The following is a 72,089-nucleotide window of genomic DNA, read 5'->3' on the forward strand; positions in this document are numbered from 1 at the left end:
CTGGAGTCACACATGCGACGTTGGTCTGTCCAGGGAGTCCCTGTGAGCCAGATGGCCCTGGCTGCGTGCTTGGTCCCGCTCCATCCTCCGCCCCGGAGCTGACTGTGTCCTCGTCACCAGAGAGTCCTGTAGATGTGAGAGGCGAGGCTGGTGGCCGGGTACTGGTTTCCGCAGTCAGTTGACGATCACCTGAGGGACAAGATCGAGCTGGTCAGTAATTTGGACATTACATGGGTATATGGATTTGTAGCCATTTCGGTTTCCTGTCGAACACACCCCACCCTCCACCACCACCACCACCACCACCCTCCCCGTGAACATGGGGGCCTGTTGGGAGTTGTAGTTTGGGCCTCTCACACACCCCACCCTCCACCACCACCACCACCACCACCACCCTCCCCGTGAACATGGGGGCCTGTTGGGAGTTGTAGTTTGGGCCTCTCACACACCCCACCCTCCACCACCACCACCACCACCACCACCCTCCCCGTGAACATGGGGGCCTGTTGGGAGTTGTAGTTTGGGCCTCTCACACACCCCACCCTCCACCACCACCACCACCACCCTCCCCGTGAACATGGGGGCCTGTTGGGAGTTGTACTTTGGGCCTCTCACACACCCCACCCTCCACCACCACCACCACCACCACCACCCTCCCCGTGAACATGGGGGCCTGTTGGGAGCCATGGACATGTTAGTGAGTTGGTGTCGAACGTGCATGGTTTGGGGCGTAGGGGATGTTTCTTCTCAGTTGTGTGAGCCTGACCATGTCGTGCTGATCGTGGTGTTGGTTTGTACTCACCAGTCTCTTCTCCTTCGTCAAGTCCGTCTAGGCTCTCTCGGTGCAGTATCCCCAGCACCTTCTCCTCCCAATCTGTGTAGGGTAATGGCTCCGGGGGTGTGCCACCGCCAGTATGATTGGCTCTAGTGACGTTTTTCGCTCGGATGCCCTTGACCCTGGTCTTCAGGTCATGCCACCGCCTCTGAATGTCATGCTTCGTCCTCGGCACAGTCCCCGACGCATTCACCCGAGTGACGATCCTGTCCCACATGTGGTTCTTTTGCGCCACGCTCGTCTGCTGGACTTGGGCCCCGAAGATGTGGGGCTCGACACGGATTATTTCGTCTACCATTACCCTCAACTCTGTCTCTGAGAATTTAGGATTTTTTTTGGGGGCCATGGTGTGTGGTGCTCAGTGTGTGAGTTGTGTGAGTTGGGAGGTGCAGGTGTGTGGTGTGTGATGTGTCGGATTTGTGTGGTGGGTGTTTGTGTGGTGGGTGTGGTAGGGTGGTGGGTGGGTGTCTTCTATGTGATTTTATGTGAGTTAGCAGTTTCTCGATTTGCCCTCTTGCTGGCAGCAATGCTGTGGTGCAAAGGATTGTGGTTGTGTGTGGGTGTCATTTTGTAGTCGTGTCTCAATGGTTGTTGCGAGTCAGGTGGTAGGTGGGCGTGTTGACGTGTGTGCATTATTGGATGATTGGGACTTGTCATGGTGGCTTGTGATTGGTGTTGGGGGGGGGGGCTTGTCAATGTTCGTATGTTTGCTTAGGACTTGCGGTGCAGTTTCTGACATTTGTTCGGCGCTAGGGATGTTGTGCGTGTTGGCCTTCCGCGGTGATGCTGTGGTTCTCGTGGCATTGTTTCCGCCGCGGACGTGGATGGCTGTGCGTTCCGTGGTACGGGCGGATTTATCCTAATTGCGGCCACGGAGTATTCTCAGGTATGGCGGTACATGTTTTATTTTCCGCGGTCATTTCCGTCCGCGGCAGTGGTTGTTCATTGAACTCCGTCCTCCGCGGACGGACTTGGTTGTGTTCCGACCGCCGCGGACGGTGTTGGTTGTGAACCGTCCGCCGCGGTCGGAGTTTCGTCACATGAATATCCTAATCCCAAACGCGGTATCTCCGCGGCGCAGCCGGGAGTAAAATTTCCCCCACCATGGCGGACAGTACCCATTTCCGTCCGCCATCCTAATCGGCCCCTTTATTCGGTGTAATCTCTGATGATGTATTCAGAGTGGGAATTTCAGGACTTTGACAGCGGAAATACATAATACATAATAATGGTCATCAACAACCTACTATAATTAAGTGAGATAGCTTAAGGGGCACCCATGTTAGGTGTGTTAAAAATGTGCTGGTTAAGATGTGTAACCTTTAATGCAGATGCTACTTTTTGTGCAATTATTTAAGCAACTGATAAGAATACAAGAAAATGACGCCTAACCATAGGTTTTAAAATACAGACAGAGCCTGTGTCTACCATAAAAGTCCAGGAATGAACCAGGGGAAAACTGCACAGATTAGGGGTGACCCTGTTTGAGAAACCTGTGGAAAAGAGCAAACAAGGGCACAGGCTGAGCATGGCCATTACATAGATAATCCTTAAAGAAATTACTCCCTATTTAGAGACAATCCCAGTTAGGGTGAATGTCATAGTAACTCAAGTTAAATTGATTGTGGTGCTTCTTCAAGTGTCTCCAGGCTCCATCCAGAGCACTTATGCTAAATTTTCTGGGGGACCACAAATAATATTCTCTGTAATATTGCCACTTGTGCAATCCTGTCCATCAGACCACAGCACTTCAGTGCCCCCATTCCTGAAGCCATGAATTAAGAATCTATGCAACAGCCAACTTTTCACATGGCCTGGGAGCACAAAAGTCACATTGATTCTATTTCCATTCATAGCATATCTTTATTAAGAATCTATGACAAAATATCTATCTACCAAAATATCGCAACAAAAATATTGATTACATTAATATCGAGATTCTATCTCTAACAAGGTAAGTACAAAAATATCGAGAAAAAAAAATATTGATGTCAAAAATATCGTTTTTTTTAAAATATCATTTTTTTTAAATTATAAAAAACATGGAATATTAACAAAATAATACTTATAAATTTAATAAACATAGTAAAAAATATATTATAATATTTAACATTAATACATATTGTAATAACTTCTAATAATAATAAAGATATAATACATAGTATATACTTTATTAATAATACCTCTAATACATTATTTGAATAACTTATAAATACATGAAAATATAATACATTACAAATAAATGTATATACATCAAATAATAATATAAATAACAATTAATAAAATTGTAAAACAAATAAAAAGTTAAATACATTTTGGATAGCGTACGGGTACAAATTACTATTCACACTCCAGAGAGTGCAACAGTAGGGAAAGTGTTGGATAGCGTAGGGGTAACAATTACTATTCCAACTCCAGAGAGTGCAACAGTAGGGAAAGTGTTGGATAGCGTAGGGGTAAAAATTACTATTTCCACTCCAGAGAGTGCAACAGTAGGGAAAGTGTTGGATAGCGTAGGGGTAGCAATTACTATTCCCACTCCAGAGAGTGTAAGAGTAGGGAAAGTGTTGGATAGTGTAGGGTTAAAAATTACTATTCCAACTCCAGAGTGCAACAGTAGGGAAAGTGTTGGATAGTGTAGGGGTAACAATTACTATTCCAACTCCAGAGAGTGCAACAGTAGGGAAAGTGTTGGATAGCGTAGGGGTAACAATTACTATCCCAACTCCAGAGAGTGCAACAGTAGGGAAATTGTTGGATAACGTAAGGGTAACAATTATTATTCCCACTCCAGAGAGTGCAACAGTAGGGAAAGTGTTGGATAGCGTAGGGGTAACAATTACTATTCCCACTCCAGAGAGTGCAACAGTAGGGAAAGTGTGGGATAGCGTGGGGGTAAAAATTACTATTCCAACTCCAGAGAGTGCAACAATAGTGAAAGTGTTGGATAGCATAGGGGTAACAATTACTATTCCCACTCCAGAGAGTGCAACAGTAGGGAAAGTGTTGGATAGAGTAGGGGTAACAATTACTATTCCAACTCCAGAGAGTGCAACAGTAGGGAAAGTGTTGGATAGCGTAGGGGTAACAATTACTATTCCAACTCCAAAGAGTGCAACAGTAGGGAAAATCTCCTGAAGGAACATATGCAAGCCAATTCCATACATACTAAAGGGTCAATTACGATGTTGGGCGGACTTGGGTCCAGTCAATATCGTCTCGGAAACTGAACTGACCACCTCCGGTCGACGGTCCTGATTGCTTAATTATGATGTGACCGCACATGATGTGGTTGCATCACAACATTTCCCTATGGGAGCATGTGTTACAGCCATAAACCAGCCGCAGTACATGCTCCCATAGGGAAATGTGAGGTGGTGTTAATTCCGAATCTATGACAAAAAATCGACTACAAAAATATCTACCTACCAAAATATCGCAACTAAAATATCAATTACATTAATATCTAGATCATATCTCTAACAAGGTAAGTACAAAAATATCAAAAAAATAATATCAATGTCAAAAATATCGTTGTTTTTTAAATATCATTTTTTTAAATTACAAAACATGGAATATTAACAAAATAATACTTATAAATTTAATAAACATAGTTAAAAATATATTATAATATTTAAAATGAATAAATACTGTAATAAAAACTAATAATAATAAAGATATAATACATAGTATATACTTCATTAATAATACCTTTAATACATTATTTGAATAACTTATAAAGAAATAAAAATATAATAAATTACAAATACATTTATATACATCAAATAATAATATAAATACCAATTATTAAAAATGTAAAACAAATAAAAAAATTAAATACATTTTGGATAGTGTACGGGTACAAATTACTATTCCCACTCCAGAGAGTGCAACAGTAGGAAAAGTGTTGGGTAGCGTAGAGGTAAAAATTACTATTTCCACTCAAGAGAGTGCAACAGTAGGGAAGGTGTTGGATAGCGTAGGGGTAACAATTACTATTCCCATTCCAGAGATTGCAACAGTAGGGAAAGTGTTGGATAGCGTAGGGGTATAAATTACTATTCCAACTCCAGAGAGTGCAACAGTAGGGAAAGTGTTGGATAGCGTATGGGTAACAATTACTATTCCCACTCCAGAGAGTGCAACAGTAGGGAAAGTGTTGGATAGCGAGAGGTAACACTTACTATTCCAACTCAAGAGAGTGCAACAGTAGGGAGGTTGTTGGATAGCGTAAGGGTAACAATTACTATTGCCACTCCAGAGAGTGCAACAGTAGGGAAAGTGTTAGATAGCGTAGGGGTAACAATTACTGTTCCCACTCCAGAGAGTGCAACAGTAGGGAAAGTGTTGGATAGCGTAGGGGTAAAGATTACTATTCCAACTCCAGAGAGTGCAACAGTAGGGAAAGTGTTGGATAGCGTAGGGGTAACAATTACTATTCCCACTCCAGAGAATGCAACAGTAGAAAAAGTGTTGGATAGCGTAGGGGTAACAATTACTATTCCAACTCCAGAGAGTGCAACAGTAGGGAAAGTGTTGGATAGCGTAGGGGTAACAATTCCTATTCCAACTCCAAAGATTGCAACAGTAGGGAAAGTGTTGGATAGCATTGGGGTAACAATTACTATTCCAACTCCAGAGAGTGCAACAGTAGGGAAAGTGTTGGTTAGCGTAGGGGTAACAAGTACTATTCCAACTCCAGGGACTGCAACAGTAGGGAAAGTGTTGGATTGCGTAGGGTTAAAAATAACATACCTATAAATAAATGTATTTTTTTAAATAATAAAAAACTTAACTATTAAATAAATATAAACCATTTACAAATACCAAATCATAATTATTAAAAACATGATTAGCAAAATATATTTAACTAAAAAAATTATTAAAAATACCATTTAATAATACTTAATTACCAATTAATAATTAATTAACAATTATATATTTAAAACAACGAAATAAAAAACATTTTTACCTAATTACATTTAAATTACGTCCCACCCTATTCCCCTATAAATCCACAACCCGCTACAGAACATAATTATCAATTAATCAATTAATTAAAATAAATTACCAATTTATTAAAAATTATTATCAAATAATTATAATTAATTTATAATTCCTACTAATTAATAATTCATTTAACACAATTAAATTACTTCCCACCCTATTCCGCTATAAACCCACAACCCGCTACAGAACATAATTATCATTTATTCAGTCAAAATACTTTATTTCGATAAATCAATATCATAAAAAGACAATAGCACTATACAAAATTCACTTGTTCTAAAATACATAGTTAATACAGAATAAAATCACAGTTAATTTGCACATTCAGAATATTTACAAAAAGTATAAAAAATATTGACCTTTATAAATGTGTTTAAAATACATTAAAAATACATTAAAAAAGAGGTCAGTTAAATAGAAATACAAAGTATCATTCAATATTGCATTACCACATATCAATTTCATTCAGTAAACATTCCCTGTAGTATAAACAGTATACTAGCTTTCATCCACTATAAAACAACGTTATAGGGGTTATTGGTCATCTTCCTCTTCTTAATCCTGACTGTTCCCACTAGGAAATTAGCAACTTGAAACATAATCCTAGGGGTCTGCATTAACTGTAAAAACAGGAGAGCTGGCTTTACTTGAATAAACCCTGCCTCCTTTAAAATAGGGATCAAATATTTCGTCCTTACTGCGGTGTAGTGTCCACAAAACATCAGAAAGTGCATTGTATTGTGGGTGGAAAAATTGTCGCAAGAACACAGCATTGCGTTTTCCGGAATACTCCAGGTTGGAAAATGACCAAGGTTCAGGTGAATCAAATTAAACCGAAATCGGGTTAAAAGAAACCGGTGATAAGCTTGATTCACAGTAGTTAGATACATTTCAGGGCCTACTTGGGTGCTCATAATGATGTTAGCCCTCACCGTTGTTTTTTTTAATTCCATTTGTTCCCTTTCCACGCTTAGCATTTCTCCCATTGTACCCTTAATCAAGGCAATGTCCTTTGTTGTTATGGACTCCGGGGAGAATAAAAGCTCTTGTCTCCCTAGCTTAGCAAGACTGTCTTTGATGTGTACTGACCACGAGATTTTATTAGCTCTGTCTAGCTGTAAGCAATCTTTTAGAATAATATGGTTAAGGGGGATTTCCTGGTTCAACCAGATCTTCAGCCATGCTAGAAGAGGGGCCATTTTTATCATATCTGAAATATATCCTACTCCAAGTTCAGTATGGATTGTATATGATGGAGTGGACTGTGGCAGAGAGAGGACAGCTCTTAAAAATGTATTCTCAGTAGTCTGTATACTGTCCGGACAACGGTAACCCCAGATTGCACTACCATATGTAGCCACCGCAAGGCAGTTTGCTTTATAGATTTTCATTAAAGTTGCTTTTGGCCTTGCCACCAATTTTTTTGAAAAGCCCTGTAGTGCAGAGGATGTTCTAGCGAGGGAAATGTTTCTGTTTTTTATCTGTGGACCCCAATTCCCTCTCTCATAAAAGGTGATCTCCAGATATGGGAAAGTGGCTACTCTACAAAGTTCTTCTTTGCCACATGTAAAGGTTTTGAGGTTCTTATTCTTGCTACTCCTGCCCATTATCATGATTTGAGACTTCTTTACATTTATCTTGAGGTCCAAGGAACCCATAAAGTCTTCAAATACATCCAAGAGGCGTTGTAAACCAACACCGGTCTGCGAAAGCAAGACGGCATCATTCGCGTATAGGAGAACTGGAATTCCAAGTTCTCCTATACGCGGGATGTCAAGGGATGCCTCTTGTAACGCTGGTTCCAGTGCATTTATATAGATGGTAAATAGGATGGGTGCCAGAATGCACCCCTGCCTAACACCCCTTTCGGAGTTAAAGTGACTAGTGCAACGACCATCCGAGGTAACCCTGACCGAGGCTAAAAGTCCGGAATGTAGATCCGCCAGGAGATTTAGTAGAGCCCTTTCCAGACCCATGTCGATCAGGAATTTCCACAATTTTGATCGATTTACCAGGTCAAAGGCTGACGAGAGGTCCATGAACCCCAGGTACATGGACCCCTCCTTGGACCTGGTATATTTATCGACTAATAGGTGCAAGTTAAGTCCTTGATCTAACGTGCTCCTTTTTGGTCTAAATCCATACTGGACATTTGATAAGACCCCTTTCTCATTCACACATTCATTCAATTTAAATAAAATTACCTGGTCCAATATTTTCACAGATGAGTCAATCAGTGAGATTGCTCTATAACAGGAGGGGTCTTGCCTGTTACCCTTTTTGTAGACCGGAATGATGATAGATTTTTTCCATGAGGCCGGGATATTGTCAAGTTCTAGAGCGTTGAAAACATTACATAAGATTTTAGACCAAAATTTCGGGGCGCATTTAAAGACATCCGCTGGGACCCCGTCAGGGCCCGGCGCTTGGTTTTTTAAAGTCAGATCAATTGCCCTTTCCACTTCTGCAGCCTCAAAAATTACAGCAGGGACCTCTACGTTGTGGGTAGTGCCATTAATTTGCAAATCGTTGCGAGTTTCTGCGTATATTTTACTGAAATGTTGGATCCAACCCTCGTCTGGGATGTTTGCCTCAAGAGGAGTATTCTCCTCACCCGAAAATAATGGCTGATTTATAATTTTCCGAAATAAACCACTATTTTTTAGGGTTTCTGGTTCGAGTAGTTGGGCCCAAGTTGCGTCTTTCAATTCCCTTTTTCTCTCTAGGATAACTTTTTTATTTATGCTCCTTAAGCTAGCTATGTGTACACGATTTTTAGGCATGGCTTTCAGGGCTTTAAGTAAATCTCCATGCGCTTTGGAGCATTTTTTATCAAACCACCTTTTACCTTGAAGCGGCTTCTGACTTATTCCTGCCTGTAGACTATGGTTGATTTCTATACAAATGTTATCAAACGCGAAAATAACATCTTTGTTTTGTGTCCGGTTTGCTAGGCATATTGCCACTTCATCCTCTACCTTAATCAAAACATCTTGGAGGAATGTTTCAGGGACTATTTTTGTCCATTTTAACCTTCGCCTCACATCTTTAACAGACACATTTAGTCCCCCTCTATGTGTCACTGTTTTTAATGAGAGTAGATCTGAATCCTTTGATTCCAATAAAACAGGATTATGAACACTAAAAACTGATACCTCTGTGTAATAGTCTAAAACATGGGACAACAAAAAAGAAGACATAAAAATATAATCTATAATAGTGCCATCATCTTTACCCTTAAATGTAGGGTACCTGCTTATACCGTGCCCGCAACCTGACTCATATAAATTTTATCTGGCAAGAAAGTTTTCTAAAAGCTCTCCCCGTCTAGTGTGTTCCAGATGGATAGATGAAGAAAGGGGTGGGCCTTCATCATCCTGACTGATACATGGTAGGGTGCAGGGGTGGATGTTAAAGTCCCCTAAAAATAATATTTCAAAAGTATTTACATTTACACTGTAGGCTGACAAGAATTTGTCCAGTACATCCAAGTTATGACCGGTACACTCATTTGAATTTGAGTTATAAAAGTTTACAATTAGGATCTTGGCCTTATCCTTGGTAGAGAGTTTAACAATCAAACAATTATCGCAACCTGAATTACACTGTGTTATTTTGCCTTTTACATCCAATTTAAATAAGGTTAGTAAGCCACACTTGGCTCTACCTGCAGCACTACTAGTTGGGGGAATGCAAAAGTGACTGTAGCCATCCAAAGAGAAGCTATTAGCTTGGGCCCATGTCTCTTTTAAAGCAATTATGTCAAAAGTTTTAAATATGTTAAGCCAATCTACATTTCCAGCTTTGTTCTTAATACCAGCAATGTTCCAAGTAGCAATTTTAAAAGAGGATATGGGTTGCTGAGCTGTACTCCCTTGTTCGATAGGCAGTCAATCATTTTCCTCCAGTGAAGATAGAGGGGTATAACGATTGAATAGTGGTAAGGCCTGATCGATTTGAGTATGCATGCTAGCGAGCTGGTAACAACAAGGATCCCCGTTATTATGATGTTGATAAACATTTGGGACACAGCCCGCAACACCCTTTCTATACCCATTAGCTGGATGCTTATGCTGATGGGGTGGTGGACGTTGGGTGTTATCCAGATGATTATAGAAGAACCCAAGAGGTCTAGCACATACAGAGTTATCCACTATGGGTAGGGAGGCTGCTCTAAGGAGGACTGTCGCAACATGTTGAGGGTGCTTAAAATGTACAATGATGCAGTCCCCACTAGTGTTCTTTCTAGCATTGCCAATCCAGCTGACTCTTCGGGTGGAAATTATGTCATTTGAAAAGGCAAACTGAAAACCACAATTCCTATTTAGCCATGCTAGTGTTTTGTTTTTTAAAGCTGCATGAGTTTCTAAACTGGAATCAGAAAGACAGGAATCAACCTCAGGGACATTTGTTAATACCACTGTGTATGGAACACACTCCGGTGGGAGATTAACTGTGTTTCTTCTCTTAGGCCTACTTCTCCCACCATTTTCTCCCCCCACTGTAGTGTTCTGGTTACCAATATTTGGTGGGGGTGGTTGTACTAGTGGTTGTACTAGTGGGGCTGCCACTGATGGTAGGTTAGGAGATGGGGCTTTCTGTGGTCGATTAACTGGTGGATTTTGTGCGGTGACCGTTGGCCCTTTACTCCCTTTACCCCCTGTGCTAGCAGGAGTCACAGCCCCTATTACATTATTGCCAGTAGGAGGACTCGTATGTGTGTTAATCCGAGTCATGTGAGAATCTAGGAGGCCTCCTAATCTAGAGACCTCTTGGGTAACCTGCTCTAACTTTACCACAAGAGGTCTAATCATGGCTTCTAATTTTGACTCGATGATGCTTGCCAAGAGCTCGATGTGGGCAGGGTGCAAATTATTCAGCTCAGCATTATTTGTGGATTCTGGTGTGCTTCCACTGCTAGTTGATGGAGTCCCCGTCTTTTTTGACTTCCGGCCCACCACCCACTGAACAGGTGCCTTCCTACATGCCCGCACAACTCTACGAGCAAAATATTGAACTGGTGAAGCCTTGGGGGAGGCGTCGGGGTCTGACTCGGGGTAGGGTCGGTTATAACTTCCCGCTCTTCCAATGACACTTCGATGGATACATCATTAGTGTCAGTAGCAATGGGATTTTCGTGGCAACTATCTAACTGGGGCAACGGAGTTGAGGGCGAGCTCAGCCTTGTAGGTGATGCATTTGGACTTACCCTATTTAGTGAGAGTCGACTTTCTATATTAATCTTATTAACCACCTTCACGAGAAAATTGTCCATTGTCCTTGTCTCGTTTACTGTCGAAGGTATTGTTAATCTGAGCTTTGACATATTAATGGACCAAAGGTACTAAACACAGGTATGGTAGTCCGATAGTCTCTCACCCAAAGGGTATTAAAGTTCAATAAAGGTGATAAGGACCAAAAACAGATAAAATAAGTACAAAGTTTTATATCTTACAATTTTTGAAGAATCCGAGGGAAAGGAGCCAAAGTCCGTGACCCAGCCCAGCCTCTTCTGGCCTCTGACGGCCACAGATGGCCCCGCCCTTGTCCCGGGCTTCTCCTGGGCACGCCCGGGCGCGTCCCGCGGGACGGGGAACCAAGGGAGCCTTTATGCGCCTCCAGGCGCTTCCAGGTCGCGTCAGCGGCGTCCTTGCCACGCTGGGGCTGCTGGGGATTGTAGTGCCCAGAGATCCGGCGGAGCCAAGCCCGGCAAGACCACGAGCGGAGCTAAGCCCGGCCCACAAGCACCACACCGGAGGACAGGATGTCGGCGGAGCCAAGCCCGGCCCGGGAAACACAGCGGAGCCAAGCCCTGCCGTCAGCAGCACTCCAGGTCAGCAGAAAACGGCTGCCCCCCAGTTTAATCAATTAATTAAAATAAATTACCAATTAATTAAAAATAATTATCAATTAATTAAAATTAATTTATAATTCCTACTAATTAATAATTAATTTAACATAATTAAATTGCTTTCCACTCTATTCCCCTATAAACCCACAACCCACTACAGAACATAATTATCAATTAATCAATTAATTAAAATGAATTACCAATTAATTAAAATGAATTTATAATTCCTACTAATTAATAATTAATTTAACATAATTAAATTACTTCCCACCCTATTCCTCTATAAACCGACAACCCGCTACAGTACTAAAATACAAAATTACATAAAAATAAATTAAAAACATAATAAATACATAATAATGTACACAAAAATAATTTAAAAATCGATATTAGTAAGATCGAAATTATTAACATCGATATTACTAACGTCGATATTTAACACTTCGATATTACTAATATCGATATTAAATCTATCGATATTACTTACCTTCTATATTATGTCTCTTTCATATTTAAACTTCGATATTATTGTATATCGATATTTAAATATCGATATTTTGTCTGCATACCGTTAATTCCTGAACTTAGTGGAAGGCACTTCAAGGTGCCTGCCAAGGGTTTCTGGGATTACCCTCGGCCACCAACCAGAGGCTGCAAAGGAAAGGGGGCACTGCTAGGGCCCCCAAACATGCTTTCTGACAGGGTTTCCATGCCAGAAAGGCCTACATGGAAACACTGCTCGAAACCTTGCATCGTAATCTGGACATCTTAAACTGCCATCCATTTAGATTATGGGCTGGTGCCGACTGGTAGAAGGGCTCCTTGAGCCCATCGGAAGCAAGCCGGAATGACCAGCTGGATTCAATTCCGACTGGCTGAATCAAAATCAGCCGGTCAGAATTGAAATTGATAATTTCGGTCGTAAGGCCTCTTACCTCAGGTCGGAGGCCTTATGACCGACATCATACTAGGCCCCTAAGAGTTCAGTCAAAGATATACAGAATAAAAGCATGTAGTCATTAGACACCCAAAATTAGGAATGCCCATTAATTTGGAGAGAAACAAATCACGATAACTGAGTCAGGAAAGTAATTTCGTTTAGTTTATCAAATTTAAGGTACACAAGTGCATTACTAAATCAAGTTAAAGATAGCTTAGTCAAATTCTAATAATATTGAAATAAGATTCCAAAGCTCAAAGGTTCGAGGTGGGACATGACCATGGCAGTTCAAGCTGTCTCTCAGAAAGAAAGAGACCACTCAGCATACACAGCGTATGCGTCAGTTCGTATAGGAAGTCAAGTTTTATCAGGGGTATAGGTACAACATTGTTGTATCAGCATTCAACAGACTCTGCCTTACTTTGTGAGAAGGACATTTAATGCAGGTCAGTTTTGGAGCACCATAGATCTCATAGCAATCATTTCAGTGTCTATGACTAGCAACCCTCCCACTGTATCAGTTGACAATCTATCGACAACAGTCAAAAAATTTCAAATTTTGTGAAAGCTTAGTAGAACCCTCAAATGACGGAATTGTTACACCAAATATGTCTCCAATGGTTTCAGCAGGACTAGCACTCTTTTAGTCTGGTATGTTTTAACTCATTTGTTTCATCCAGTTGATCCATGTTATACATTTTTGGGAAAAATAGTCCAATGTAACAGAATCTATACTATTTCGTAGGCAGCCTATAACAGGCATTTCTGCCACAAATGTAGTAAATCATGGAAAAGAAGGATCTACACCTCCCAAATATAATCCCCAATCACCTCCAAATTGTGAAGTGTGGTCACATTTCTGGAACCAACAAAGTTGTTATTGTATTCAGTTTTGCACCATAATATGCATAGCTCTCCTCTATGTTGCCAGTCAAAAGCAAGTGCAGCTTGTGATTCTGTCTGTTTAACCCCTTCGATGCTCAGGACGAGCTCAGCTCATCATGAGGCACGGTTGTGCTGTGCTCATGACGAGCTGAGCTCGTCATGAACACACCCATTAACATTATGGACCAGCACAGGAGGAACATCTCTCAAGCAACCAAGGTGTTAAGTTCAGGTTCTTTAAGAGATCAAGGGGGAATTTTCATGGGATTTGCAACTTTACCCATGATATCCCTATGTCTATCCTCAATTGAGTCTTTGAATTCCTTTTCTACTTTATGTAAGAGGCAAGTTAAATCATATCTAATGTGCATATGCAATGCCTAAGCTTTGAGAGGGTTTGAGAAATTCTACCATAATTTAGCAGTCTGAGTATCAGGCAAATGTTTTAAATGCTTTCTAATAGGCACTTCAAAAAAGACTAGGTCATAATTAGAATAAAAATATTGAATGTATCCTTAGAAATAAGACAAACTAGCAAGCACACTGCAAGAAATTCCATATGTAGCAGGCAAGTTATGGTAAGTCACTCCCTCTGAAACTGAAGTAGGTAACTGTAAGCACACATAACAATTTCTGGAATCCCTAGTTTCTATATATTCAGACAAGATTTTAGTAAAAACATTCAATGAAAAAGAAATCGCTAGCAGCCTGATCATAATATAAAGTCTTGTCAACGAACATGCTTAGTCCATTGCTATCATTCTCTACTGGGGGTTGAGGAGCAGAAGTAGGTTTAATCTTTTCTAAATACACATGATGAGGCAAATTTAGAATGATGAGAAATATGGTAAAAATTATAGAAAATGCAGCAAGTCACAATTCACATACATGTTTGTGTTTCAACAATACTGGATTTGGGTCCATGACTTCTATAGAACCAGACCTCATGACTTTGTTAGCATTTGGATTTGTTGCAGCAGAAATTAAAATTAGGAGCATGCTTCAGTTGGTTAGCTTCTCTTTATCACAGTTCGTATTCATCTCATGACTTTTATTGTCTAGTTCATATATCATATAAATGCTTATACTTCTGTCTTCTTTGTATCAATTTCAAAATCTTGAGCTTGGATTATTAAGCAAATAGGCATGATATGTGTTTCCCCAAATGTGTGATGCCAAATAGGTCCACTCTGGTGCTGCATATTTGCGATTTGGTACTTTTTTTTTCACAACAGAATTTATTGAGCAGTTGAAGCAGAGTAAAACTGTGGCTCCCCACAGTCAGGAGATCACCACCAAGAGTTATGGTACAGTTTATAATGCATGTACAATGTTCGATCAATAAGAGGAGAAAAGCCCAAGAAGAACAACCCCTTATCCCACCCCTACCCCATCAACTCCCACTACCCCACTACCCCACAACCCCCCCCCCAATTCCCATGCTAACCCCACGCACGTGTGTATAAAAGTGTAGGCAATACTTGGGTGCGATGTGACAGGTATGCCACAGATCTCAGGCCTACACGGCACATCCCATTCATACTTCCTCCTCTCGTTCCACTGGAGGTTCCAATGACAGCCCCCTATAATCAGCCCACCGCTTCCAGATCTAAAAATGCTTACGGGGGTATCCCCTTGCTTCAAACACTGGTGTCTCGAGTCCCATGTAGTAATCCAGGCCAGCCTTCCATGCACACAAGGGGGGGGGCCCTTTCTCCCTTCCACGCCCGGGCCAGGTCTCTCTTGGCCACAACAAGTCCCAACAACAGTAAGTGGCGCTTATATATGTTCCCATCGATACCCTCCATGACATGGAGCAGCCCCAGCCGATGAGTACGGGGAAGATCCCACCCCAGGACCTCGGACAGGCAGCCCCATACACCTCTCCAGAAGCTAGACAGTCTAGCACACGACCACACCGTATGCAGCAGCGTACCCAGTGCGGCCCCACAGCGCAGACACTCCAGAGACTCAATCAGTCCCGCCTTCCACAGTCGCTCTCGGGTGTAATAGGCCCTATGAAGATATTTAAATTGGATCAGCCGAAGCCGCATTGCAATAGCAGCCCCTCGCGGGGATTCCAGGGCCTCCCTCCAATCATCCTCATCTAAAGGACCCACATCTACCTCCCATGCCGCCCTAAGGGGAAGTAATGAGAAGGAGCAATGAGTAACCAGCGTCTGGTAGATGCAGGAGACCTTCTTATCCCCTAGGTCTCCCATAAAGACCTTCGCTTCGACCGGACTAAACTCAGGGAGAGACTCCAAGTGAGCGATACTGGGGGCCAGCGCATGACGCAGTTGTAAATAGCGGAAGAATTGAGATTGAGGCATGTGGAACTCCGCACTGAGCTCCTGAAATGATTTGAGGGTGGTTCCAGACATCACTTGACCCAGCAACGAGATCCCAATGGCCTCCCAGCCATCAAAACCGGCCAGAGTAGAAAGCTCCGGGAGCAGTCCATTGTTCCACAGTGGCGTTTCCGCCGTCAGCTTGCCCCACCAGCCCATGCGGCGCAGCCCCTTTCTCCAGACAGCAAAGACCACTTTCGTGACAGACGGTAACGACCGCCGCAACCGGGCTGAGTATAAGATCGTGTGTAGCTTATTTTCCCCCATTAGCAAGCGCTCCAGAGCATAGGCCGGGTCCCCCCTGTCGCCATACCACCATTCATTAAGAATAAGCAGTTGGGAGGCCTGGTAATAGGACAACAGATCGGAAGTGGCCAGGCCACCGCAATATGTGGACAGGAAGCATGTCCGTAGCGCCACCCTGGCCGCTCCTCCAGCCCATAGGAAGCGTCCCAACACAGAGTTGACTTGTCGAAACCACTGCGGGCTGATGGGGTGGGGGTAGTTCTGCAGCTGGTATAGCAGGCGTGGGAGCGCTACTATCTTGAAGATCGCAGACCTGCCGAATATGGTTAAAGGCATTCTAGACCACGTTTTGGTATCAGCCTGAACTCGCTCCCATACAGGCACTATATTGCGTTTCCAAGCAACTCTCGCCGATTCCGCCAGGAACACCCCCAGGTACTTCAGCCCGTCGGACGCTACCCGCAGTCCTGCCGCCCAGGGGTCCGTTATGGCTCCACCTCCCAGCACCACAGGGTGGACTTGTGCAGGTTCAGCCGAAGGCCGGAAACCTCTCCGAAGATACGCATAATGTCTAACACTCGGGGCCCCGAGCGTCGCAAATCTGTAAGGAAGAAGAGGACGTCGTCAGCATACAATGCAATTCTGTCCACTATATCCCCACTCCACACAAACCGTCGCATCTGTGCATCTATGCGCACCCAAAAGGCCAGGGGCTCCATAACCAGGGCGAACAGGTATGGGGACAATGGGCATCCCTGCCTGGTTCCTCGACCAATCCGAAACTTTTCGGAGATCACCCCAGCGACCCGCACCAAGGCCGTGATGTCAGTATACAGCAGCTTAAGGTACGACAAAAACACCGGGCCCAAGTTGAGACAGGGCAGGAGTGCAAATAGATACGTCCAACTAACAGAGTTGAAGGCTTTATCCATGTCTGCCAACAGCAAAGCTGCCTGTTCACCCAAGGCCCCCATGGCATCCTCCGCCGCCTGTGCCCGCCGGATGTTGTGACGCGTCGCCCTATGAGGCATGAATCCGGCCTGATCAGGGTGGACCAGGTCCGTGATATACGGAAGTAGGCGATTCGCCAGAGCTTTTGCTAGGATTTTGGCCTCAATGTCTAGCAGGGATATGGGGCGATACGAGTCATGCCTGTTAGGGGGTGTACCCGGCTTTTGAAACACTATAATTTCCACGTGGCGCCAATCAGATAGTAGCTTGCCCCGGGTTCGTGCCGCCTCTAGCGCACGTCGGTAATGGAACCCTAACAGGAGGTGAAATTTCTTATAGAACTCACATGGGTAACCACTCGGCCCGGGTGCCTTCCCGGTGTTAAGCTGCCCCAGTGCCTCCCCAAGTTCCTCAGCTGTAAGCGGAGCGTCGAGCGCCTTCCTGGCCTCATCCGAGACCGCTTTCGGTGGCAGGTCATCGATGAATTTAGCCACCTCGTCCGCTTCCAGACAATCTCGTGGGCATACTGCTCCCTGAAGTAGCGGGCGAAGCTTGCCGCCAGTTCAGCCGGGTCTGTTATCACTGCCCCGTCTTCCTTAGTGAGGCCTGGCAGTGTAATCGGTTGAAGGCTGCGTTGACATAGCCTATGAAGCATCGTACAGGACTTATCTCCCCACTGGTAGATTCTACTCCGCGTAGCGAGCCACACCTGTTTAGCCTCATCATGTAAGATAGAAGCATAGGATTGCTGCGCTTGCAGGAGCAACCGTATCGCAACCTCGTCTCCCCATCCCCGGCTTCGCTGTTCCAAGACCTCTACTTGTGCAGCTGCAGCAGTAATTGCTTCCCGGTGTTTCCGGCGGGCGGCCGCACACCAAGCAATGTCGACTCCCCGTATAGTGGGTTTCATCGCTTCCTAAACCACCACAGCGTCAACCCCTTCCACAAGATTGTCCCGCCAGTAATGATCAACCGCCTCTCTTACGTGTTGGACATATTCGGGTTGTTGTAGGTGCCACAAAGACATCCTCCAACGGAATGGTTGTCGTTTGGTGTGAAGCTCTATCTTGACGAGGACTGGGGAGTGGTCAAACAGCCCTCTCAGCAATATCACAGCCTCCTGCACCCTACTCAGGCATGCACTGGGTACAAACACATAATCCAGCCACGAGAAGGAGCCATGCACCGCAGATACATACGTGTACTCACGTGCCGCAGGGTGCATATGACGCTGCACATCCACCCAGCCCATACTCTCCACCATAGCATGCAACCGGGGCGATTTGGTACTTTTGCACTTTTAGACCTTCTCACTGACGGCCCCTCCTCCTCACTGTCTCTTTGTTCTGACTGACAAGAGACTTCTGCAATTGCTCATGGTACTCACTCTGTATTCAGTCAGAACCCATCTCAATCTGTCTGTTCTTTTGGGCCAACAGTCTCGCTATTCATATTCTTTGTTCCTGTCATTAGGGTCTGTTGGACTTGGCCCTTTTTGCAGGGTCATCCTTGAACTTTTTGCCTTCCTCCTGCATTTGTTCTGACCCGTTGTTGGCTGTTTTATGACTCTGGGCACTTTACCAATGCTGATCAGTGCTAAAGTGCTTATGCTCTCCCTATTGTAAATTGATGTATGGATTCGTGATTCCATGATTAGCTTGTTTGGCTTACTTGTCAGACCCTAGTACAGTGCACTGAGTGTTCCCAGGGCTTGTAAATCCAAACCCTGCTGGTGGGCTTGCAGCACTGATTGTGCCACCCACTGAAGCAGCCTTGTAAAATGTGTCTCAGGTCTGCCATTGCAGAGCCTGAGTGCAGTCTGGTACTGCCATGTTGACTGGGCAAGTGCACCCACTTGCCAGTCCCTAAACCTTCCCTTTTCTTCATATCAGATACCCCTATGGTAGGCCCAATGGCAGGGTGCATTGTAAGTGTAAGGTAGGACAAACCCATATGTATGTGGCATGTCCTAATAGTGAATTAAAGCCATTTTCAATTTTTCACTATTGCAAGCCTACCTGTTCACTATAGGCCAGATTGGGTAGTTTGATTATTACATCCTATAATCCTAACTGACTCAGAGAACATGGTAGAAATTCGAGTTTAGTATGCCTGAACTCAGAATGTTAAAATACACCTTTTAGTAAAGTTGGTTTTAACATTCTGTGTTTGAAAATACCACTTTTAGAAAGTAGGTATTTTCTTGCCTAACTATGCTAGCCTCTGCTAGGTTGTGTATTACTTATCTGTTGTTTGAGTGACAGGGGCTGGGGGATTCCAGGAGACAGGGTGAGTCAGCCCAGCGCTGAATAGAGAGATCTGCATCTAGATGGGTGGGAGGAATTGCACCTGGGACCTGAATAGGGCTGTGCCTTCCCTCCACAATGTGGCTCCGCCTCCTGTGGTGTGTCTGATGTCTCTTCCCTGCACTGTGAAAGGAAAGATGGGGACAAGTAAACAGAGTGCTCCAGGACTGACCAGAACTGGTTTGGACTAGGCAAAGGCCTCTCTGCCTCCAGGGAACAAAGACAAACTGAGTATAAATATTGGGACCCAAACCCAGGAACTTTAGATCACTTCTGGAATTTCAAGATGAACCTCTGTCACGGAGAGTAACCAGAGAAGCTTAAGGAACTTGATTGCCCTGAGCCAGTGTGCTATTCTATGGGGTGGGCCTGCAGGGGTTACTGATTGCCAAGGAGAGGGGAAAGGAACTTTTTGTGTACTTTCGTACTGCTTGAAGAAGAATCTCCAAGGGCATGAAGAGAGCTGGCCTTCTGTTATTGGAAACTCAGGGCTAAAAAAGTTTCCTTGCAACATCTTTCAAGCCCCTGTGAAGCCTGCCCCGCTGCAGAGTGGACTCTAATTCGTCATTGCCCCCTCTGGTTCTGTGCGCATGTAGGAGCACAGCTGTTAGCTGCCGTGAGGTCTGCAGCGTGTGGGCTCTGATTACTGATTGCCGATCACCACTCCGGCCCGAGTTCCAGGAAGAGGAAGGCTGCATCATGAGGAAGCAGTGCCGTTGCCTGGTGACAGAGGACGCCTCTATGAGGGACCACCAGCAGCGTTACACCCCACCCAGCAGGACGTCGACAGCCGGAAGAGAAGCTGCATGTAGAGGTGGAACAGGCTGTCCCGATCCCTCCATGAGGCACCGTCGAGGGAGGAAGAATCCCATCTGCCAATCGCCCCGGAGGGGCTGCTGGACCAGAACTGTTCCCCTGGTAATGAACTTCCACCCGCGTTACCGCCTCACATTGTCTTAGCGTGTTGGAAGTTGCAGCGCCTACCAAGGGTGAGCTTGTATCCGCAGTGAGTGTGAGGCACCCTTGTTTTAATTGCGGGTCTGCCTTCTAATCGTGCCAGCATCCCACTAAAGTAAGCACCACAGCCCGTCCCTGTTGCTGGCATTTCATTTCTTCCCTCCTTGGTGCCCAAATTCATAGCGTACCGATAACCCATATCTTAGGGCTTGGGCTCATGCTTTAGTGTTTACCCAGCTGCAGCTCTCTATCATAAGCATAACCTTGACTCACGGAGTGCCGTATTCCTGATAAAATCATTGTTGCTTACAATACTGGTCCCATACGCCTGGGATATTTGTTCATTGTGCACCAGGAATACAGAAACCTCCAAGTTTTGTTTTCATAAGGATTTTACTAAAGAAGATTTGTTTATGTGCAATTTTTGTCGTTGGTCTTGTAATAAATTTATATAAAACTATTTATTTTTCATACAACTGGTGTGGTGTCCATCTGTGGTGTTTTCACTGTGTTACTGTGTGTGTTCACAAATGCTTTACACACTGCCTCTGAGATAAGTCTGTCTGCTCGAGCTACGCTACCACAGGATGAGCAGGGGTTATCCAGGAGTGTAACTCCCTTGTTCTGACTAGAAGCATGGGTCCCTATTCGGAATAAGGTGCAGACCATTGACAACTAGAGACCCCCATTTCTAACAGGGACTATATTTGGCCTAATCAACTTGTGGCCCTTCTGAGCCCACAAATCCGGACTCTCTCTGACCCTCCTCTGGATCAGTGATATGAGTCCCAGTTTGGCTAACCTGGGCCGGCTGTCTCACCGCAACTATCTGCACATCGAACACAGGCACTGTCTTTTCAAGGGATATGGGACTCGGCGAGTGTGGACAGCATGTACCCAAATTAGAACACCATCACATTTGACTGCAGTTGAGATTACTAGGATCACTTGAAATGGCCCACGCTAATGACGCTCCAGGTATGACTTACGTATGTGCTTCTTCACCAGGACACCGTCACTGTTACTAAGGTTGTGGCACTGCTCCTGTTTTTTTATTTTTTATTATTGAGTGGATTCAAGCATTACAATTGATGCGAAGAAACAAATCATTCCAATAGAGCAATAGAACAATGGATAAAGTACTAGTGCAATAAAGATAAGGTACTAAGATTACAACAAGAGAACAGTGTAAATATCTCAAATATAAGGAAGGAACAGTGCACATTATATATTACATCGATAGCAGCATCTTAAGCTTAGATCCCAATTGAGACAAGTAAAGATAAAGTTCATATTATTACAAAAGCTTAGTTCCCATCTAAAAGAGATAAGATACGCATTGTAGAAAATATTAAGAACATTAAGAGTTGGAAGTGCCACCAAGCTATCCTAGTATACACTGTTGAAATAACGCTGCAAATCTACGTAAGGACCCTATAAATTTAGGGTATGCTTTTTCAAAGATATATGTCCTAGCTATCTTCTCATGCCAGTGATAAATCGAAAGTATCATATCAGATTTCCAATTCTGAAGAATTAACGACCTAGCCACTGCTATAGCTATGGAGAAGAATATTGCTCGTACTGTGACAAGTGATGGACCTATATTGAAGACCCAAATAAGGCCAATTTATGAGCAGGTGTAATGTGATCCAATAGTGCTAATGATTGATTTATCAATTGAAATACATTGGACCAAAAGAGTTGTAGATAATGACAATTAAAAAATATGTCTCCAAGACCCTATCTATAGGTCCCTGCACCTAAAACAATGCTCTGAGGAAGCCAGGACCATCCTGTGGAGTCTTTTTGTAATATAGTAGGTTATATATTGACAACAAGAGAGAGAGGGAAACAGACAAAACCACTCTTAGTCCCCCTGGGATATAGAAAATAACCAACAAAAGAGTGCTACCGGCCAAAAGAAGAGCCAGCAAGAGAAATCACTCTAGGATTTAAAAGAACCCTTACTCACCAACCAAGTTGGTGACATGCTTCATCATTGGGTTCCCAACAGGGAGGCCGAGTGCCTCTATGGTGTGCTATGATACCTGTCTACAGCAGAGCAGGGTATTTGTGAAGATGTGAGTGGAAACTGATTTTAAAAAGTTCCTCGGTTTCACCAGAATTGTTTTTATTAGTTGGAAAACCTGGCCCAGCTAAAAACAAGTGTAGCGGATATTTTTAAACTTATTAAATAGACCAGGAACATCCTAATATGTGATAAAAAAATGTGTAGGGTCAACATGTTTCTGCCTTTTAATGCTGTTGGTAGAGTAGGTTAGCCATCTCGACAAGAAAGCCATTCTTTTATAGTTGTCAGCTTGCAGTGCTCTATACCCTACTTCACATAAGGTCTGCCTTTCCTTTTTACTGACACTGCACCCAGTTTCTTTTGATAGTTTAGAGAAAAAGTTACCAATCTCTTTCTTCTCCCCCAGCTGTGATAAACGAGAGTACCAATTGCCAACTCCAGTTAAATTCTGAGCATATAGTTGACTTATGATACTAGAAGCTAAATTATTGGGCATGGTATAATTTGTTCTTGGAAAACTGGATATTTGATTAAAGATAAAAGAAAGGGCTAAAAACTGAGGGCCCAGCTGCTGAGACAGCGACTCTCAAGTGGCAAGTTTGATAGATTTAAAAAATCCCCCAAACGCTCAAAGCCCGCCTCCCTCCATAATTGCAGGGTCCCCTGAGAGAACTGTAAGCCAGTAGCCTGACAATCGTCAATTTTAGATATGGAGGATATCTAGGGATTTTATGTAATTTTCAAAAATAATTGTATGCGATTAACTAGATCTGATATTTTCTTCTACCTAGAATTTTTCAGCAATTTTGGGGAGCGAAGAAAAACAGGTAATTTAGTAGCACCCTCAGCCAACATTGTGTTTTACATGACATTTTCGAATTTAGAAGATATCATTGGGAGCTGGACCAAAGCATTCAATAATGCTGCATGATAATAAAGCTCAAAATCTGGGAGGGCAAGCCCATCCTGAGTAGGGTCTAATTGTAATATTGCTAACAAAGTTCTTGCCTGCTTATTTGCCCAAATGAAATTCCAAATTCATTTATGCACATCACTAAAATAGGATTTAGGTATTTTAATAAGAAGATGAATGAACAAAAATAAAAATAAAGGTAAAATGGACATTTTGACCAAGGATACATGACCTATTAAAGTTAAAGGAAGAAGAGACCATCTGCCCAATAACCGCTTAGCTTTTTTAAGTCTGCTTCCATAATTTAGCATGAAAAATTGATCATAATGATTAGTCACAAATAACCGTAAATATCTAATAGGTTTAGAGACTGCCTGTTGAGGTGAAAAAAGGAAACAATGCAGAGAGAGTATTAAACCAGGGTACCTCTGTCTTTGTTTGATTTAGCCTATGCCCACCTATTCATTTGAAAGCTATTATTTCATCAAATGCGTTAGAAATATTAGATGAATCTGCTAATAGGTCAAGAATAATATTGTCCGCAAATAATTACATTTTTTGCATTGCTGCTAGAGGAGGCTCTCTCTGGGAATTGTTGCAGATTTTTATTGCCTGTGGTTCTATGAAAAGCAAAAATAGATGAGGGGACAGCTGGCGTCCCTGCCTAGTCCCACGCCTTATCTTAACTACACCCACCTCTTCTTTTTTTAGCACAATTTAAGCCTCTGAACCTCTATAAAGGTCTCTTAACTTTTTAACTAGCTGCTCAGGGAGACCAACGTTTTGTAATATAAAAAACAGAGCCTTCCAGTCAATAAGGTTGTATGCTTTTTTACATCAAGCATTAAGATCGCTGCCTTGACCTTGCTGACTGATAGGAAATCATTTGCTTGTGTTAAGAAGTAGGTGTTGGAGACCTGAGATCTATGAGGTAGAAAATCTGTCTGATCCGGGTGGACCACTGATTGTACACAAGGAGCCAGCCTTGATGCCCAAATTTTCATGAAGATTTTATAATCTACATTTAACAGACTGATGGGGCGATATGCACTAGTATCTCTAGGATCCTTGTCTTTCTTAAGAAAACAAACCACCACCGCTTCTTTAAAGTTTTTAGATATGGGCTCACCCTTTTTTATCAAATTTTAAAATGTATTGAGAAAGGGCAGAAGCAGAGGCTCAAAGGTTTTAAAAACTTCAACAAGGATGCCGTTGTTACCTGCCGCCTTTGCATTAGCCATAGTTGTTTGTATATTACCAACTTCAATTTGTGAAATAGTCTTAACACTGCTTTCCGCCAAGACCTAGTATTAGCCAAAGAGAAGTTGAGGCAATTTCTTAATCTATAGGCAATCAAGGGGAGTAAGGTTTACAAACAAAAATTCAACATATAGGACGATATTTGGCCTGGGCTATCAAAATCCAGAATAGTCAAAATCTGCTCACTCAGATCAGGAATCAGATACGGGTATAGTAGAAGACTCAAAGAATAAAATTGCCAAGGTTTTTTTGCAACATTTTAAAACTATCTATGAGGAAATGCAGGATATAAGCCTAGTTTCACTCATACAATATTTTGAATCTCTACATTTGCCCTCTATCTCAGAGAGCATGAGCGACTCCCTTGATAAGTCTATTTCACAAATTGCTTTTCCAACCTGCTGAGACAGAGAACATATCACGTCAGTCAATCCTTTGCAATAATCAAGCACAAAATCATCTGTAATATAGACCAATTTGTTCACCGGAACTGTAGGCTGTCTCACAGCCCTCCCTGTAATTATTTCATGTGGGAACAGCCCCATTCTTCTGTCTGGGGTACTTCTCAAACTCATCAATACAAGAGGCAAAGCATCAGAACATCTCAGAGATGTTGAAGTACACAGTTTTCCATTCACTTGCTCCACTATGCCAGAGGCTTCTGGACGGTAAGCACAATGTAGTTTCTAATCAATTTGTAATGCTTCACAAAACATCTTTAGGACTTCATTATTAAAATGTGTCCCTTGGTCTGATTCCAAAGAAGTCAGAAATTCAAATATGGTATAAGCTCCCTTAGTAGCGACTTGACCACTGTCAAGCTGTCATTACTTTGTGTTGGGTAAGCTTCCACCTACTGTGAGAATATACATACAGTCACAAGAATGTGTCTCAGACAATAGCAAGGAGGCATCTCAATGAAATCAAACTCCATCCTATTAGACGGTTGTTCAGATCTTCCTACGTGATTCATTACAACTGGTGTCTTTTTGTTATTGGCCCACTATGCACCGATGACACAAGGCTACCGTTACAGCTCTGAATCAGGGATTGAAAAGAGATCCATCATAGCATCCCTTCCAACATGTGCAGGACCATGCTAGTGGTGTGCCATAGGTGTACCCATACCTCATCTTCTTGTCTTTTGGTACAACCTGCTCTTACCCATCCCTGTCTCTCTAGTTCTGGTACCTCATCCTGCAATGCCTTCACTTCCTCCCTGTTTTCTACAGTTGACAACAACAGTCTACAGCCAGTGACATCAGAATTCTCTCGAAGGGGATCTCCATTGAAGGTGTAAGAATTTAGAGCACAATAGCACACAGTCTCATCCGCACAGTAGTTGCCGACTGTGACATAAATATTGCCCTGTCGATAGGCGCAACACTTCACCACTGCAATTTGGGCAGGCAGTTGTAATGACGGCAAAAGGTTCCTCACACTTTCCCCATTGCGAATGGGGGATCCTGATTAAATCATTAACCCACGATGTGACCACAACTGCCCGAACATGAAAATGTGGCTGGTCAACACAACTGTTAACTCAGACTTAGCTGCGCACAACTGAAGTAATTTCTAACGATTTGACACTTTGTATACTTTCTATTGGTACAGTTTATTCATGTTAACACACAATGAATACCTTCAGAAACAATGTATTATAGTTTCTTAAACATACTTTCATCAAAATCCATTATCAAAGCAATACAATACAATTTTTGCAATAAAGGAAACAATAAACTCTCTGTTTTATGTTGTTATTCGCCCAATGCATTTCGGGACTACTGTGGGGTCCCTCCGTCAGGGGCAACGCTGTAAAACAAAATATAATATACAGGCGCATAAGTTTCTTATACGGATTCAATGGTAACATACTACAATAAGCTTTTCTTTAGAATCCTTCACCTAAAATTAGCACCCAAGGTGTGAATTGTGAGAAAAAATAAATAATGAAAACCACTCACACTAGAAAACGAGGGCCACTCCCTCTGGCTTTCATGAAACTGCTGTAAACTCAAACCGTCTCCTATCAGGACAATGTAAGTATTAAATATCTAGTGCAAATGAAAGTCTGCCACATTGCAACACTAAGCGTTTATACCCAAGTGCATACCTGTTTATCTAATAAGTCTGCGCAACGCGGTAATCCAATGTTGCTCAAACACTCACTCTCCAGCTTCAAGTTGTACGTTCCTATCACAAAAAATACCCGGTCACTAATGGTCAATGTACGATTTTAAAAATGCGAGTCTTCACACTACTGCATCGGTTCTTACCTTTTTCTAGAGTGCGCTGCTCATAACCAAAATGTTCGGTTTTCCTCTACCTTCCAATGTCTCCGGCAAAGTAATGGCACATAACGGAACGAGACATTTCCTGGTATAACTGTACTAACGACTCATCCTATTGGTGGGTCACCCGAAGTATCAACGAATCAGCTAAGCTTTAACTAACGCGGTCGTGCTACATGAGATGTTGATGCAAAAATAACTTTAACAGCCCGGGACCATGAACAATTAGCTTTAGCTTTGAACTGACGTGTACGTGCTACGTGAGATGACGATACAAAAATAACTGTAGAAACACGGAACCATGAGCTATACTCAATGTTCAGAATGTCAAAACACTCGTCCTGTGAATATACCGCTAGGCGCCGTACCAATATGCAAACCATGCATCTCCAATGAGCTCCGTGCTTACACTGCGGAAATGTCATAACTGCTGCAGCAGTAGAGCAAATATATGCAAGTGAACTGGCTCATAAACTTAAAAATGAATTTGAAGAAAATAGTGAAATAGAGAAAATATGAAAAAAATAATAAACAGAGAATAAGTAAAAAAGAAACAATTAGTATTATCACAAGCTGTGTTACCATGTTATTGTTAAGAACAGGACAACAATAGTTACAAACGTATTTAAATCATTTTTACAGATAACTACTCAGTTCAATCCGGTCATTAAGACCCCCTGGGGTCAGAGTACCGAGCATTTTTATCCAGTATGATTCTCTCTGCAGTAATTTTTTGTTAATATCAGTGCCTTTTTTCAGTGACACTATTTCTAGAATTGAAAATCTCAATTGAGCTATAGAATGATTTTTTTCTTGCCAATGTGTAGCTAAAGGCGATGTCATGGATTTATTACGTATTCTGCTCTTATGTTCTGATATGCAAATTTTTAATTTTCGCTCAGTCTTTCCTACGTAAAGGAGCCCACATGGACATTTGATGGTATATATGACTTGACTGTTATTACAGTCACCTTCAAATTTTAATTTGATGATTCTTCCTGATTGTGGGTGGGTAATTTCATTGCCAACAATTGCATTATTACAATGCACACAATTTGCACATCTCCTCATCCCTTTGAAATTTTTCTTTCTTTGGATCTCTGTTTGATTGAGCAATTCTTTCAAGTTCTTGGAACGGGTATAAGCAAATAGAGGTTTATCCGTGAAGCTGTTTTGGAAATCATTTTCCTGTTGTAAAAGTTCCCATATTTGGTGAATAATGTTTTTGATCTTTTGGGAGTTGGTTGAGTATTTAGAAACAAACACGTTACGTTTTTGTACATTCTTTTGTTGTTTAGATAGCAAAGATATTCGATTCTTTTCAAGCGCCTTTATTTGTGCTGTCTCTAACAGTTCTGCAGGATAACCTCTCCTTTTGTAGTTTTGCTTGTATTCATTGATGTATTCAATGCATTCATCCTGTTGGGTCACTATTCTCCTTATTCTAAGGAATTGTGAATATGGTAGATTTTTCAACAGATTCTGAGGATAAAAACTTTGGAATTGTAACATACTATTTTTATCAGTTGGTTTCCGATAGAGTGAAGTGTTGATACGTTCTCCCTCTAACTCTACATTCACATCCAAATATGCTATCTTGGATCTGCTTGTAGTGTATGTTACTTGAATCCGTGGGTTCCTTGAGTTTAGAGTCAGTATATTATGGTTCAATTGTGCTTCTGTGCCAGACCATATTAAAAAAATATCATCAATGAAGCGACAAAAGAATTCAAGGTTGTCAGTCCAATCTTTATGAGCAAACATATGATCTTCCTCAAATTTAGCCATGTAGGTGTTTGCATATACTGGAGCCCCAGTAAAGCCCATCGACGTTCCATTAAGTTGCATGTAAAACCTGTCAGACCACCTGAAGTAGCTGTTTTGTAAACAAAACTGTGTGAGCTCTAATAAGAATACTGGGTTCAGTTCAATTTCCGGGTGTTGTAACAACATCCATTCTTCAGCCTCTAATCCATCAGTGTGCCCAATGGAGGTGTACAGTGGCACAACATCTATAGTACACAGAATGTATTCTTTTCCAGCTTTTAATTGTATCGTCGCCAACTTGAGTAGAAAATCTGTTGTATCTTGTATGTAGGTATGCCATTTTTGGATGAGAGGTTGCAAAAAATAGTCAATTATCTTCCCTGCTGGCTCAAAAATTGAATTGCAACCCGACACAATAGGTCGAAAAGGTGGGTCTTCCAGTGATTTGTGTACTTTTGGCAGCATATAGATTTTTGGTCTGTTCGGATTTTTTACCATAAGGAATTTTGCCATGTTCAGTGTAATCCAATCTTCATCTATGGCCTTGTCTATCAGTGATTGTAGTATCCTTTGTATTTCAACTGTGGGGTCTTGTTTCAGCAATAAATAGATATTGTTATCATTTACATGTTCTTGAACCTTCCTTTGGTAGAATTCTGTATCCATCAGTACTAATGCTCCACCTTTATCTGCTCTTTGAAAGGTTAACTCCGTTTTTGTCCCGAGTTGAATCAAAATGCTTTTTTCCAACCTGTTCAAATTGTTAGGAATTTTCCTGTTTTTTCTGTAGTTTAATTTTTTCAAATCCTTCGTTACCAAGGTCTCAAAAAGATCCAATGTCTTATGTGAAGTCGGTGCTTCAAATGTGCTTTTAGGTCGAAACATTTCTGTCTTTTTTGTTTGGTTTTCATCTTTTGGTACAATGTTGTCAAAGAAATTTCTTAGTCTCAGGTTTCTCATAAATTTATAGAAAGCAATTTCATCTTCAAATTTAGAGCCTGTATACGTGGGAACGAATGTTATGCCTTTATTCAAAATCCTCTCTTCATGATTAGTCAATGGGTGTTTAGAAATATTTATTACGAGGGTTTCCCCTGGCTCCGCAGTCCTTTTTTGGATTTCTCCTTCTCTTTTTCTTTTTCCTCTCCTTGTTTTTTTGTTAATTCCCGCTCTGGTGGACGGTCTGTTTCCGAGACCTGGGGTAAAAAAGACACCTGTGGTCCTGAAGTACTCGCTTTTTCTACCTGAGTTGTTCCTGGTGGATGGGTTATTTTAACAACTGCCCGAAGTCATGTATGAGGTTAAATCCATACTGACTATCGGAGAAGATGGTAACTCTCAATTTGTCAGATAAATTGCATACTTGGGACAAGGCAACAACTTGGCAACTTGTGCAGAGTATACACCCTACAACCAAGAAGCTTCAATCTCACCTGCAACCGTACATACAGAATACACAACATTCAGATTTCCCTCTGCATCACACAAGCAGGATCCATCCATGAACAACACACAATCAGATTTAGGCAACAGAGTACCTAAGATATCCAGCGGTGAGAAGGGGTGGGACGCAGACACAGTGGGATGCATTAACAGAGAGGAGAGCGTTCTAAAAGCCAGGGAGAATAGGGCATGTAGATGGCCACACCCCCTTTGTGTTGACAGAGAAGAGGAAGGCAAGGACGGCATCGAGGGAGACGCCAAACATTATGGAGACGGTGAAGGCGGCAAGAAGAACGGAGGAGTGCCTCGAAGACTGGTCCCAAGCAGAAACCATACCTGTGGAAGTCTCTGAGGATCTGGAGGAAACCGGAGCTGAGGATACCAAGGAGGAGGCAGCCTGTGGCATGAACTTCAGCTACAGCAGTCCCAAGGCTCTGGTCCCTACAACCACGACCCAGGAGACAGGTCATCTAAGGCAAGTACCGCAGTACAAAAGGTGCTGTTGGTGGGCTTGGTAGGGCACGGAAGAATAGGGAGTACACTGGTGGTGGGTGATATACTAGACTGGTGCATTAAGGGCAGGGCACCCAGTTCAAACCATACACCACAAATCTCTTCCTGTGCATTAACAACCCTGCCTGGTGATGGTGGCACTCTAGTGACGTACCCCTTCGCCCCTATCCAATTATTTCTTTTGGAATTTTCTTCTTTTATTTTTGCTGATCACAATACTCGAGGACCATATTCTTCCTGAAAGAGACTGGAGCCCCCTCTCCCCCCCCCCCCAACAGCCCCTGGGAACTGGAGAGACTACTTGGGACTTGGTCCTTGCTTCAAGTATTATTGAACTATTGTTTTTTCCTTAATAAATAAAAGAACTGCTATACTCTCCAAGACCCTGACTACATGTGTCCCTGCCTTGCCCTAATAATACACCCGCCTAGGCTTAGTACACAACTCAGTCACAACCAGGCAATCATTATCTGCTTCATCAACCACAATTTTATTTCCAGGCAAAGGCATTAATGTTGCAGGATTCTGATGCGTACATCTCATCAGAGTCACGTTTTCCACTTCTAAAATAACCTGTTCATACTTTGAGAGATGGCTGCTTGTGCGATGTTGTGTTCGAGTATGAGTAAGCAAGATCTTGCAGAAGGTGGAACATGCACTCTCAATGTATTTCCCATCACAATGCTCTCACTCTGTTCCAAGCTGAAACATGTTGCAGCTATAGCTTTTCTGCATCCAGGCAAAGCAGCAGCTTAGGGATTAAGAGCAGCTGAAAGTACGCCACAAGTCTGCATGCCATACCATGCATTTGAGCTAGGACTGACAATGAGCAACCTTTGAGGTCACAAACAGAGTGCCACTTTTATTGTAGTCTGGCATTGTGAAAGCTAAAGCACATCAAAGACTCTCTTGCAGTTCAGTAAAAGAGCACATGCACCCATCATCCCTGGGCACGGGATCTGACACATCTTTTTGGGTAAGCCTCTGAAGAGGCTTTGCTGTCAAAGGGAAATTGGGACTCCATTGTCTACAATAGCCAACCATTACCAGAAACATGCAGACTTCCTTTTGTGTGCCAGGTGGATTCATCTTTAAAATCGGAGTGATTCTCTCTTGTGACACCTTTCTAGCTCCTTTCTCAAAGTGATGTCCTAGATACAGAACATCCCTCTTGCAGAAATGCAATATGGTTGGTAACACTTAGGGCTCGATTCCGATCCGGTAAAAAGCGCTCCGAATTGCTGTACGGAGCGTTTTTCCCCGTACGAATCGTACCAGAAGGCGTCCCCGTACGAATGTGCAAGTACGATCACAACTTAATGCGTCACTCCGTACGTCCCGTAAAAAACGCCGTCCGAATCGAAAGTCCGTACGAATAGCAGTCGGCTGACGCTCGATGCTACGTCCGGACGTACATAAACCGCATCTCCCGAACAACAAAGTACGATCTGTGTTCCACACACTCCGTACGGCTCTTTTTCTACGAGAGCTCAAAACTACCTTAAAACCAGACTCCGGCACGACCCGCACCCCGGTACGCGACAAGCAGGACATGGACGCCATTGTCCGTGTAATCCCTATCCTGTATGCCCACCACCTCGTACTGAGAAACCGACGACGGCGCAGAAGGTGAGTACAACGAGGTTCTACATACCTGTACGTCTTGCTACACGCGCACATCTCCATTTCACGATTGTAATGTTTGCCCATGTTGCGCCACACACTCCCGCACTACACCAGTGCAATATGGAGACCGGCCATACCTACGTCATCGACCAGGGGGTACGGTACGTCACCGCACTACACCATCGCAATACGGCGCACCTACGTCATCGACCGCGGGTTACGGCAGGTCACCGCACTACACCAGTGCAATACAGAGACCGGCCCTACCTACGTCATCGACCAGGGGGTACGGTACGTCACCGCACTACACCAGCGCAATACGCCGCACCTACGTCATCGACCATGGGGTACGGCAGGTCACCGCACTACACCAGTGCAATACGGAGACCGGCCGTACCTACGTCATCGACCACGGGGTACGGTACGTCACTGCACTACACCAGTGCAATTGACGTGTGGCACATACGCCTGCAATGTGATTGTAAGTGTAAGTGGTGAGCAGAACACCCCCCAGTGCCCGGCATCAGAGTGTGTGCCTAACACCCCCCCCAGTGCCCCCCAGTGCCCAGCATCAGAGAGTGTGCCTAACACCCCCCCCAGTGCCCCCCAGTGCCCCCCAGTGCCCAGCATCAAAGTGTGTGCCTAACACCCCCCCCCCCACCAGGGCCCCCCAGTGCCCAGCATCAGAGTGTGTGCCTAACACCCCCCCCAGTGCCCCCTAGTGCCCAGCATCAAAGTGTGTGCCTAACACCCCCCCACCAGTGCCCCCCAGTGCCCAGCATCAGAGTGTGTGCCTATTGCCTAACACCCCCCCTGTGCCCCCCAGTGCCCCCCAGTGCCCAGCATCAGAGTGTGTGCCTAACACCCCCCCCACCAGTGCCCCCCAGTGCCCAGCATCAGAGAGAGTGCCTAACACCCCCCTACCAGTGCCCAGCATCAGAGTGTGTGCCTAACACCCCCCACCCAGTGCCCCCCAACGCCCAGCATCAGAGTGTGTGCCTAACACCCCCCCCAGTGCCCCCAAGGGCCCAGCATCAAAGTGTGTGCCTAACACCCCCCCCCAGTGCCACCCAGTGCCCAGCATCAGAGTGTGTGCCTAACACCCCCCCAGTGCCCCCCAGTGCCCAGCATCAGAGTGTGTGCCTAACACCCCCCCACCAGTGCCCCCCAGTGCCCAGCATCAGAGTGTGTGCCTAACACCCCCCCCAGTGCCCCCAAGGGCCCAGCATCAAAGTGTGTGCCTAACACCCCCCCCAGTGCCACCCAGTGCCCAGCATCAGAGTGTGTGCCTAACACCCCCCGTGCCCCCCAGTGCCCAGCATCAGAGTGTGTGCCTAACACCCCCCTTGCCCCCCAGTGCCCATCATCAAAGTGTGTGCCTAACACCCCCCACCAGTGCCCCCCAGTGCCCAACATCAGAGTGTGTGCCTAACACCCCCCCACCAGTGCCCCCCAGTGCCCAGCATCAGAGTGTGTGCCTAACAACGCCCCCACCAGTGCCCCCCAAAGCCCAGCATCAGAGTGTGTGCCTAACACCCCCCCACCAGTGCCCCCCAGTGCCCAGCATCAGAGTGTGTGCCTAACACCCCCCCCAGTGCCCCCCAGTGCCCAGCATCAGAGTGTGTGCCTAACACCCCCCCCCAGTGCCCAGCATCAGAGTGTGTGCCTAACACCCCCCCCAGTGCCCCCCAGTGCCCAGCATCAAAGTGTGTGCCTAACACCCCCCCACCAGTGCCCCCCAGTGCCCAGCATCAGAGTGTGTGCCTAACCCCCCCAGTGCCCCCCAGTGCCCAGCATCAAAGTGTGTGCCTAACACCCCCCCACCAGTGCCCCCCAGTGCCCCCCAGTGCCCAGCATCAGAGTGTGTGCCTAACACCCCCCCAGTGCCCCCCAGTGCCCAGCATCAAAGTGTGTGCCTAACACCCCCCCACCAGTGCCCCCCAGTGCCCCCCAGTGCCCAACATCAGAGTGTGTGCCTAACACCCCCCCCAGTGCCCCCCCAGTGCCCAGCATCAGAGTGTGTGTGGATAACATCCCCCCCCTGCCCAGCTGTTACATAAAAACACATACCATTGTGAACCGCATTACCATCTGTAGATTGACACATATGAACATACTTAAATTACAACATGACACCAGCTCCCAGGCACACAGCAGTCACAGACATTATCACACAAAGTCCACTTCTGAAAATAACAAGAATTGCTTTATTCAGCTGCTCCAAAAAAGAAACACAAATAAGAGTCCCTGCTCATTAAAGGCCAATGTCCAGTCCAAAAAAGTCTGAGCAACAGTTTGTAGCTCCATGGGTGTGGGCACACCCAAACTTGCCTGCACATGGCGTTTAATCCCCAGTGGAAATGATGTGGCCACCATCTGTGGAATCCTCCGGCACCGCATGGACAGGAGAGGGAAGGACAGGCGGAGTGGGTGCAGGGGTAGTGCATTCAGCCACACTGGCTGGTGTATTGCCAAAAGTAGCTTCGAAAACCTGGCTGCACACCTCAGCCAGTGTGGAAAAACTACCACCTGAACCCGGGGACACATTGGGGGTGGAGGTAGAGGGCTGTGAGTCTGTACTCCTGGGTGTGTGGATGCGTGTGTGCGTTGTGTCCCCTCTCCCTGTGGGTGTGCCTACATCCCCTTGAGATTGCGTGCGTGGAGCTTTGAGCTTTTTCTGACGTGTGGGTGTGCTGGGTGTGTGTGACCTGTGGCGTCTGTGTGTATGTTGTGTAGATATGGGAGAGGCAGAGGTGGATGGGTCTGAAGGATGGGGGGGAGACAGAGGCTGCTGGGAGTACATTGCTGCCATCAGTGTTGACTCTATGGCAGCCACACTCCGACGTAGATCAGACATGGCCGACAACATGCCCTCCATGAACTACACCAACTGTGTAATCAGTTGTGTATGTCCATGGAGGACAGTCAGTATGGATGTCTGACCTACTGCAATCTGTCGGAGTAGGTCCACAGTCTCAGCACTGAGGGCAGCAGGGGACACAGGGGCAGGGGCTGCGGTGCCGGGAACAAAGGAGACACGGGTGCTAGCACGGACCCTAGGGACACTAACAACTGGGAGGGTGGAGATGGTACTGGAGGAGGGGACGCCAGCCAAAGATGATGGAGAGACCATTGCTGTATATTCCCCCTCCTCCTGAGAGTCTGACTCGGAGTTGTCGGCATGGTAAGATGTGTCAGTCACATGTTGTCCGGCCAGCAGACTCTCATCACCCTCCGTGCCACTGCCTCCCTCCGACTCCTCAAAGCAGGTGGCACTGTCGGTGTGTCCCTCTTCGTGGTCCTCGCCTGTGTCCCCTCCAGATTCAGATGATGATGCTGTGGGCAAGGAGAAGAATAATAACATATCAGTCACCTGTACACATCAGACATGTCAGCTACAATTCATTAGGCTTCATTTCTGAACATGGCATGCATCATGAGTCACAGGAGACTGAACACTGCACAATGAATGATAAGTCTAGTTGTGGCCAATTGCGAGAGACACTACGCATAATGTATAGTAGGATACAAGCAACAGTGAATGGAAAAATCTATCATGAGCGACACAATGATGATTGACTGCCTGACAACAGGATAGCTGATGAAGCATCACAGCTCATTTACACACCCTGCCACCCAAACCCAGACCTGCACATGTTGACTTTCCTTACACCTTGTGCCACATGGGAAAAGTCCTTCCTGAAGTGACATGTGATGCCATCCTGGGACCTGAACCAAGTGTAACATCACCTCACACTGGCATCACAGCTGTTGACACCCCAAGCCTCATTGTGTGACTGACCATCAATAGTAATTACAAATAACATTTGACTTATGTGGCAACTATGCACACACGCACTGCCCAGTGTGAGTATGCATAAGCCCAAAATATTGCACTTGTACATTGTGCACCTGTAGCCAACACATGACTATTTGAAAGAGTACAATGGACAAAGGCCACTGAGGCTGACTCGTGCAGAAGACACATGTTTAGACTCAAGATCAGTGCCTAAATATGTAGAACAGCAGACACAGTGCACATGTGGTGCCACATGTAAGGTTCCAACAGGTGTCACAGACCCCCCCCTCCAACATGATGATGTGCAAAGGAAGATGCATACATAGACATTGCACCATAGGAGTACATGTGAAAAACAAACATCATCCAAAGCGCAGGTCAAAAGTGGATTAGGGCTAGGCATGTAAAGAAGCAGCTGCAGAAACGGGGACATTCTGAGGCCAATGCATGGAGTGCCTGTCTGACCACAACACTCAAACTATGGGAGTGTAACCATGCCTTTGAGCACTGCAGGGAGCATGTGACACACATCACAACAAACAGACATAAACCTACCCACTACTTGCTGCTGTCCCTCCTGCAACTGCCTATGGAGGTCTGGGAACACCACTTCCAGGACCCGGAGCATGTTGGGGGTGAGGTGGCGGGTGCCGCCATGCCGGCATGGAGCTTCCAGCTTTAGCTGTACTCTGGCGATGTGGCGGCTCCAGCACCGGATGTCCTGCCACCTCTTCTTGATGTTCCGGAGCCTCCTGCGAGGCCCCCCCTCGCTCCTGACAGCCCTGTTGATGTCCAGCCAGATTTCACCCTTTTCATAGGCAGATACCTGTCACAAATGTAAAGTAAAACAGCATCAGTACACCTGGTCCATGTTCCAAACACACACATATGTGCACAAAAAACTTGATGATAACAGGGCATTGTAAGCTAAACACATTAGCATTTTTGGGCACGAGTATGTGGTGTGTGAGCAAACACCACTGCATGACATGCCATTGAAAGGCTACAGATGACATGAAGGGTGCTAAACACTCTCCGAGCATGGCACTCACTGAGCAATGTATGCTACGTCTGGGTGCACTGCAGCACGTGACACGCTGTCACACACCCCACTGCAACAAATAAGCCTCTAGTAACAACACTGTACACCCTGGCACTCACTCCCAAAAACATTGCATCTAGACACTATACATACACAGTGGCTATAATGTCACACAAAAAACAGGTGCACACTCCAAGGTATTGCACACATCACTCACCTGATCCTCTGGTCTCCCATACAGCTTGCTGTAGTTAGGCAGCAGGGCATCCAGCAGGGCCTTGTTCTCACCATCAGTGAATGCAGGTGCCCTCTCCATGCTAAGCCAATCAGGGTCCAGAGGATTCAGAGACAGCAGCTGTGGTTACCACACCAATGTTGTGCAGGCAAGTGCCCTACCACAGCCACATGCTGCCTTATATCTGTGCTGCAGAGGGGCTGTGAGTCCAAGGAGTAGTGTCTGATAGGCCACCATAGTTAGCATCCTACGTTCCATCCAATCACTTCACACATAAGGACATGACACACATATGCATGGTTTGAAAACTGAGCCTGAGCTGAACAACAACTTTTGCAACATTGTATACTTTTGCCCAACTGAATTTTCTCTAACACCTGTAGGAGGCTCAAAAAATTCAGTATCCATGACAACCTGGTTACATTTTGATCTGTCCACTGTTCCCCTAGATGTCCCCTATGTATTTAATCAAATACCCACACAAGTAAGGTGACATTGCCGTTGCCAATGCAACCCATTCAATGGTGTAACAAGGCGTACACACGCACGTACCATTGGGGTACGCTTTGCTCGCGTAGGGCTGAAAAGCTATAGGGAAAAGAGGCGTACACATGCACGTACCATTGGGGTACGCTTTGCTCGCGTAGGGCTGAAAAGCAATAGGTAAACGAGGCATACACACGCACGTACCATTGGGGTACGCTTTGGTCGCGTAGGGCTGAAAAGCAATAGGGAAACGAGGCGTACACACGCACGTACCATTGGGGTACGCTTTGCTCGCGTAGGGCTGAAATGCAATAGGGAAACGAGGCGTACATACGCACGTACCATTGGGGTACGCTTTGCTCGCGTAGGGCTGTAAAGCTATAGGGAAACGAGGCGTACACACGCACGTACCATTGGGGTACGCTTTGCTCGCGTAGGGCTGAAATGCAATAGGGAAACGAGGCGTACACACGCACGTACCATTGGGGTACACTTTGCTCGCGTAGGGCTGAAAAGCTATAGGGAAACGAGGCGTACACACGCACGTACCATTGGGGTACGCTTTGGTCGTGTAGGGCTGAAAAGCAATAGGGAAACGAGGCGTACACACGCACGTACCATTGGGGTACGCTTTGCTCGCATAGGGCTGAAAAGAAATAGGGAAACGAGGCGTATATACAGTGCGTCAGACATGCTCAAGTGAACGTTTGTGTAGGCTGCGTTCCTGACCTCCTTCATGTCACCATTGGGAGAGTGACTCCAGGAAATCACATAGCAGGGATGTACTCTACCCTCATGTTGACAATGTGGATGCATACATCAGCATGGCATCCTCACATCAGCATGCCCCAAGTGTGGCAGACATTAAAGAAGCACAGGGACTGTGACCTAGTGCCTCAGTTGATGTGTGAAGAGCTGGCAAGACTTGTCATTACTCCTTCAGCACATGTGCATCACATGCATACAACACTTTGCACTGGTGTAACGTCTACAACATATTGCGATGCACATGAACACTGGACTGCCACACCATTCAGTACAGGGAACTGGCACATGATGACAGCAACATGCCCACTGTGACAGAGGTGTAATAGACGCACAGCATGACCCTGAGTCACCACGTCATGTGTGTGCCATATGTGATATTGTGCCTGCTGTTTGCATATGAAATGTTCAGGACAGTATCATATTACTCACCTTAGAATATCCCCACGTGTCATCCTGGACATGCCAATTTCCGCTCAGTAGTACACTTGTGTGTCGGTAGGCATGTCCTGCGGCCCACCGTGTGTTGTTGGCGTTGTGTGTGCCGTGATGACGTTGTCTGGGTACTCATACGTGACCTCAGCATGCTCACGTCAGGTCCTCTGTATTAACAACACCTGCGCTGGTCCCGTATAAGTGTAACCTAACTCATTTTTGAAACAAGATCATAGTACGATCACTTCTGACCATTTCACTTGGATTGTCTGACTCAGGACGGTGCCAATAGGGATGTCCATTTCAAAGCCTGTGAGGATTGCAACCCTCTCATGTTGGTGACTGACCCTCACCGTCGGTGTCTCCACAGTGTTCATGTCAAGCAAGACAAGTAGAGCTGCTCCGACTGCTGAGACCAGACATATGAATGCAGGTGTGATTGGTCACACATGCCGCTCAGATTCCAGCAGTTGTCCCTGCAGCACAATGGCTCATGGTCTGGACGTAGGAGGAGTGCCTGGGCGTGGGTGTTGAGACATCATTGCCCCTGGATTTGACATCAGTCCTCCAGGGCCAAGTCGTCAGGTAACCCATATATGTGAAAGAGATGTCATCACACTTCCAAATCTACACAATGCACGTGCAATGCTGCATGGGATTCGGGTGACACCGCCCACGCGGCTCTGTCAAATTTGCAGCCGTTGTAGCCTGCGCCACGACCTGTGGTACTCATGTCCATGATGTCCCTCACACCACAAAGGCCTACGCGGCGGATTCTGGCCCAGCGGACCCGTCTGGGGGCACTTGCGCGTCTGGTGATTTGCCCGTGACGCCATCACTCACTTCGTCCCTGACGCAGGCGCCGCATTTGTGCCAGACCCGCTGTGACCGAAAGGATCTGAATGTTGATCCTGGTCCTCGCTGGTTCACCTCACAACCTCACTGGCAACTGTCCCCCAGGTGCCAGCCTTTGCGGCGTTCTCGGGTGGTGGTGTCCCCGATACCACATACTGTACGGCACTGGTGTGGGAACTGTGTGGCAGTATACCGCCATTAATGCTGCAGGGGGGGGGGTTCAACTCCTACGAGCCGGCCACAGCTCATGACAGGCCTGATTATCATGAAATGGGTGTCAATGAGTATTGGGAGGGTCTTGAAGACCCACTGACACATGAGTGTCGGTCCCAAGGTGACAGGACAGGTGGACTGGGGCATGCAAGTGGTCTGGACACCTAGCCAGACACTGGTGATGCCTCTACTCCAAACGTGTTAATGGATTAGCGGCCAACGTACAGTGTAATGTTCATGTGGGCGGCCATAGCCTTGCCCAATCATTTCCCCGTTGCCGCAGTGAGGACCAACCTCCTCACTGAGGTCCTTCAAGTGCAGTCACGCTCCGCTGAGCGTCTGCAGGCCTATCCTGAGGAATGTACTGTATCTATATTGTTCTGCATGTACAGGCACGCTGCATGTTTGGCTGTAGATAGGCACGTTGTCAGACGACCACACCCCTCCCTGGACCGGCCATATGCCCTGTCCTCCCACCCCACCCCAGAGAGCATGGGCATCCTGCCCGCCAAATCACAGACCACATTCCCCGTAGCTCCGCTGTAGAGGGTATCCAAGAGGTCTGAGCAGTACGGACAGATGTCATCATCCTCCCTGAGTCTGGGACTGAGGTCTTACAACATCACATGCCTCTTTGTCTGCTTCCCACACTGTCTGTGGGACATGGTTGTGTAACTGCTGGCAGAGTGTGCGTTGTAGGTACGGGCAATACTTGGCCAAGCACTTGTAGGATGCCAGTCAGCAACACCGTATTTCATCCAGTGATGGCTCAATATCCCCGACTCACATAGATGGCATCCAGGGAGGCAAATTTGTCTGAAGATTGGTATGTATTCAAAGTCAGGAACATGCTACTTACTACTGTTCCATTATGATATTTTGTTACGAAAGGTAAGTAACCAGTACATAAATTTCAGTACATCTTCTGTAGGAGCATCCATATTGTGTCCTTGCCGTGATTACAGGGTTTCTAATGTACGCACACCATGCCACTTGTGTTAATGAAGCGCTCATATGTGTGATGGCATCACAGACCATTTGTGACTAATCAAACATTAATGCAGTATGATGATGTTCATGTAATAGTTAGGGATATATCACACCGCAACATGACTATGTCAGAACTGTGCAAATGATGCCACATGTGGTGTGTGTATTGCTGTAAGCTGTCTGGATGTGCAGACAACCTCCTACTGACATTCACATGCTTTGTGTCACTGAGATGATACATTGTCATGCTCAATAATACCTTTCCATCAGATATTTTGTATGCATGTCATATCCATTCCACAGACCACAGGTCTTGTACTGTTCACGGAGGAGTGGCTGGGAGTTGGAACATGTTACAACAGTGTGTCTCCCACGCCACACTCACACTTGTCTAGAGTTGTTGAAGCAGTGTTGCTTGTGCCATGTACATTGTTATTGTCTTAGTCAGACAGTTGAACACATTTCCTAATATTTGTGTATTGCAGGGCACCCCCTCTGGAACGGCCGTTACCTGACTTGGAAGCCATGAGGGAACGCAATTGCATCCGTCGTTATCGCTTCACCAGACAGATGATCAAGGACCTGACGGACAGACTGGAGGCTCACCTGCAACCACGACACAGGTATCCAACGGCGCTGACACCCAAGGTAAAGGTGATGGCAGCTCTCCATTTCTTTGCCACAGGTACGTTCCAATTGACCATAGCTGATGTGGGAGGGATGTCTCAGACCATGTTCAGCCGTGTATTGACAGATGTTTTGGCTGCGATGTTGCTCCACCTTGATGAATTCATCACATTCCCTACTTCAGAACAGTTGACAGATGTCAAGGGGGAATTCTATGCCCTGGGACGCATGCCACATGTTATTGGTGCAATTGATGGTACACATGTTAGTCTGGTGCCACCACAGGCTCAGGAGCAAGCGTATCGCAACAGGAAACACTACCACTCAATAAATGCCCTGGTGGTGTGTCTTGCCAACATGATTATCTCACATGTGTCTGCACGTTTTCCAGGATCGTGCCACGATGCTTTCATCATGAGGCGTAGCAGGGTGCCACAGATGATGCTGCAGCTGCACAACCACCGGGCATGTCTTGTTGGTGAGTATACTCTGTCAGCTATGTATGTCAGTATGTCACACCTTCTTCATCTGAATCATATTACACACTCATTTCCATGATGTGGATTTGCAGGAGACGCTGGATATCCAAACATGCCGTGGCTCATGACTCCACTACGCAACCCCAGGACAGCTGCAGACCAGCGGTACAACAATGCTCATGGGAAGACCAGACGGGTGATTGAGCGGACATTTGGAGTCCTGAAGAGCCGGTTCAGGTGCCTGGACAGGACAGGCGGAGCCCTCCAATACAGCCCACGCAAGGTGTGTGACATCTTCACTGTGTGCTGCATGCTTCACAACATGGCAGTTGAGAAGGCCGTGCCGCTCTACCTTAACCCTGATGAGCCGGAACATCCGCCCGTAGAGGATGAAGGCCTTGCCCAGGATACCAGTGATGAGGAGGTAGAAGATGATATCCGGAGTCACCTCATCCGCAACTTCTTTTCATAATGGTGAGTCATAGCTGGTTATATGTAATACATGTATTAGAGAGTTGCATGGGTAGCATGATGTGTATGCAGCAGACTGTATACAATGTCAATTGGATGTCTGTAGTGCTGTGTCACACAGGTGCAGATGTAATGCAACACACATACGTGCTATGTGTGTACTTGGAATGTACAGGTGTACTACAACAACTGGATATTGTACAGGACATTGTCTGAATGACATTGTACAGAATTTGACCCCTTGTGTGCCACTCTCATCCACAGCTCACCCTGCCTGTTGTCCGTTTGGGTCATCGTGGTCACCCTGCTATTGCTGAAGATGATTGCAACGTCAGCCTAATCAACGGAGCATGCATGGACATGTGGAGAAGTCATTTTGGGTAAGGACTCATACGAGGCTGTTTACCGTTGGTATGTGTTGAAACGTGTGGCACATGTTCATGTGCATGTAGTGCGACCATGAATACATGCAACAACAATATGTTACTCATTACATGTATGCCCACTCCCATGACAGGATAGTCACCCCATCTGACAGTCATCTGTTGTAGTTGTATACTCTGGTGGATGCATCAATGTGTGTAGACATTGCCACTGCAACATCGCATATACCATGGTTTGACATAGTGTCAGAGGTCTCAAACACGGACTCTGTGGGGGATTGCAGCATCACTGTGTGCATTTGAATGTGACTGGATCCTCGCCTCCACCTTGTGGGACAGTCCAGTTTGGTTGCCATTCCACCACGTCGTGTAGGTGTTGCCCACTGTATGTTCCACATGTCCTGAGAAATGTCCTGTGAATTTGTGGATATGGATGCATTGCCCCATGTCGCACTATTTCATGTCACTGTCATGTCGTTACCTCTGTGCAGGTTGAAAATACTGCTCCACCAGCCTTCACAGTGAGTAGCACTTCTGTTTTGAATCACATGATGCCATGTATGTTTTGCTTGAGACATGACAATGTTGGGATGATGTATATCTCAATTATTGAGTTGCACCAGTGGAGTGCGGTCATGCACATGATTCTCGAGTCCCGTGCAGCATTTATGTGCAATGGTAGGGTATCATATTGTGGTTTGGTTAAACTTCACTTCCAGTTGATATTTCTTCTAACAGCATCTCATGTTTAGCTTAGTAATGCTATGTTGATAGATCAAAAGACTGGCTACAGAGTGCCTTCATTGCATGTAGGTCATTAGCTTCCTCATCATATGTGATTCTTACAGCTGTTGTGGGTGAAGTAAATTTTGCCTACATGGCCCTTATGGGTACACATGATCAAAAACAGATATTACAGTCTGCGTAAGTAGCATTGCCAACTGTTTTCATTTGTTTGTGAGGTCCACCGCATCTGAGCCAGTGAATGTATTTTTACCAACATAGGTCACATTGCATGGTTGCTCACTTGTGAGCGTTTCACAATACTCTAATGGATCACAGACTGTCCTAGGTTTTATGTGTCCGTGTCATTGCATCGGATCTGATGTAATAGCATGATGACTAATGTAATGTTGTCTCCAGTCATTTTACTTCACAGGTGTGACTGGTACAGTGTATCACATGAGGTTTTTGTATTAGCAGTGACAATGGAATGTACTCCTAATGGTTATTTGCCTCTGTTTCAGGTCTCCCTCCCAGCAGTTCCCATCCTCTCCTTCCGTCGCCTGATCACCCTTTTGTGTCTGTCATTTGTACTCAGACCAAGGGGCTATTTGGAGATGGAGCCCTTTGAGCATCACACCACTCTGATGAAGAAAGGTATGGCCAGTCCTTGACAGGCTTCTACCCAATATTACTGCTGCATTACAGGTGACATCATTAATAGTGTCATTTTGAGTCCTTGCCAATGCACATGTATGTTTGACAGTGCTCCATGGGCTCACAATGTAATTAACTCATGTTGTGCATGACGTGTGTTTATTTTTAAGATTCTGCCGTCTTCATGTCAACGGACATGTCCTTCTAATGTGCATGTTTAGTATTTGGCATGTAGTATGCTTATGCTTGTTGTGTTGACGTGTCCAGCGGGCACATGCATGGTGTATGGGAAGGCTGTAATACTATATTTTGTGTAAGGTTGATGGCTTTGTAGCAGCTGTTCAGCTTTCCACACCCTAGCTGTAGTCTACACCTGCTGACGCTGTGTGTCCTGTGCCCCACTTGTCTGTAAGGGCCCTGATACAGTGACTGTGATCTTTGGTCATTACTGTGCCATTTTATTTGCATTGACCCCGAGTGAGTCAGACACTCCTGCCTTCACATTCACATGTAACTCTGTGGCTTGCAAATGCCCTTGCGGTATGTGCCCATTTGGCAAGTTGTCACAGCCCTCCTGCCGTCATGTCTTCACTCATTGCTGCTGCATGCACAGGCACGATGCAGCACACACGATCCAGGTACACAGACACCCACAGGATGACCCTCCTTCCATCCTTTTGTAGAGCATGCTCCTGCCACCCTACACACAGACAACACCAGACAATCACCCTCCTGGTATCACAATGCTTCTGACTCAGCCACTGCAGCTTATGTGTCTGTGTGTGCAGCACATACTGGCACAACTATGCAGATTCACATGACATAGGGTCTACGTACCACCAGGTCATGTGCCGTGTACAGCACACACACACCTTCCATAGGCACAATATTGTACATTGTTACCTTGTCAACACCACAGCAGGAAAAATCATCTTGCTAACAGTCACGTGGCAGTACACAACCTGGTCACACCACTTCGACATAGCTGTCACAGTCAGTCAAGTTGCCACAGGGGACACACACCATGACCACGTCTCTTGGGTGTGGTGTGATTTACCCAGTCTGGTGTAGGTATGTGTCAGACGTGGGTAGTTGTTCTGTATGCGTTGCTCCCATAACAGGAGTCTAGTACTTGTAGCTACATAGGGGTAGGTCACCTAGTCAGGTGTGCTTGTGTGGAGAGCAACAGCCCATTGCCCACAGTCTGTCCTGCCACCCTTGTCCTTTGCGCCATTCATGACATCCACAGTACTGCATCATGTTGATGATAGTTCACATAGCCCTAGGACACAATTGTAGGTACTCCCTACGTGGACAACTAGTTTTGTCACAATGATCTGTACACCTCAATGTGACTCTCCTGGGCCTGGCTGTGATAGCAGTTTGGCATCCAAACCCCCCTCCAGCATTTACTATCCCACACAGTTGTGTCTTGCCATCCATGTATGTAGTTGTTAGTGATTTCTGACCGATGTGTGTCCTCACACGGAATCTGATACAAGTGTGTGGATTGCTGCTGTTTGTTGCATACCTTTGCATTGTATACATTTGCACACACATATCATTTTATGCTGTGGTTCAAAGATAAATCGACAAATGCGTATGTGGTTCAGTGTATTTATTTGGTGATCTTGTGCTGGAAACGGGAATAGGTGCTGTACATAAAGAGGTGGAATCCAAAGTTCAGTGGTGGAGATGAGATGCCTTACAGTTACTCTCAACAGAGTCCAGGCCACAGTGCTTGGCATCATCGGGTAGACTGTGACCAGCAAGTCCATGTGGGAGAGTCGCATAGGGGATACTGTTGCACCCAGGGGCAATATGCCAGGTCCTGTGTCCTGGGAGTCGTGCATGGGCCACTGCCCCTCAACGTCTTAGCCGTGGACGACCCACCTTCCTTGGGGGGCCCTCAGGTGCAGGCCTGGACGATGCATGGGAAGCTACGTCAGAGAGTTCCTCCTCCTCCGCCTCCCCCCTCCCTGCGGCTGGTGTCACACTTTGCCGTGATGTTGATGGCCTTGTGACACAGGGAGGGTGCTGCATGTTGGCAGCTATCTGATGTAGCGATTGGCTCATTTCCCGATGCACCGTCAAGAGCTGAGCCAGACTTTCCTCCACCCTTCCATAATGTTGTTGTTGCCTGGCTATTTGCTCTGCCTGCTGTTCTTTCACCTGGTTGAGGACCTCCGCAAGTTGGTCTACTCCCTGGTGTCCCGCCGTTATGCCTCCAGGATGTTAGTGAGTTCAGGCATACCGGTCCCTGCAGCTGGCTGTCCAGATTCCCGCCTCCGCCTTGCACCTCTGCCACCACCCTGACCCACATGTGCACCGCCTGCACTTGTGGGCACATCCGGTCGACGGGCCCCCCGAGTGCTGGCAGAGTGGAGGTTGTCAGCCACCTCAGGGGCGCCCGACAAAGGGTGTCCCTCATCTTCAGACAGGCCCTCTGATGGATCATGTGCAAGGCTCTGACCTGTCTGCTGTGATGTGGTGGGAATGGTTCCGGTGGTTGGCAGAGATGTAGCTGGTACAGTTGCTGCAGGTGTTTGGGATCCAGAGGTGCCAGGTTGGTTGGGGTCATCCACAGTGCGTTGAGTGGCATGGCTGTCGGTGGGGTCTGTGTCCGGCTGAGCCTGGGACTGGGATCCTTCTCCCCCCTGGGGGGGGGGGTGAGCTCCACACGTTGCTCTGTGTGTGGGAGAGAGAGAGACACTGTTAAGGCACTATCAAGTGACATATTGTTTATTTATCCATTATCTGCATCACTGTTCCACATGCTTTACATTGTTGTCATTGTTCAGTTGTGCCTGTAGTGGTAGTAAATTGACATGTACTCAGGGGTATTTTCATTCTTCCATTCTCTTGACAATGACTGACACAGCCATTGCTGTGTCTGGTATTGCCGGCACAACACATGTTAAGCATTGCTCAGGTTGACGCAACATCCAGAATATGGTGAAAATCCTTATGCCTGCGTCAAGCATGCACAGAGTTTAGATGCAGCATGTTGATGTAAGAGACAGGGCATCATAAATTTGCATGACATCAACTACTTTGGATGTATTTTACTGTTCCGTGATGGCCACACAATGCCAACACCCCTGGACCTGTACACACACTTATCGATCATGGCTTTTGAACGTGTCACTTCTCTAAGACGCATCACCTTGTCAATACCCATGTCCATGTTGTTACTTACGTGCATCCACATCAGTCATGAGATGGGGCACGTGCATTGTTTGGAAGGCACTATGGACTGGAGCTTCTGCAATGTGCATGTCTTACTTGTATGCATATTCATATGAGTGAGTGTTTAGTTGTGATACATGACAATTGTGACATTGTTGCACTCCTATGCTTGTCCCCAGGGGATGAGTTTCTGTAAGGGGTGTGTATGACAGGCATGTCAGTAGTTTGCGTGTGGTTAGCAAGCCTCCATTGTTAATAATTTGGCTGCCCCCTGATGTGGCATGCTGGCATATTTGTGATTTTTGGTTCACGCACAGGATGTGTGACCTTGTCCTGGTGTTTGTGTTTGCAGTGATCACATGAGAGACTTGTGGTGCCTACACCTGTGCCCATTGTGTACTACAGACCATTCCCAAATGTGTGTCCTGACACAGTACATTGTCCACTGCAAATGGTGGGTGTGTTGCAGGCAATTAGTAGATGACTGCTGTCCCTGGACATTCATCTCTATGGTGTTTTGAAGGCCTGTCCAGTGCTTGGGTGCAACTGTCTGCGTGCCCAGGGGGCTGAGGTGAGGTGACTGAGGCAGGTAGACAGAGGGATGGAGGGAGACAGAGGGAGGGAGGGAGTGCAACAGGGGGACGGGGCAACAGGGGGAGGGGGCGACAGAGGGAGAGGGTAAAAGAGGGAGTGGGCGACAGTGGGAGTGGGAGAGAGAGGGAGACAGGGATGGAGCCAGGTTGTTTGTGCATGCTTGCTCGCTACACTGCCTTACTGTGCCACAAAATGTTGCTTCTCTTTAATGCCGGGCCCCGGGGGAAGCAGAGTCGCAGACTAGTCTTCCCCCGGGGTCTTTTGCGCAGGGGATAGGCCAGGTAGGGGAAGGGGAGGAGTCAGGGGGTGGGTATTTAGGCGCGGGGGAGGAAGGGAACTTCCTCTTTCTGCGCCTGGCACCATCGGGAGGGAGATCAAAAGGAGGTTAGTTTAGGGCTAGTTATTCTTGGAGTTACCGTAGTGTCAGGTTTGGGTAGGAGTTCGTCCGGAGCTGTTTCACGGCAGCTGGTTTTTTTTTTGTACAAGCCTGTAGCATGGTTTTTGGCGAGATGTCGGGGTATCCGCGGTACAGGTCCGGGAGGCCTTGCTGTTGCTCACGAGGGCCGGTCGGGAAGACCTTATCCAGCCGGGGGTTTTGGTCCAGGCCTGGGTGGGGGCCACCAGGGGCACGCGCGCTGCCTCGGCCGGGGTTAAAGCCGCGGTGGTGGCCTGCCAGGATGATGAGCAGGACGCTGCGGGCCCGGATTGACAAACGGAGGGGGGGCAGAGTGCCCAAGGACCCGGCGCGAGGCGGGAAACGCAGGAGCCTGCCCCCGCGGGCCTTCCCTCTGCTCGAGTTTTTGCCTGGGGCCTGGGGGGCGGCCGTGAGGGCCGCGCCCCCCGCGCTTCCGCCCCAAGGGCCTCTGCTGGTGCCGGCCGGCACTACGCAGGGTGAGGGGCAGGCGGACAGCCTTTCTGGGCCTGCCCTGGAGCAGGCGGGAACACCGGGTGGGGGGGGGGCCCTGGGTTTTCCGGGCGGCCGGCTCTCAATGATCCTGGGGAGGATGTGCTTGGGGACGCCTTGCGAAAGTCAGAAGGGCTGGAAGAGGTGGCCCACATTGACCTGTCCACCGGCTCTAGGGCTGGCACGCCGGCCATGGCGAGGCAGGTGGCGGTGGGGGACCTGGGGGGCTGGAGTGGGACCCCCCATCTGGTTCCCATTGGCGGGCCCGGTTGGGTTCCTGGTTTTCCGCAGGTGGGTTTCTTCCCCCAGGGGCTGAATTTTTTGGCTACTGCCCGCACCCTCCCCCTCAGATCTGGGGTGCCGCTTCCTGGGAGGACAGGGCCCGGGGAGAGAGGATCTTGGAGCAGATTCAGGAGGTCAGGTAGGCCGAGGAGACACAGGCCAGGGTGGGGGCCGTGTGGGGCGATGAGTTTGAGGGCCCTCCCACCCGACCTCTGAGAAGGAAAGGGAAGTGGAGAGGGAGGAGGAGTCTAGGAGGGTCAGGGCCAGGAAGGCAGTGCAGGTCCACCCCCAAGGGGGGGTATGGCAGGAGTAGGGACGGCCAGGACGGCTTTGAGGCCCGATGGTGCTGGGGCCCGCTCAGGTTTGAGCGACCTGAGGGGTGGGCGGGGATCCAAGCCGGCGGCTGTCAGCAGAGCCCGGGGGTGCCTGGCGGGGCGCAAGACGGCTCCAAGACGCAGGACGGAAGCAGTAGGGCAGTCCGCGGCGGCTGTCCCTCCACCGAGGGCTCGGGCACCTGCAACGCGTGGCGGATCTGGAGTGTGTGGGCGGGGAGGTGTGCAGAAAGGTGTGAAACGTGCGGTGAAGGAGGTGGACAATGTGGGTGTGGATCTGGAACCGGTGCTTGAGTTGGATTATGGTGCCAAGAGTGATGAGCTGGAAGACGGGGAGATGCGGGATGACTTGGAAGGCGTTGGCGGCGCAGCGGACAACGGCGACCTTGGTGTGTTACAGGTCAAAACGGCGACGAAGACAAAGGCCGGATCGGCGGCAGTCCAGGTGACGGAGTCCAGAGGACTGCCCCGGGAGCGGACCTCGGCACTCACAGGTGAGGGTGCCTGGTGGGCAGCTTGGGAGGACGCCCCGCGGGGGGGGAAGGTTGGAAGAGGACTTGCAGGTCGGTGGGTGTGGGGGACGGTTCAGTGCGGGAGGCGGTGAGGCCATCGGGCGATCCACCCGGGGATGGTAAGGAGGTGGATGGTAAGTCGGTGACTTTGGGGGTGCAGGCGGACAAAGGGGATGGTAAGGATGAGAAGGGAGTGAAGGTGCCTGAGAAGCTCCCATATATGGGGCTGGCGATGCCTCTGGGGTCGCATCTCTCGGAGAAACTCAAGGAGCGGATCTGGAAACATGAGTTTGTCGATGTCTTTAAGTTGCTCCATAGGGAGGTACAGGCTATGGAGGGGTCTAAAGAGGAGGAGTGGGAGCTGACGAGGTGCCCTAGGGTGCCGGTGACGATGGAGAATTGGACGTCAGCTTTCTTGATCTATGCCAGCGTTTATTGCCAGAGGTATTTGGACAGGGCGATTGCACTTTTTGAGTACATGGATATCATTCGCAAGGCACAGATGCAGTTCGGAGGTTTTTCATGGTTAAGCTATGATGAGGAGTTTCGAGCAAGGGTTAGCGCGAATGCCGAGATGTGTTGGGGGGAGGTGGATCAGGAGCTTTGGATGCAGTGGATGGCGTTGTCGCACTCCACGGCGTCCACTCACACGGCCAGCGCTTACCGGTGGTGTGTTGGTCTTTTCCACTGCGTCCCGCCCAAGGCGGGGCGGGGGGTGGAACAGTGGCCAGTACCATTGTCTCGGGGCAGCAGTCCAAGCAGGGGGGTTATTCCACGGGGGCCTGTTGGAGTTACAATAGGGGGTATTGTTCCAGGTATCCCTGTACATTCAAGCACGAGTGCTAAAAGTGCGGCGGGAAGCATGCCCTTAAGCAGTGCCTCACGCTCGCCACCCCCTCGGAGCAATGGCGGAACGCCAGGGGGCGGGGCCAACCTGGACCGAAGGGCGCCTACACCGGTTAGGGTGGAGGCGATGGCCCTGTGGCTCTCGTGCTACCCGGATCAGGAGGCTGCGGTGCGGCTCTTCTGGGGTTTCACTGAGGGCTTTAGGGTGGCCTACCAGGGTCCCAGGGAGCGCCGTTGGGTCGAGATTTTGAGATCTGCCAATGAATTGCCGGGGGTGGTGTCTGCTAAGTTGAGGAAGGAGGTTGAGGAAGGAAGGGTGGCTGGGCCGTTTACTGACTGGCCGTTGCGGGACCTGATCATTTCCCCGTTGGGGTGGTGCCGAAGAAGGAGGAAGGGGAGTTCAGGATGATTCACCATCTGTCATGGCCGGAGGGCCATTCGGTGAACGACTTTATTGCAGTGGAAGATTCGAGAGAGCTCTACGCGTCGGTGGACGATGCGATCCGCCTGGTGAGGGTGTGTGGGACGGGAGCGGAATTGGCGAAGTGTGACATCAAGTCTGCTTTCCGTTTACTGCCTATTCACCCGGCGGATTTTTTGCTCTTGGGCATGCAGTTTGGGGGGGCCATCTACGTGGACTAGGTTTGGCCCATGGGGTGCGCCATCTCCTGCGCTCTGTTAGAGCTCTTCAGCTATTTTCTGCAGTGGGTCTTGGTGCGGGTCAGTGGGTGTCGTGAAGTCACTCACTACTTGGATGATTTCCTCTTCCTGGGACGGGCGGAGACCGGGGATTGCGGCAGGGCCCTGTCGTGGTTCCAGGAGATGTCCTCGCATTTTGGGGTGCCTCTGGCGCCCGAGAAGACGGCTGGTCCCAGCTGTTGCCTCACCTTCATGGGTATAGAACTGGATTCGGTGCGTTGTTTGGCGCACCTTCCTGCGGCCAAAGTGAGGGAGATTCTGGCATGTTTGGAGTGGGCTGTGGGGGAACGGCGGATTCCTTTGAGGGCAGTGCAGAAGCTTCTGGGTTTCCTGAACTTTGCGTGTAGGGTGGTGCGGGCAGGGCGGACGTTCTGCAGGCGGCTCGGCATGGCCATGTCGGGGGCGGTGCTTCCACATCACAGGGTCAGGATCTCCATGGGTGTGAGGACGGACTTGAGGACATGGGTTACCTTCTTGCAGGACTTCAACGGTGTGTCTTAGGACTTTGACGAGGAAAGGGCGGTCTGGCAATGCCAAATTTACTCTGATGCGGCTGGGTCAGCGGGATTTGGTGTCTTGTGGGATGGTAGGTGGTGTGCGGAGAGCTGGCCGGCCTCCTGGATCAAACAGGGCAGGAGCATTGCCTTCTTGGAATTCTTCCCTTTGCTGGTGGCACTGGTGGTGTGGGGGAGGAATTTCGAAATAGGTCAGTGCTCTTCCACGTCGACAATATGACGGTGGTGGAGCTGGTGAATCATCAGAGGGCAAGGGACCTGAGGGTGCTGCGACTGTTGTGGAGGTTCATGTTGGCGTGTCTGCAGTTGAATGTGGTGTTTCGGGCTAAGCATGTCCCTGGGGCGAATAATGACATTGCGGATGCTTTTTCTCGTTCGCAGTGGCAGCGGTTTCGACACCTGGAACCGGGAGCAGATACGTGCAAGACCGAGCTGCCGGCCGGCATCTGGGCCTTGGGGGAGTGAGGATGATTGGGCTGGTGGAAGGATCACTGGCTGCGACCACAAGGAGGACTTATCGTTTAGCATGGTCTGAATTTAGCGCTTTCATGGGCTGGACGGTGGATGGGGTAGTGAGTGGGTAGTCAACTGTGGTACAGGGGCTGAGGAGTTACGTGTTGGCTTGCATGGATCGGGGTTTGACTGCGGCTACGATATCTGGAAAGTTGGCAGGGATATCGTTCTACTGTGTTTTGTTCCTGGGCTTTGACCCAACTAAGGATGTGATTCTGGCCAGAATGTTGCAGGGTTGGGGCAGGGAACGTGGGGTGGGTGGGGGTAGGCTGAGAGAGGCGGTGACGTTTGAGTTGTTGGTCAGGCTGGTGGGGATGTTGCCAGAATGCTGTTATGACCTGGGTGAGGTGGGTCTTTTCCGCTTGTGCATGGCGTGGATGTTTTTTGGGGCGTTCCGGGTGTCTGAGCTTTTGGGTATGAGAAGTGGGGCTGGGAGGTTGTTTGAGGAGGTTCGTGTGGATGAGGGGCGCTTGGGTATTTGGCTGCGATGCTCCAAGATGGATGAATTGGGCAGAGGCAAGTGGGTGTGGTTGAACGAGTCTGGCGTGGCGGTTTGCCCAGTGTTGGAATGGCGAACTTTCCTGGGGACAGGGGGGTGCGTTGTGGGGAGATTTTTTGTCACGCATCTGGCGCGAGAGTGACGGCGGGCCAGTTGTTGGCCATGTTGCGTAAGGCCTTGAGGCGTTTGGACATGGATGAGGCTGGTTTTGGGACCCACTCTTTCCGGATTGGGACTGCGACTGCGGCGGCAAGGTTGGGTTGGTCCTGGGATAGGATTAGGAGGATTGGGCGATGGAAGTTGCGCTGTTGTGAGAGGTATGTGGGGAAGTAGGATGGTCCCAGGCAGGATGTTGGTTGTTTTGGACTGTTTTTCTTGTTCTAACATCTTTTTCTTCGTAGGTTGCGTGGGTGGACCGGGCGGTAGGACAGTGACTTGGATTGTTGGGCACTCCTTCGTGCATTGGGCATCCAAATATGCGGAGCAGCAGGTTTACGGCCGTAACCTGGGACTGAAAGGACACTTGCACGAGGTACAATTGTGGGGCAGAAGTGGAATGCGATGGGGGGCACTACTGCCCTGGCTCGCAAAAAGTGGCCCCACAGAGGGGATGGCCGGATTTGTTGATCATTCTTCTGGGGGAGAACGACCTGGTGCAACTGTCTGCATTGGCATTGTTACAACTCATGCAGCGGGACCTGGAGGTTTTGAAATAGAGGCTTGCGGGGACCTGCATTGCCTGGACGGAGTTGGTCCCCAGAAAAGTGTGGAGAGGGGCTGTGAAGCATGGAGCCATAGAGAAGGCTCGGAGGAAGCTCAATAGGGCTATGAGACTCTACTGTGCGGACAAGGACATTAAGGTTATTGCACATGGCGGGATACGACTGGAGGAGCCGTTAGTTTTCAGGGATGACGGGGTGCACTTGTCCCAGCTGGGCAATGCGTACTACATGATGGAGATGAGAGATGTGGTGAGCAAGTTGTGGAATGAGGCTATCTGGTGTCGCAGGGAGTGAATGGTGTGTGTGTGGTGGATGGGCAGCCCTGAGGGGGGGTGTGGCAGTGAACCACCCTACAGGGGGTTCACTGGCTGGCAGGATTTAAAGGGACAAGGGGGTCAAGAGCGGGCACACCCATCCCTTGGGGGGGGAGTTTGTAGGGCGGATAGAAGCGTGAATGGCACGACGCAAGGATTGGGGCTGGATGACGAGTGATTGAGGGGCAAGAATAAAGCGTGGTTGGAGCATCTAGGGCTTGGTGATGAAGCGGGACGAGTGAAACGAATGAGGGGGCAGTGTGAGTGGGGGTTTGTTGTTATTATTATGTTGATGTTACTGTTATGTTCAGATTCGCAGTTCTGGTCTAATGAAATGGCCTTTTACGCTGACACTGCGTGGTCTGTTTATTGCGCGAGGTGTGTCCACCACATGAAATTGTTTGGCAACTGTAGTATACTATCTTGTGTGATATTTCCCTATCCCTGTGCATTGGGCATGGTGCTTGGGTGTGTCCCTGGGACATATGGGATGGGAGTAGCCTCCTACCCTCCACCTTCCACCCTTTGTGCCTCCCCCTTGCATCAATCCCCATGTTGTTTAGTCATGCTGGGACTCATGGCCACCCACCCCATGCTGCTGGGCACTGTTGTAAGTCCACCCCTGTCACATGTTTTTCTTGTACACTCACCAGGCTCAACGGCTCCTGCTATTCCGTGTACTCCCGCCGGTGCCAGCAGCTCCATGACTTTCTGCTCCCAGGGATGGTATACAGGAGGTCTGCGGGGACCACCACCTCCAGTGTGGTGTGCAGCGGCGTAGTCCTGGTCCATCTTCCTCCTGACCATCCTCCGCAGATCGTACCACCTGTTCTGGCAATCCGCCCTGGTGCGCCTGATGGGTGCAACAGCATTTACCCGGTCTATGATCCTCTCCCACAGGCGAGTTTTTTCTGCCATGCTGGTCTGTCTGACCAATGTGCCAAACAGCTGTGGCTCGACTCTGTTGATTTCATCGGTAAGGATCTCCATCTCCGGGTTGGTGAACTTTGGATTCTTGGGTGTGCCCATGGTGTGGTGTGTATGTGATTGAGGTGGTGATGGGTGTGTATGGATGAGGGTGTGTGGTTGTGATTGTGAAGGGGGTGGTGTGGGTGTAGATGTGATAGGGTGTATGTGTGAAGGTATGTGGCTGCAATTGTTGGTGTGCTCTCAGTTTCTTTGCTATAATGGGTATGTTGCAAAGGATGATGGGTTGTATGTGTGGAGCCTTTTATAGGTGAAGATGTGGGTGTGGCTTATTTTGAATTGGTTGGGTGTGTCATATATGGGGTGGGTGTCAGTGTTGAACTCTGTTTAGCTCTGACCAGTTCATTCTTACTCAATGGTGTGTACACAGGAGACATGTTTGGTGTTGTTGTGGTGTTTTGGGTTTTGGCGTTGTGTGCGTGCGGTACTTGGGCATGCGATCGAGTTGTACGGGCCGTTGGCGGGTGGGGTGCTAGGGTACGCTTGTTGGGGGGTGTGCGTGCGGTACTTGGCCGTGCGATCGGGTTGTACGGGCCGTTGGCGGGTCTGGGGCTCGGGTACGCTTGTTGGGGGGGTGTGCATGCGGTACTTGGCCGTGCGATCGAGTTGTACGGGCCGTTGGCGGGTCGGGGGCTCGGGTACGCTTGTTGGGGGGGTGTGCGTGCGGTACTTGGCCGTGCGATCGAGTTGTACGGGCCGTTGGCGGGTCGGGGGCTCGTGTACGCTTGTTGGGGGGTGTGCGTGCAGAACTTGGCCGTGCGATCAAGTTGTATGGGCCGTTGGCGGGTCGGGGGGGGGCTCGGATACGCTTGTTGGGGGGGTGTGCGTGCGGTACTTGGCCGTGTGATCGAGTTGTACGGGCCGTTGGCGGGTCGGGGGGGGCTCGCGTACGCTTGTTGGGGGGTGTGCGTGCGGTACTTGGGCGTGCGATCAAGTTGTACGGGCCGTTGGCGGGTCGGGGGGGCTCGCGCACGCTTGTTGGCGGGGTGTGCGTGCGGTACTTGGGCGTGCGATCGAGTTGTATGGGCCGTTGGCGGGTCGGGGGGCTCGGGTACGCTTGTTGGGGGGGTGTGCATGCGGTACTTGGCCGTGCAATCGAGTTGTACGGGCCGTTGGCGGGTCGGGGGCTCGGGTATGCTTGTTGGGGGGGTGTGCGTGCAGTACTTGGTCGTGCGATCGAGTTGTACGGGCCGTTGGCGGGTCGGGGGCTTGGGTACGCTTGTTTGGGGGGTGTGCGTGCGGTACTTGGCCATGCGATCGAGTTGTACGGGCCGTTGACGGGTCGGGGGGGCTCGCGTACGCGTGTTGGGGGGGTGTGCGTGCGATACTTGGGCGTGCGATAAAGTTGTACGGGCCGTTGGCGGGTCGAGGGGGCTCGCGTACGCTTGTTGGGGGGGTGTGCGTGCGGTACTTGGGCATGCGATCGATTGGAAGGGCCGTTGGCGGGTGGGGGGCTCGGGTACGCTTGTTGGGGGGGTGTGCGTGCGGTACTTGTGCGTGCGATCGAGTTGTACGGGCCGTTGGCGGGTGGGGGGCTCGGGTACGCTTGTTGGGGGTGTGTGCGTGCGGTACTTGGGTGTGCGATCAAGTTGTACGGGCCGTTGGCTAGTCGGGGGGGCTCGCGTACGCTTGTTGGGGGTGTGTGCGTGCGGTACATGTGCGTGCGATCCAGTACGGGCCGTTGGGGCGGGGGGGTCGCGGTCGTGTAGGCTTGCGCGAGGGGTACACGTGTGGTATCTATTGATTGCGCTTGCTGTGATTCATGGGATCCCGTACGAATCCATCTTCATGCGCGACTAATTTGGCCCGTACGAATCGCGTACAGGGTTCCCCAACCGGATCGTACTTGTGTGGTTGTACGGCAGGTTTACAAATCGTACGGTTTGATTTCCGACGCAGAGTCGTACGGGGGCTTCGACTGTTGTTCGTACGGATGGCTGATATTCGTACGGGAATAGGGAAAGAAAGGATTGTACTACGCAGGTCGGATGGTTTTTTACAATTCGTACGGATTCGGCTACGAATACGATTCGTACGGGGGATTTATTTTACCGGATCGGAATCGACGCATTAATGTCCATTCTCTGCCAAATGATTCAGTAATTCAAGCCTCCTGTGTACTTGACGCTACCAGCAAGTTATCAATGTACTGGACAAGGAGAAGTGAGTAGGCATCACTCATGACTCCAGATTATTTTTCAAGATCTGGTTATAAATTGAGGGGCTCTTTGTATACCCTTGAGGGACTCTGCACCATGCCAAGACATGACTGCAGAACCAGAAAGAAAACCAAAATTGGCTGACCCCATATAACGGAATAGAAAGGAAGGCTTGACACAAATCAATGACACAAAAAAGATTCACCTTCACATGGTTTTTGGAAAATAATCACAGCTGGATTTGGTACAACAGGACAGCATATAACCACAATCTGGTTAACCCAACGCAAGTCGTGAACTAACCGATAATTTCATATGATAGGAGAGTTACATGGACTCCCCATGCTTTCCTTTAGGATTCCCTGCTCAATCAGTGATTCCATTAGTGGTGTAATCCCTGCAATTGTTTTCGGACTCAGATTGTACTACGGAATTCAATGAATTCAGCATTGGGCTTCACAGTAATCCATACTGGAGCCACTACTTTGATCAAACTAATGCCTTTTCCTGTAAAATCCCAAACTTCTGGCACACCGTATCTCTTAATTCTAAGGGTAAATCATCCCTAGTTAGCATAGGAAATAGTCCTTCAACTTCAGAATTTTGTTTTGCCAGTTTAATTAAAAACAATGTCCTCATCAGTAGTATGGAATTCGATTCTCTTTGGTGTGCAATAAATTGAGCTTGCTCAGCACATCTTGTCACAATAGATTTACCAGAATTGAATCGCACACCACAATTTTTTGCAGATCATCAAAGGACCCAATTTTAACTGATATAGGTTTTAATACTGGGTTAGACATTAATCGATTTGATACTCCTACAACTTGGATTCTTTCTTTGAAGAGGGTTAGGTTTGGAACTTCTGCTGTTCTTATATTGGAACGGGTAGCACCAGTGTCAACCAGGAATGAGATTTGAGACCCATTTACCTTGCCATATCATAGTTACCACTGTGGTCTACCTCTAAGGATGCCCCAAGCATGCATTCCTCCTCCCCCTTCAGACACCATCAATAGGACATGTTTGAATCTGTATTGTTGATCTGGATCAGATATTGTTGGGCTACATTCTAATTTGATCCTGCTTGAGCATTTGTGTGAAATCCATGATTTGATTTGTATATCTGAACCTGACCATTCATTTGAGGCATCAGAACTTGGGGCATATTGGATTCTGATTTCTCTGCCTAGTAGTTTTCTAACCCTGTACCATAATATTTCCTTGTGATTGTGCATTCCCAACCTGTTGACCCTGTTTATTCACATGATTAAGAGGATTGAATAAACACTTGAGCTTCCAATCTCAAGTCTGCTGCAAATGTGACCTGGATTAGTCTTTTTCATCATCTCAATGGAAACATTTCTTCCTTTCCCCTTTGGTAGCATACCCTGCTGTTCACCTCCACCTACTCCTCCTATCCCAGGATTTGACTGATAATCTCCCTGTAACATATTTGTGAAGTCACCACCACCAACACCACAGTATATCTGGTCGTGTCCATGGACCATTTACATACTCTCCTCCAGGTAACTCTCTCATAGGAAGCATCTTTACTCCCTCGCCTCTGTCAACTTCAAAGACTGAGAACCTTGGCATTTGGATTTTCATTGCTTACTTCTTTTTAGCTCATCTTCCTTTCCATTTTCCCAATTCTCCCCATTTCCAAAGTGTAGTCAACAACTCTTTGATCTTTAATCTCATTCCCGGTTGTCTCATATTCTCAATGCATCTCTCACTGAAATCTAACATATATGATTTCTGTAGTTACATTTATTTTTGTATATCCACCTGTTATATTGTATTAGTGCATCTCCTGCTTGGCTGAATGACGCTCTTCTATGATGTACCTGATGTTCAATCTGCTGATGTCATTTCTGGTGGGGCAGTGACAGTTAAGCCAGCTGCATCTGGCAGGGGGATCGTTGAGGTTTCTCCTGAGAATAAACTTCACTTGAAGTTGAACGTGATTCCAGATTTATTTACCCACAACATTTTGGCAACGATGTCCAGACGTGGCAAGTTGAAGAAGATAGATTAACCCTGAACAGAGAGAGATGAACCAAGGGGCTGTGAAAAGGAGCATATACGACACACTCAGAGCAGCGTGGCAGTATTGACGGAGAGTAACAGCTGTTACAAAATTAGTCCAAGGCGAGAAGGTGCAGTTTCAAACGCAGCAGCACACCAGTAAGCGATCGTTGAATAAACATTGCGCAGAGGTGTGCGAGCGAAGTGAAACTTGACTGAGCACAGTTATAAAAGAAGGAATTTATAGACTTGCTGCAACTATTTATCACATATTCTCAAGTTATCAAATTGCGCGAGGGAGAATTTACATCTTAAGAGGCTGCTCAATTTGAACGCTGTGAGGATTCCATGCTGCGTAGCTAGCATAGCTCAAGCAGGAAGACTGAAGCTTGGCGAGAGAGCACTCCTAATCACTGTGAACTGTTGTGAGGATCATTTCGATCAGCTAAAAGTCAAAGTGGCTGTATACTGAACTTGCAGTGCACCGCGAAGCAGCGTATTAACTATTTGGGGTGCAGTGTGTAGCAACGTGTCAATATTATGATCACAGGAGGGCTGTAGCCCGTGCTGAGCGGAGTGTGGACAATAGGAGGAGCGCATAGCTGCATATTATAGCAAAGCAGCAGCGAGGACATTAAAAAATTGTTGAATACCTTACATTGTGTGCAGACCGTGTTCTTTGTGAGTCAGCTTCATCTTTAAGAAAACCAAGAAGCTAAGAACTTCCGTATTGGTTGAACAGAAGCTGAGGAACAATGAACAGTCTGGTTGGTTGAGGTAATTCACTGCTGAGGCATTCAAGTTTGTTGGTGTTGGCAAGTTTAAAGTGGAGTTTGCTGCCACCTGGTGGTTGTAAACGGAAATGGATGTTAGCAATGCAAATACTCTTCCACCACCCTTTCTAATGTCACCTGGAGAGCCATCTATTGAATGCGAGGAGTGGATAGAAAGTTTTGAAAACTACCTGATAGCCTTGGATGGCACAAGATTTCCACCAATTAGATAGAAGGCTTTGCTTTTAGGCTCATTGGGAAAGGAGGGGCAGCATATCTTTAAATATTTGCCACCAGAGGGAAATCCACAAAGTGGGGCAATGGAGGATGTGTATAAAGAAGCAGTACTGAGATTACAAAAGAAATTTGCAAAGCAAGTAAATGTGGTGATGAGGCGACACAAATTCAATACACAACCTCAACATGCCAGTGAAAGTATAGATGATTTTGTTGTAAGGTTAAGGGAACTCTCGGTGAAGTGTGAATTTGGGCAGATGCAAGAAGAAATGATAAGAGATCAACTGATTGTTCAGTGTGCTTGCAAAAAGACTCAAGAGAGGCTCTGGGCCGCTAGCAATCCAACACTCAAGGATGCCATAGCCATTGCCAAAGTTGGGGAGGAGTCGGAAAAATGTATGAGGGAAATGAAGATCACCTCAAAGGAAGATGATGATGTAGCAGTTTTGGAAGAAGATGCTGACATCATAAATGCAGTGAAGGGTAAATCACAGAGCAGTTCTGTTGCAAGTGGTAAGAATAAATATCAGAGCAATGGAGTAAGGGGCCTGGAAAAAGTGTTGTCAAGCAGTGTACCAGATGTGGGAGTAGCTATCATTTAGCTGATTCAAAGCAATGGTTTGCTTTAGGTAAAGATTGCCTAAAATGTGGAAACAGAGGGCATCTAGCGAGAATGTGCAAACAGCAAGGCAATAAAGTGAATGCTGTGGAAGAAGCACAAAATTCCTATAGGGTAATAGTGGTTGATGGAGTAGAGGTTGCAGAAGTCGCAGGAGAAGAGCGGAGGAGATTGCGTCCAAAAGCAGATTTTGAGATTAATGGTAGGAAAGTATCGTTGATGGTCGACACTGGATCACTTGACACCATTATTCCAATTGTACTATTTAAGGAGACTTGGCCAGAAACATTGTTATCTTCGTTGAATGTTGTTTTAAAATCTTACCAGGGCAATGACATAAGTGTCCTGGAATGCTTGGATGGTGAGATCAAATTTCATGGAAGAGCTACCCTAGGGAAGGTCTATGTGGCTGAGGAACAGTATGAACATGAGATAAAGTTGAGGAAAAGTTCTGTTCCGGTGAAACACATAGCGAGGAGAGTTCCTATGGCTGCTAGAGGAAAGGTAAAAGAAATTATTAAACAGTTGTTGGATGACAAGTGATAGAACCCGTTGAAGCGACGGATGGGTTATCTCCAGTAGTTATAACTAGGAAGGTAGATGGCTCACTCAGATTCTGTGTGGACTTAAGAAGTCTAAATGAGAATGTAATCATGGACAAATTTCTACTCCCTAATATAAATGAACTGGTGTTGATGCTGAATGGTGCCAAGTTCTTTTCAAAACTGGATATGCGAAGTGCATATCATCAGGTCGTGTTATCTTCGCAGTCTAGACATTTAACTTCATTCATTACTGGTGAGGGAACCTTTCAGTTTTGTAGGCTTCCATTCGGTTTATGTTCAGCTGCAAGTGTATTTCAAGGACTGATGTCCTCAATTCTTGCAGGTGTGCAGAAAGCATTTGTTTTTCAGGATGATGTTTTGGTGTTCGGAGCGAATGAAGATGATCATAATATGTTATTAGCAAAAGTTTTAGGGTGTATAGCCAGAGCAGGTTTGACGTTGCGAAAGGAGAATTGTACGTTTTTCACCAGAGAAGTAGAGTATTTAGGTAATTTGGTCACCAGTGAGGGAATTAAACCAAAGGAAAATTTGGTGAGTAAAATCGTCAATGCCAAGACCCCACATGACAGAGACACCTTAAGATCGTTTATGGGTCTTGTTGAATATTATGCTAAATTTGTGTTTGATTTTGCATGAAAGACTGAGCCATTGAGAGAGTTGTTGAGACATGGAAGAAAGTTTGTTTGGGAGGTATAACAACAGAAAGCCTTTGACTTGATTAAACATGATATTACAGATGCTGAGGTGTTGACTCTATTTAAGTCTATTGTAACAGTGGATGCCAGTGCTGTTGGAATTGGCGCGGTATTTGCATAAAGACATGGCAAAGAGGAGAAAACAGTTGCTTTTGCGTCCAGATCGTTGACTGAAGTTGAAAGAAATTATGCAGTGATAGAAAGGGAGGCATTGGCAGCAGCTTGGGCAACCAACCACTTTAGAGTGTTTTTGTGGGGAAATCCATTTACATTGCGAACGGACCATAAACCGATATTAAAGGTTCTGGGTCCGGGTGGGATAAAGAGTTGTTCTGGGCGGCTGGCAAGGTTGGCTGTGAAATTGCAGGAGTTTAATTGTAGGTTATAATATGTACCAGGGTAGCGTAACAGGGTGGCGGACTGTTTGTCACGCTTACCTGACAAACAAGCATTGGTAGTGGACTTAGCAACGGAAGAAGTTGTGGCGAATGTTGACGATGCTTTGGAAGCGTATGCAAATGCCATTCAGAAGAATACCTGGTATAAACATATGCAGGAGGATGCTGTTTTGAGTGGTGTGGTGTGGTGCGAATAATCAAAGATGGTTCTCAGAGAGAAAGCAGTCTACCAGTGGGTGTCAGACCATTTGTGAAAATTGTGGATGAGCTGTCTGTGACTGCTGATGGTATTGTTATGTGCAATGACATATTTGTTCCACCTTTTGGATTGCGATCCAGATTAATTTGTTTGGCACATGAAGGGCATCTAGGACAGACATTGACTGTGAAGAGATTGAAGGGGAATTATTGGTGGCCGAACATGGACGCAGAGGTAAAGGATTGGGTGGAGCGGTGTTTGGCTTGTAAGGAGTCTGAGAAGAGATTGAGGGAAGGTTTAGGTGCCTCTAAAGAGCCACAGCATATTACTTCAGCAGAGAGTGTGTGGGAGAAAGTCTGTTTGGACTTTATTGGTCCATTTACATTTTTTTCCAGAGAGTCAGAAATATGCGTTGATATTAGTAGATGTTAAGTCCAAGTAGATTGAAGTAGCCTTTTGAGTTCAACTACCACAAATGCTACTATTGGTGTTTTGTCTGAGGTGTTCAAAAGAGAAGGTTTTCCATCAGTTCTTTTGTCTGATAATGGCACGCAGTTACCCTCTTCTAAGATGAAGGTGTTCTTAGATTCTGTTGGTGTCAAACACTCCTGTTGTTCTTTATACAACCCACAGGGAAATGGATTGGTGAAACGCTTAAATAGAATGGTGAAGGGTACTATGCAGTTGGCACATAGTTCTGGACTGTCGGTGGTTGCTTCTGTAAGTGAAATGTTTTGGGCTTATAGAACATTAAACGGTGGTTTGGGTGCGAGTCCTTTTTAAATGATGCATGGAAGGCCAGCTGGTACAAAGTTACTCCCATCATGGATGCGGGATAATTCTGGTTCTCAGCGTATGCGAAATGTTTTGTCTGAAGGGAAAGGTGAAAAGTTGTTCATTAATGTCGGAGATTGGGTCAAGGTTAAGCCTGGTCTTAACACTAATTCTTTGCATAAGTTCAGAGGCCTGAGGTTAAAGCTGTTGGTGGAAATTGAGTCAAGTTGATGAACAGAATTTGAGGCGCTTTTCTCCGTATCAAAGGAAGAATGGAAAATCCAAGGTGGGTTTGGAGGTGGAGACTGATTTGTCTGGGTCTTCAACTTGGATGCTTGATGGATGATCATGAATTTATGAAAGGTGGTGTTGTTGGTGGTTCAGACAGGTGTGTGCATGATGTGTTGGTTGGGGAAGGAGGTGATGGAAGAGAAGGAGAGGGGTTGGTGGGTTCATCTCGTGTTTTGAGGGAGGCGGGGAAAGAAGAGCACCAGCGTACCTGAGGGATTATATTGCTATTGTTTGAAACTTTGTAGGATTCTCTCTGATCACGTTGACTCAAATGTTATATGGTGAAATAACTTTATTGCATTATTTTCTTGCTGGTTCATCAGATCAAGTTATTTCTTTCTTTCTTCCTTTCTTTTCTTTTATCTTTTCTTAGGTTGTTTTTCCTTTTATTGAAATGCAAGATGGGGAGATATTTTATATTGTATTAGTGCGTCTCCTGCTTGGCTGGATGACGCTCTTCTATGATGTACCTGATGTTCCATGTGCTGATGTCATTTCTGGTGGGGCAGTGACAGTTAAGCCAGTTGCATCTGGCAGGGGATCGTTGGGGTTTCTCCTGAGAATAAACTTCACTTGAAGTTGAACGTGATTCCAGCTTTATTTACCCAAACACCACCCTATACTTCTGTGCCAATTCAGACAATTTCCAGTTTCTCATGTGTATTTCTAACACGTCTGGTGATGTCTTTACAATGGTTTGTTATCCTAATAAGTAGCTATCCTAGCATGGCTTATTTTTTCCATTATCATTTCCTCTAGTTCAACTTTGAGTTTTGCTACATCTAAAGTCTTGTCCTTAATAGTTTTTGAGGCAGCGGTTCCTTGAGTGTCTGTACTCCTATCATATAAAGCGCAAGCTACCTTTCTGATTCAGTCATCAAGTTCCCAAGGTGTAGGGCCTATCTGTCTTTCTGGGGGTACTCCCAAGAAAATATTCACCTATAACAGGAGCAGATGGTAAAAGAGGCACAGCAGAATCTGGGGATCCTAACTGAAGAATTCTTCCTGCTATGTTTTGGGATTCCCGTCATGGGGTTTCCAGGCCATTTCCAGATTTTCCACTTGAAGTGGTTTGTTGGGGAGTATCTATATTTGAACCTGCATTTGTTCTACTAGGGACGTTATTGGAAGTCTGAATTAGTGATTCTTGATTCGTCTGTCCTGATCTCGGGCTGTAGTAATAGGGACTGAACCACTTATTCCCGAAGGGACGGCTAAGGTATGTGTATTTTGGTATAACGGTATCGCAATACCTATTGTTACTGGAACAGTAGGGGCATCCGGAGGATTTAGGACAGTCTAATTATTTGTTTCAGGTCTTCCTGCAGTATCGTTTTCAAGTAGGAAAAGATTGTACGAATTTGGACTTATTGGCATGGCAGGTAAGTGTTTCCCCCATATTAGTTCGCTACACTCTAGGAATGTTCCTCATTATGGGGCAGTGGATGATTTAATCATAATTTATTTAAGAATTTGTCATCAATCTCATTCTTACTATCGTCAGTTTGTGTCAGTGTCTGTGAATCCTCAGTGTGTTTTTTCTTTTGCCTACCTTTCTTCCCTTCTTTTTACTCTGCAACCAATACAGAATGCACACAAGTTCTCTAAGGTACGTCTGTTCTCCAGGCTTTCCGTTGTGCATCTCATCTAGCTTCGACATATTGATTTAAAGTGTTTTTGTGTCTTCCCTGAAATTTTTGTTTCTCTTTCTGATGCACTATGTGTTCCCATTCACTAAGGGCTTCGAATTGCATAGGTCACAGAGTTGACTTGATCACATACAAAAGGCTTAATGAGTTCTCAAGAATTTGAAAGTAAAATGTTCCATACTGTGGAAAAGCTAAAGGTCCATCTTTCTCAGTGTATTTCATGGAGTTATCAAGTCATGTGCATCTGTGATATCCTTTATCTTGTGCCATGTGTAAAGCTTATGTACCCTCAGTTGGTATTGGTACCCCTTTTCTTGTCGGCACAGGTACATCTCCATGAATCAAATCTTTACATTTTTCATAATCGTCATAGTTTCTCAAAATCTAATACTTTCCTTCAGAAATAAACTTTTTTGATAATTCAGAGGTGCACTTCATTGTTTAGTTTGAAGTAACCAATACCAGTGCATCTTCTCTATGACATTGTTACCTATCCCAGCGCAGCGTTAAGCCATCTGACCAATACCAGCACGGCACTCTGGGATGTCACCTTACTCCTTGCAGCAACTACTCTTCCTTCACAATCCTCCATGTGCATTCTCTTTTAAGCACTATTCATAAAAATGCAAGCATTTTCAATACAAACCCTGTCTGCTCTACTAAAAGGAAGGATTGGTTCCACTCCCTCAAAATATTCAATGATCACACCAATCTACCTCAATTGAAAATGTTCTATAAATGAAATCTCGACCAGCTCGATCTCACTCTAATCATTACGATTGTTCCCTATGCACTGAGAACAATGGTAATGATGTATTTCCTCAACTTCACAAACAGAAAGTACCATTCACTCAGTGGTACTGCCAGCAATGTCTCACACACAGTACTTTCAAAACTATAGGAGACAGTTTTTCTCAATATATGCCACACTGATATCACCCATAGGTGTATATTCTGTGATATTAGGCCACTTAGGACCTGATAATAACTTCAAATTTATTGCACACACAAAACAAAGTGCATTTCCCAAATACAAATTCTACCCTCACATAGCCTTATTGCCACAATCTAAGCTCAACCAATAGCAACGCACAACCCTATTAATACCTAAACCACTGTTTCATTGTCTTCATCATTCTCATCCAATACTTGCACTTGACCACCTTCAACTGAACGTAGAGCTTTGGATTCGGTCTATTTTTAGTCAAAGCTTCAATAGGGGCCTCAAGAGAAATCCCCCTTATATCCTAACTTCATCGGACAGAAAACCCTCCGACACTGAACCAGAATTGTTGTAGCATTACAAGGCCCATAAAAATCACTCAAGTGACTTCTGTTCATTTTCTTCTCTCAATGATTCATACAACTTTCTCTTGGCCCTCCAATGGATCTCGCTTAGTGCTGCGAAGGGTTGGATGTAAAGGGTTTCAACTGTCATCCAAAGAGGACCAGGAATTGGATAAGTGAACTATAAACTAGAAATTATGCACATGTAGATCACCCTCAACACAATACTATAGCAATAAAAAATTATCACTGCCAGCCCAATTCTCCTGAAGATACGTAGACGAGCCAATACCATAAACACTAAGAGTTCAGTCAAAGTTATACAGAATGAAAGCATTAGTATTGGATGTTCTGAGATCTCTCTAATATGACCTCCTCTAGTCATTAGACGCCCCAGGTTAGGAATGCACACTCATTTGCAGAGAAAAAAATAACGATAACTGAGTCAGTATGTAATGTAATTCAGTTTAGTTTATCAAATTTAGGATACACAAGTGCATTAATAAATCATGTTGAAGACAGGATAGTCGAATTCTAATAATACTGAAATAAGATACCAAAGCTCAAAGGTTCAGGAAGGGACTTAAAAATGGCAGTTCAAGCAGTCTCCCAGAAAGGAAAAGTCCACTCAGCACACACAGCGTAAGTGTCAGTTTGTAAAGAAAGCCGGGTGAGTCCACATCGGACAAATCAAGATTTGTCAAGGAAAGTTCCACCTAGAATCTATTAACCATTAAGAGCACTAACTCCAGTCAGGCAGCGAGGAAAAAAACAATAAATATCTCTTTCCCTTAAATCGGGCAATATTATATTCTTGAAGTTCCGGGGTGACACCTTCTGAAATCACCTCATCTGGTCAGACCACTCAGTGCATTGGTCAGTTCATATAGGATGAGTGTCAGGTGGCATAAAGAAGACACAAAATGCATAGAAATAGGTGGGACTATTACGCAGTCCTTAAGCAATCCAATATGATAAACGTTGGAACAATGCTTCTTTAGCAAGAACACATAAGCGTGTTCAAGAGGACAGTTTTCTAGGCAGCTGGCTAGGACTGTATAAAAAATCGTAGCAAAAATATCTTATACAGTACGTGAGAACTCAGGAAAGGAGACACTGTGTCATACTATTTTGTTATATTGAGGAATTCTCTCAAAAGCAATAGATTCAGCAAGTCAAAAGAAACTTCACATATAAAGTTTGGCCTACATTAAATCGTGCTAATATAGTGTGAAACATACATAATTATTAAACATGCATTCAGAAGAATTATAAAGATGCCATGTTTCTAGTATGACTTTGATGAACTTGCAATCAATTTGTATTGGTTACAAATAACATGTGTCAGCATGTCAGAATTCTGCCTTTCGAATGTAGTAATGTGTAACTATGATTTAAAATACATTTTTGGGTAATTTGTTATAAATGCAATATATTAGTACATATCCGAAATACAATCTGTGAAAATTTCATGAAGGTATCATTAAATAGGAATGTGTGACACCTACTTTCTTTTGGCATTTTGGTACACACATTTACACATAAAAGGTACATTTAGTTTGAATACATCATCATATTCAGGTTAAATCTTGATGATTAATTAATTATTTCTAGTTATACACACGTATGAATAATAATAAAATATAATTAGAGATAAACACCATAACGTGAGACACACCGTTAAATGAAACTGTGCTTTGTCCATTAGAAAATCACAATTTGTATTATTTATACAAATAATATCACCTAGGCTACACTTTTTCTGCATGCTTTCACGATGCAGTAGCTAAAATTCCCTTCTTTTGTCAATTTTTTGAACGTGTAGATGGTGCCTGTTTATTAATTTTCTTTCAGAAATTGTCATTATGTAGTTTCTCATGGCATTAAAAGCTTGAATGTAATTTTCTCTCCAACATGCCTATAATTTTCATTGTTTTTTCCCATTTAAATCAGAGCTCTCCACATTGTTACTTCTCAAGTGAATGTTTTTCATTTCGTGGCCAATGTCCTTTTCTCATCATAGTTGCAGCTTCCAACTAGTAGGTGCTGCATAACTGTTCTCGTTCTCTCTCATCATACGAATTGGAAAGAACCTGAGACCCTTTTATGGATTGCACAAGATCCCCCAATTCATTTGGATTTAAAAAAAAAACTTTTCACTTGCGCCAGCGGCACCAGCCTTAGGAGCTAGGGCCAGGACTCCAGAACCCAGTACCAGGAGCTGAGGATGGCCAAGATCCCAGATAGGAAAGTAGATTCCTGCCTAGCAGATCCATCAGCAATCATCACAGGACCACAATCCAGACCAGCTCCTCTAACCCCCGCGTCTCCTTCCTAAGAGGAGACGAGGACCAGAAGCCAACTACAGGACATCTGGATAAGGCCACAGGACAAGGAGCTAAGGATGCGGAGCCACAAATGGTGGGTGCAAGAAACATTTCAAGCAGACCCGCCAGCTGCCAGACTGCAGCAACCATCTCAGGTTTTTTTTCTTTTTCTCAACTCCCTCTCTTTCGAATTTATAACCCTTCTCGCTCCATTTCTCCTTAATAAATCCAGGTCCTCCTTCCTCTAGCAATCTCTCTCCTTTTTCCTCTTTACAGGCGCCCAGGACTTGGAACTCCGGGAATGAGAACTTTTCCCTGGAGGCCAATTAGCAGTCAGCCATACAGCAGCTAGCCCAGCATCTCTTCTCGGTCTCTCCTTCTCTTTCTTCTAGCATCTAGTCGCTTCTCTCTTCCACCTTCCACACCATTTCCTTTTCACTCCTCATTCATAGTGTTTCAAGCTGAATGCCTTCCCCTTTGGGTGTGCTTTCCCCACATCAGCCACTACAATGACCACTAGTACTATTACAGTGTCAGTCGTAGACTTGACTGCCACCACCTCCATCACCACTTTGTTCTTTTCTTCCCCCTTGACCTTATCTTCACTGGCAGCTTTCTGGCTAACAATGATGGTTGCTTCCATCTCTTCCTAGGAAATAGCGGCATCACCATCACAGAAGGACATCTCATAAATGTTGCTGTTCATTGAGCTTGGCTTGTTAGACCTAGGGCTTGTTACTGTGCCTGTGACGTTGAAGCCATATTTCCTACTGCCATTCATCATCTTCACGACCAGAAGTGATGGAGCATTGATCATCATGCTCAGCTCCCATTAATCAAGTGGAGAAGGGTGGCAAAAGTCAGAATAGGGTCACCTGCATCATCATTGGCAGCAGCACCAACAGAGGTACCAGAAGCGGCAGCAGCAAAGTCATCACAATCTGCATGAGAGCATATATTTTAGTCCCTGCAGCCTCCCAACCTACCAAAACTAATACCTAATACAGAGGAAGAAAATCTACCTATTTAGATGAAATCCTCTCACTATTATAGATAGGCCTTGGCAGAGTTCTGCTTTGCAGAACTCCACAAAGTGTCCCAAAAACTCTAAAACTTTACCGATCTACGCCGAGTTCCGCAAGCAGTGGAGTGTGTTAGGTAGCGCAGTTCATGCTGATTTTTAGCGCCGGGTGTTTGTCCCACACTGGAAAATCAGCGCCAACAGCACCAGATGCAGCACAAAAGTGCACTGCTTCTTTCTGCCACTCCAAAAGACTTTCTACTTGAGCTGCAGCTTACTCAACACGAGTGGAAGGTTTCTCAGAAACAGCAATAGTGGCCATCCGCGACCGCCATTACTGAGAAATGTTGCCAGTAGGTGATCTGGAGTGAGATTTTCTTTGCTCGCGCTCGCCAATTTAACATTGGCGAGTGAGGAAAAAACGCTGCTCTGCGCAGCAGTGTTTTGCAGAACTTCGCGAACTAAGTGGAGCGCAGAGTGAGAAAAACTACGGAAACTCTGCGAGCAGAGCGGAATTTCACACCCAGGCCTAGTTGTGGAAAACCCATTGAACCGAGGAGAAAATGGTAAATTGCCAATGATGACTTCTCCATCAGTGGAGAAGCTGATAGATGAGTGAGGTTACTTGACAAAGCGTTGCCTGGCAAGGATGCTTCACAACCCATTGCCAGAGGAAAGCACTGGCATGTTGCTTAGTTGGTGGTTCAGTAACTTACTGTACGCTTCCAATGACAGAGATGAACAATTTCATCACAAATCACTGGCGTGTTTGCTACCATCCAAATGTAATAAGGTACCCTGGTTGAGGGAAGTCAAACGCCTGCTCTATGAGCTGGGTTTGGGAGATGCCTGGGTCAACAAAACTGCACCTCCCAAACAGTTTCTTAAGAAGGTGTATTGGCTATGGGTAGACAATAAGAGAATGTCCAACCCCAACCATTGTAAATCTGTCGCCCAGTTCTTGCTAGTTAAGGAGTTCCCTTATAGGGAACCCTATCTGGACCTAATTCATAATTCTGGAGACAGATCGCTGTATTTTAAATTTAGGGTGGGTGTGCTCCCTTTAGGATTGTTTACTTCCTCTTGGAACCCTCCGCTTCAAACGCTTCCGTACTGCCCATTCTGTGTTACAAGGGCTGAGTCTGTCGCCCACTTCTTGTTTGAGTGTAATATTTATGCAGCGCCAAGATCGAAATGGCTAAAGCCCTTGTGTAAGAGCCTGGGAACAAGATCACATGTCGAAGCCCTACGTATATTACGCTCAGATGCACGTCCGTTCTTTGCATGTTGCATGGCTAAATTCCTAGGTTGGGCTTGGCGCATAAGAACCTCAAGGATGTTGCTGCTCCAGTAAAGTGTCCCTTGATAAAACTGTATTTCAAGCTGGTGTATATATGAAGAATGATATCCTTATCTGCACACTTGTTTTTACTGCTTTATTCTTTAAATCTTAAAGTACTATAATGTGTATTTTGTACTGTTTTTAATTGATGTTGTATTGCTTTTATGATACGTACTGTATCGAAATAAAGTTATTACTTACTTGCTACCATCCAAATGTAATCAGGCCCTGAGAATTCAGCATTAATAGAAATTGGCAGAGGATGATTCTTCTCAGCTAGGGCTCCTACAGTAAATCTTGCCCTTACCCACAAGTTCTCAACTCAAAAATTCAAACACAGGCAAACTTTCTGTTTCCAGGATGCCAGAACTGTATCATTTGAGGGCAGGGGTCACTCTAACAATTTGGCACTTATTGGTGTGGCACCAGATCTGTGGCAGTGGAAAAATTTGACATTCCTGGCAGTGTTCAGT

The sequence above is a fragment of the Lissotriton vulgaris genome, chromosome 12 (assembly GCF_964263255.1).
Source record: "Lissotriton vulgaris chromosome 12, aLisVul1.2, whole genome shotgun sequence".
NCBI lineage: Eukaryota > Metazoa > Chordata > Amphibia > Caudata > Salamandridae > Lissotriton > Lissotriton vulgaris.